The sequence below is a fragment of the Podarcis melisellensis genome (assembly GCF_964234715.1).
Source record: "Podarcis melisellensis genome assembly, chromosome: 2".
Classification (NCBI taxonomy): domain Eukaryota; kingdom Metazoa; phylum Chordata; class Lepidosauria; order Squamata; family Lacertidae; genus Podarcis; species Podarcis melisellensis.
The window spans coordinates 63714976-63787064 of NC_138529.1; the positions used below are offsets into that span (position 1 = coordinate 63714976).

A 72089-nucleotide genomic window follows, 5' to 3' on the forward strand; every position below is an offset into this window, starting at 1 on the left:
ATTTTTTGTAAATAAATAACTGCAGGGTTTCAGCAGCCAGCTTCAAAATGACTATGGAAAAATGCAGGTGCTACCCCTTTAGGCATGGCTTTGGAAATCAAATCAAGGAAATCATTTCCCCAAATAAATTAATTGATGTAAAATGTAATTGTTATTCATTATACAAGCAGATCAGCAATTGCTGATATAATTGTTGAGTCCTGTTGTAGTTTAGAGACATCTCTATATGCCTTATTTTCAGCTAGACCAACAAGGGTTGAACAAATGTCATGGCAGACAAAATAAGCCATTTTCATGGCTTGTCATGCTAGAAAGGAATCCAGCTCACAGCAATATCTATATTCAGGGAGAATCATAGAATCATAGAGTTGGAAGAGACCACAAGGGCCATTGAGTCCAACCCCCTGCCAAGCAGGAAAGCCTGTGATTCTTGAACATCTAGTGTAGAATCACCAAAACCGCCATAATGCAGTTGTTTAATGTAATGGCAGATTATGCTGCGTGCCATTTAAGGAAATTATCCAATTCCTTGTGGTTTTAATAAAACCTTCATCAGCATTTTTGAGCTTCAAAGGATGTGAAGGGTATTCTAAAATTAATAGAATATGTGAGAACTTAGTCACATTGACATGTTCGTTCATACAAACTGGTGGGTTGCATTTGATCTTGATTCTTGTCAACTATAAAGTTTACGTGGGGTTTAAGCTAGTCAGTTACGAACTGTGGCTTGGGTGTGACAGTTCACACGTTTAAGATTAGGTGTGGGAGATTATATTGCTGACCACAGCTATACTGAATGAAACTGAACTCCAAGCAAGAAGATCTGTTTGAAACCTTCAAACTCCTTCAAGAACCCACTTAAAGCTAGCAGAAGGGCCATCTTTGTTTTAATGGGCTTTGCATCAGAGCCAAAGAACTTAATGTGGCACATCTTCTATAATGAAGTTAACCATCAAATATGGTGGTCCTCGGTGCATTAGTTGTTGTTATTGTAGTAGTAGTGCAAGGATTTTTGTTCATCCCTTGAATTGAATGAAGGAAAGAGCAAAGTGATGGGGAATGTGCAATGACAATTATAGCACTGGAATGACACTTTTATGAATACATTGTGCAGGAATACATTGTGCAGTTGATTAAATAGTCAGAAACTAAATCAAGCAAGTCCAAGTGTGTTTCTGCAATATAAATGTTGCATATCAAACTCCTGCACTAAATTTCAGATTTTGTCTTGCAAGGCATATCATGAAATATGATTCAAAAGTTAAGTCCTGCACTTGTTCTGGCAGAACTCCTAAGTCTTAGATTCATAGACTAATTCAATCAAACCTTTTTTTCCCCCTGCCACCTGAAATATTTTATCAGTAAATGCATCTGTGTAAACGTCAGCAAAGCCAAAGTAGCTCATGGCAAGGATATTTTTTCAGATTTTCGAAAGCAGACTTGAAAAGCCATGAGCAAGTACCGGTATATCCCAGAAATGCAGCAATTGGTGACTTGTCTTGAGAGAGAACTTACTAAAACAGTATTTTAAATTTTGTGATAACTATATATTAGCCAAATGCAATTTTTTGTGGGGGGTGGGTGGGTTTGGGAGCCTTGCACTTTACCTCATGTTGATAAATTCTAATGTAAATAAGATGGAACCCCTTGGAATATTAGAAAAAAGCATTTTGATAAAGTTGCTAAGACTTAAAAGGCGGACTGTTGTATTCAGTGCACTAGTGTCACTTCGCCCTGTGTGTTGAGATGAGGGACTGATGAATCTTTAGGACAGCTATCCTAAAAGAAGTATCTCAGTACTGGAACAATTGATTAAAGGGCCCTGCTATAATGAAGCAGAACATCAGTGTTCCCTCACTTGTAATATCCCACATGCTCAGTTGTGAATCTAAGGGTGTGCTTGGATTTGTTTGTTTCTTAAAAGTGTGATAGTGGTACAGGATAATTCTTGTTCTTCTGTAGAATTTACCTATTCTCATTTATTAATACCTTAGATGTTGAATTTCAAATGTTTCTGGAGGGGAAGGGGCTTATGCCTTAAACTCAGAATTTCAATTCCTGCTGGTTGTTTTTGAGGTGTAGTTTTGGGGTTTTTTTTACAATTTTCAAACATGAGCTTATGGAGTTGCCTTCATCCCTCCTTTCTTGTCCTGATACACACTAGAAAAACATGACAACTTACCTGCTTATCTGTGTTTTACACCCCTTTGACATATAACAGGCTTACTGGAGGAAAACAACATCCCTTCCCCTTCATTCATTCTGGTGGGCCTTCAATGTCTTGTTCTGATCTTTATGCCAAATGTTTTAGGCAAGCTTTCATTGTGAAATAATAACTGTCTACTCTTAAAGCAACCTTGTGACTTACAGTGAAACTGTAGAGTTCTTTTCTCTAAGATGTATAGTGTATCCTTCCTTCCACTGTAAGTTAAAACTCTGTGCTGTTGGACAAAGATGTCAATGCCTGAGGTGCATTTTTAATAAATGATCAGTTTTGCTGGTTGCAGTTTTCCTTGTAAATGTACTCATTTATAGGGGTTAATACTATGTTTGCTGAAATCCTCAAATGGTGGGCATAGGAAGACACTTGCATCACCCATGTGGGAAGAAAAATCAAAAAACCTTTTCTCAACTTCAGACATTTTGTACTTGACCTGGTCATACCCAGTTGCTTACCAGTATTCCATATTTTGAAAACTGAAAGCTTGGAAGCAAATCATAATATGTACCTCATGATGTCTGCCAACTGACTTACAATTTCAAGTGCAAGCAAATACCATGGACAGGCTGAAGAGCAGTTGTCTGGTGGTGCAAAGGAAAAAAGGTGGCTTCCCTCAATGACAAATAGCAAATGGTGTAGTGGATAGAGTGTTGTGACTAAGACTGAGGAGATCAGTGTTGAAGGCCCAGCCAGCCAAGAAGCTCACTTTGTGAATATGGATAAGTCGCTATATGGTTCAGCCTATATGGTTCTATGGGTAAAGATATGGCATAGAACAAGAGCTGCCCATTTGTGCTGCCCTGAGCAGCTTTTAGGGTGTGCAGGATATATGCAAACATAAATTAAATAGCATAATTGTGTTTGTGCATAGACTACTAATATATTCCAGGATAAAGCTGTCTTAGTACATATTATAGATTTTCACTGCGTCATCTGAAATCTATGTTGAAATTTGAGTTTAGTCTTATGAAAGGCAAAATAGCAATTTGTTTATGTTGACCAGTTTGAACAGGAAGCACTGCTTGAAAATCTGGTCACAAGTACAGTATATAGTCAGAATAGGTCACATTTCAGTTGCAGGAATTCATTGAACATTATAGAGAACACAGAACTCTGTTTTTAAAATAAATACATAAATAAAGTATAGTGAAATGCCTGTCCTTGTAAACTTGTCACATTTTTAAATTTATACTCGGTGTTCCAAACCACTTCTATTCTCTTTGGGCTATTACTAACATAACAATTTGTTATGTTAGTAATCAGCCATTTTAACTACCCTTTGAGAAATTGTTACCAAGAAGAGCCTTCAAGAATCCACTTAAAGCTGGCAGAAGGGGCGCCAAGGACAAAGCACACCAAGGATAGTTCAAGTGTGTGCTTCCACTATATAAATGGATTGTTTTCTGAGAGCTTTACATTATAATGCTCATAGCTTGGTTCTTGGGAATCTTGGGGCAAAGGCATGTAGCTTTCATTCCACCAGTCTCTGAACTGAGTGACCTCTGCATAGACTAGCGCATTATAATCTAAGTGCTGGACTGTGATCATTTTGTATACTTCCCTCCTGTATCCTTTTTCACCATATGAGGGCAGTATCATCTAAGCAAGCACAGCTGGTTTTGCAGCCTTATAACCTTGGCAGTGTTTGTGCCCCTCCCCTTCCCTCTCAGCCGCAGGTCTGTGTTTTGCTGATTGGGTAAGGAACATTTTCCACAGCTGTTAACAGGGACTGCAGCCATTTTCCTGTCACAAACAGGACTCTTTCCATAGAAGTGCTTGTCAGATACCGGAAGTAGGATTATGCAGTATTAAGGGATATGAATATCATTAAAAAATCTGGCTTTTAAAAAATGGCCTGGTTGAGAATGAAATGCACTATGCACATTGGATTGGATCCCTGAAGGAGTTGTTTCTCCACCCTTTCCATAACGTTTGATAAAAGCCAGGCTTTGATTTTTCTCAGCATCCCTGTTATAAAGGGCAGATTGGAGGATAGTGGAGAACATGAATGGAGATTTAATGGTTGAGGGTTTATTTTATAGGCAATCTGTTATCAAACAGGCTTGAGTATATAGTAATAGCTGAGGCTTATATTTTATATTTACCCAGTGTACATAAGAAGGGATGACTAATTAGTTTTTCTAAAGCTACTAATTCAAGAGCTAGAGTTGAGTTTATGTCTCCATTGCTTTTGGAGACAGGTTTAGATCTTCCCAGGCTTTTAGAAAATCTTCCACCACCCTGCCCCCTCCCAGCTTTTCTTAAACTTGTTTTTAAAGCTGCTTTCTAGCATGTATTTTAATTATGTTCCTACAGATTCGGTTTCTATAGCAGAACAAATGAGGGTGCACTAAAAGGAACAGGAGGAATGAACATAGAAAATGGATTAAACTTTGAGGAATATTATCACCCATATAGGTGCACCCCAGAGAAGAGGCACATGCCATTGTCTCTCAAGACAGATGTCCCCAGCTAGTCGTTCCTATAAGCACAGGAAGATAGGAAGGCTGTCTACCCAACTCCCAACAGCTGTTTATTAGTTGATTTTTATTATTTTTTTAAAAAAGGTGAGGTTAGTTCAGAAAAGGGTTTGTGTGTGATTTCTCTAAGGTTGAGTTTCCATTAACAAGAAAATCAGCAAGGTATCAATCTCAGGCACTGTGTAGCCAGCCTCCCCAGTTGCCTGCAGCTTAGTCAAAAACCAGGGAAACAGCACGGACGGCCACAGAGCACTGCAGACATATTTTTAATGGAAAAAGAAACACATCCTACTGCAAGGATATGGTGATCTCCACCATGTACTCACTAAAAGGATAAAGAAATTATAAAATGCCTTGCTAATGAGGCAGAAAGACAGAAGCTTATTTCAAAGGACAAAATAGTTTTTAACCTTAATCTTTCAAAAATCATAGTGCCATAGATTTGAGCTGGATGCCTCCTATATATTGTACAGAAGCAGCACTGTTTAAACCCAAACTATTCCTTCTGCTACTGTTTTAATGATAACATTTCTATCATTTCTGATATATCTGCTTTGTCAATACTAATTACTTTGTGAAGAATAACCAGGTTCCACAGTGATGACACATTTTGAATGGACCACTTGTGATATGGCTTTCTGTGCTCCTTGTTGCCATTTGTGAGCTCAGCCAAGCTCAATGTCAATTTGTTGTGGTTACAGTATTGTGTTAGCATTAAGCAGAGTTAGATGGACCTTAGAGAAACTAAAAATGTATTGGTGCACTGGTCAGCATGGGGTCAATCGGGATCACTTGACTTGCATGAAGAGCCTTAGGTGTGTAGATAGAAAATCCATCAATTCATTCTTCCATCAGTAGCATCAAAACCCAACAAATAGCACTGGCAGACTCTAAACCATTTTCTAAACCATTTGCAATCAACTAATCTATGCTGCCTTGGAAAGTACTTCAGTTTAACTTAATAAAGCCTTTATAAAGAACAATGTGGTGTCTCACTTGTGTTTTATCTAGGAAGGATTTGTCCTACTGGGTGTTCTCCCATCAGTTCATCAATTCACAGCATTTTTGGCTGCCGAGAGAGGCGTTTCAAGACTCTCTAGCACAGAAGACTCGATCTGAATGGGTTGTCTAGGTTGGAGATTCCAGTAGACCCATATGTGGGAAAGGCTAGGGGCAGGCAATGCAAAGAAGACATTGCAGTTATTTTATTTGAAAGCTGGCCAAGGTCCTGAGAGACTGGAAGGATGGGTGAGGATCAAAGGCCTCGCTGGCTGTAAATCTTTCACCTGCAACTGTTACTTACTGGGGCTTTTGGCCATTATTTCGAGGTCGGGCCCAGGTCAGGATTTCTCCTGTCTCTTTAGTCCCCAAACTCTGAAACATCCACCTTATCTTTGACGCCATCTTGACATAAAAAACAAATTATGGCCCAATTACCCTCCCCGAAGGAGCGATCTAAAGGGCTTGGGGGGGGACCTTAAATGACAAGAACTGTCAGGCGCTTCCTTAAGAAAATGTAAGCAAAGTTACAGGGAGGAAAATATGCCACAACTTCAAACCACCTTGGCACACAATTGCCCATCTACGGTGTACAAAATCTCCCTTTTGGCAAGCTGTCTGCCTCACAGGCTTAACGTCTCTAATCCAGAAGGCCAGTGCCTTCATTCCACTGATCTAGAAGTTCAAGCATGATGATTGGTTGAAACCTTTCCCTTTCTTGATAGAGAAACCCATTGTCCACCAATCCCCTGTGGACTAAAGAAAATGAGCCTGGGGACCCATCCTAAAGCGGTCACCCTAAAGGCTGCTTTCCCCATGCATGCACTTCACTGGTTTTTTTTTTTTTTTTTAATTTATTCATTTTTCAAACACATAATAAAAAAAACAGACACAACACAAAACAAAAACATACACAACATTAAACATATACCGACTTCCCCATACCTCCCTTTCGCTGCATCCTTATTCCACAATTCTTTAGCAACCCTTTAGTCAATTTATCTATTAGTTCCCTTTCATTAAATTTCCTTAAACTTATTAGTTACCGCTGTAATTCTCTACTTCTTACCCCTTGACATCTTAACACTCCTCAATTTTACAACAGTTTTTAAGATATATTTTAAATTTCTTCCAGTCCTCTTCCACTGTCTCTTTCCCCTGGTCTCGGATTCTGCCGGTCATCTCTGCTAGTCCCATGAAGTCTGTCACCTTTGTCTGCCATTCTTCCAGAGTAGGTAGTTCTTGCATCTTCCAATACTTTGCCAGAAGAATTCTTGCTCATGCACTTCACTGGTTTCAATGAGGGTTTGTACAGGATCTTCGTGACAGAGCACATGCCTTGCATGCAAAAATTCCTGATCCCTGGCATTTTCATTTAAAAGGCTCAGGTAGCAGGTGATGTAAAAGGCTTCTGCCCCAGACCAAGGAGAGCTGCCTTTTGTTGTAGGAAGGAGGAGTTGGCAATGCTGAGCTATAGCTGAGCTCGGTGTAAGCTTCCCATGTGTGAAAGAACATCACTTTAAAAAAAATGCTGTGTGAGCAGAAAATTCTCTTCTGTGATGATAAACACGTGGTAGCTAATTTCTCTTGATGCTATAGTAAGCAAGTGATAAACACATGTATAAACCAGCTCAAAGCCTTATTCCCATGTCATGATACTGAACTTGAAGTCCCTTAGTCTCTGGGAATATGTTCATAGAGACTTTGGGAGTAATTACTACTGCGTCCTCCTGTCTTATTTTCCATCTCCTGTAGCAGAGGAATAAAGGAAGATTTTGTTACTCCTTCCTGTCATTCAGTGTCACTGCTAGCAGTTTATGTGCTAGCAGTTACAAAGACTGTAGTATGTTGTAAGCAAAAACTTATCCAGGGGAGCATGACTGCTTCGATCACACCAGGCACAGAACTTCCTGAGAACCACAGCAGGCACTGCAACTCTGACATCTAACAGAAGGTGAGAGGCAGGGGACTGTGATGGGTTTTGGCATGGCACAGGGCGCCACTGAAATCTGAGACGCCAAAGTCTGCCACTGGTTGTAATCCACACATTTCTGAGTTTTATATATATACAGAAATGAATGTGCAAATAAATATCTATAGGCAGGGATGTTATTGTGAAGGGGAGGGGAAAGATTATTTTAGAGGCATATTCTAGCAAAAGTTCAAAAGCCTATTCTTAGATATTAAAGTGAGCAGTGCAGTGTGTCCTGAAAACAGCATTCTGAAAGGTTGCTTTATGGTTAAGTCATAATAGTGATGCTTCGTGTTAAACTTTCTTTTGTATCTGATAAAAGAAAAGTGTATATTAGGCATGTGGAATGTAGCCCACAGATGGCCAGCTTCCAAATATTCCTGTACCATCATATTTGACTGGGGGTAATGGGAGTTTGAGTCCAACAGCTGGAGGATCACAGGTTCACAGCCACCAATGGCAGTGGCAAAGAAACACAAGAATTTAAAAGAGAGACCAAAGAAGGGCAAATAACAGTGTGTGTGTGTGTGTGTGTGTGTGTGTGAATAAATAAATAAATAAATAAATAAATAAATAAGAATTGAACAAATAAAACAAATGCATATTTTTACAAGTTGATAGCAAAATCAATTAAGGTTTCAATAAGCAGTGGAGTAGTGACTTAATGTAATCTGGTATTGGCACACACACACACCCTTTAAAACAAAAACAAAAAAAACCAGGATAATTTATTGAATATGTGTTGCTGTTTTGCCTCAAATGTGTGCTTATGTACAAATCTGAGTGTTTAACAGTAAACACACGTATCCACAGTTGCTCCATTTCAGGAAGTATACACAAAGCTACACAAAGGGGGACATGGGCAGATTCTAATGCATGTGATACTGCAGTGTGCACAAGGTTAGCAAGACATCAGTGTCTTGGCAGGGTGTGTGTGAGAGAGAGGGGACAGTGAGATTGCAGTTGAGAAAGTGATGTGTGAACAACACCACATAAATGGAGGCACAGTCAGATTCTAATCCACACTAAACGATGATGTGGAGAAGTCCTGTGATGTTGACACCAGTCAATCTTCTGCATAGGGAGAATGTCCCAAAGTCAAGATGTGCCACCTCAGAAAAGGCCCTCAGCTTTGTGTGAGCAAAACATACTTCAGGAACTGATGATACTAGGGAAAGGGCCTCAACTCAAAGTCTTGATCCTCAAAGGCAAACCTATGTCTAATGCATGATAGTACGCCAGCTGGAATGTTACCGGAGAATGGATCAATGTTGCTAAGCTATCCTTATCCAGATGATGGACAAGCCTAAAACTGGCAAAAGGTATTCCATGCCACCGAGGCCACTTCAGCCTCCTAAAGAACATAAGAAGTAGCTGCTGGATCAGGCCAATGGCCCATCTAGTCCTGTTCCCACAGTAGCCAACCAGGTGCCTGTGGGAAGCCTGCGAATTGAACGTAAGCGCAACAGCAATCATTGGTATTCAGAGGCATGATGCCTCTGGCTACAGAGGTAGAACATAGCAATTGTTGGCTACGGCTATAGCTCCAGTGACAGAGCTGGATAAAGGAGTATCCCCAGAATGGGCACCGGCTCTTTGAAGAACAGAAAGGTCGGTTTTCTAGACCTGAGAATCAGTACTACCATCTTGTTACATGCACCGTTTCTCTGATCTAAAGATCTCCATCCAAGCTGTTATTACCTGTATGTTGTACTCATGGAGCTAAGATAATAACATGTGTTTTAAAAAAAAATTCCTGTGTGTGTGTGTGTGTGTGTGTGTGTGTTTTTAAAAAATGTATGCATGTTCCTAGAGCCTGACATCTCAGCATTTGCCATCCCTGAGATTATAATTTTGTTTCTGACGGTTGGAAGTCATGCACCAATAAAAGTGAACCTTAAATAAAAGCTTTTCTTGAGGGGGACAGTTTCTGTTGTTATTATCATGTATTCCCCTCTTCCTTCCATAGGAGTCCAGGGCAGCAATTCTTGCAACATTTTTAGTTACCAAAGATGAAATCTTACGTTATGTTCTCCTGTGTATCCTTTTCCCAGTTAAAATGATCATTTTAAATGATCAAGGAATACAGTGGTACCTCGGGTTACATATGCTTCAGGTTACATACACTTCAGGTTACAGACTCCGCTAATCCAGAAATAGTGCTTCAGGTTAAGAACTTTGCTTCAGGATGAGAACAGAAATCGTGCTCCGGCAGCGCAGCAGCAGAGGAGGCCCCATTAGCTAAAGTGCTGCTTCAGGTTAGGAACAGTTTCAGGTTAAGAACGGACCTCCAGAACAAATTAAGTACTTAACCCGAGGTACCACTGTATTGTTTACTGATCACAACTTTCAGATTCATGCTAGAGATTGGATTTGCAATTCTCCAGGCCAGGGCAAGGGGATCCTTTGGATCTCCAGATTTTCCTGGACTCCAACTGCCATCACCTGTGTCCATTTGCCATGTTGGCTGGGACTGATGGGAATTGGGAGCCCAACATCTGAAGAGCCTCAGGTTCCCCACAGCATGTTTTGGTTCTCCTGTATTTTATTAACAAGGCCAATAGATCTCTTTATTTGATGAAAAGGGTGGTCTTCTGATAATTTTCCTCTCTTTTACTATCTCCTTGGAGTCTTTTTTAAAGAGTTTTTTCATTAAAAATAAATAAATATGCAGGGGTTTTCCCCATTTCATATCTGTACCGCTTCATATTTTAAAGAAAAAAATCACAAGGCAACCGACATTAAAGCATCAAATAAAACAATTCAGACTAAGCCATTACAGAAGGAAGTCAAATATTAAGTATATATTCATTTATATATATATATATATAAAATTTTATTAAGGTTTTTCAATACAAATGCATATTTAATAAAACAACATTGGTTATTTAACATCTTTTCATTGCTACTTTGGACTCCCTCACGTCTCCCGCTCCCACTTACATCGTTGTGAAATTGTTTCCAAGCAAATTATCATTTTATTCACAGTCTTAGGTTCGATCATTAAAATACAGTCTCTTCCTTTCTCTTAAAAAAAAAAAATATGTACCTTCCTTATTTCCCTTATATTTAAACAGATCTATCTTAGTGGTAGACGATTATTTCTACTCAAATATTAAGTATATATTCAAAGGAGCATAATTAACCAGAAACTAAAATATTACCTTAAAAGATTTAAAAATAAAACATTACAAAGAAGGTCAACTACAGAACGCACATTTAATGCAGCAGAATTAACGAAAAAGTGTCTTAAACATTTCAAGAGAAAACATTAATAATGGAAGTCAAATATTAAATGCACATTTAAAAGAGCACAAGTAGTAAGAAAAGAAAATATAAGCATAGAACGTATCTGCTGCTGTTGCTGCCAATGGTTGTTCATGGTGGGTGGTGGTTGTGGAAGCTCAGGCTCCATGACCTGAGTCTGCATTAAGAGACAGTCAAGATGGTCTCTGGCCACCTCAACAGCCTTTTGTAGCTGGAGTCAGTCCTGCCCTCCCAGGCCAGGTGGGAAAGGCCTGCAAGGCAGGGAGCAGGTCTTCCAGAACTCACAGCCCAGATGGTCTCCACACAGTTCTACACACTTTCCACCTTTCACAGGAGTCCCACCTGTCAGCCTTTGGTTTCTGACCTGTAGATTCCCATGAGGCAGCTGAATACTGACATCCAATCAATGCCCAAAAGCTTCATGCAAGAGATAGGTGGCTGCAACTTTTTCCCCATGGCACTGCAGTGGGCATGACCTTGCTACCCGCTTTCTGGCCATATAGCGAAGTTAGGCACAGTAGCCGCTATAACTTTTCTTCTCCTCCCTCTTCTCTCCCCCCCCCCTCCAATTTTTGTACAGCTATGCATACAAACCTACCCAGGGGGGAAATGAAGCAATAATACTTTGCTGCCTTTGAAGCACTTCCCCTGGACTTTCACCGAACTCCCGCTTCTCGGCTTGTGGAAATGTTTGTAGGCACCTCTCATTAACTTTAACGGGGCCTGCGATCCACAGGACGCAAGCGAGGGGTCTCAGTGTTAATGGTGCCCTCACACGTCTCCTGAAGGCCTCTTGTGTTGTGGACTCCTGTGTGCGGAAAGCCCTTGGACTAGGCCAGGCGGCGCTGAATCTCCCAGCGCCGTGTTTTATTTTTCTTCCTCTGGTCTGGGTGAGACAATGGCCGCTCTATCCTTCCAAACCTAGCCAGGGAAGAAAAAGCAGCAAGAAGCAAAGGCTGGCTCTCTGTGTAGAGTCGACCATCTTCAGCCAGGGCCTGGCCACCCAACAGAGGGGCATACGCTTTCTCAGGCACCCAAAAAGCCATTCCCCATTCCATTTCAGTTTTGCTTCCATGTGCCTTTCCCACTCCTGTTTTTCTTTCTAGTTTCCCAGCCCGCCCGACCCCCCTTTTGTCAGATTGGTATTTTATTTGGCTCCATGCTGTCTACAGGGCTGTCCCATTTAACCCCTTCCTTGCCGCTTCCGAGATAAGAATTGGCTCCTTTGAAATCAGATAAACAGTCTCATAAATACCAAGAAAGAAACAACACTGCAGCTTTCTGAAGGAAACTGTGTGTGCTTGGGATGGTGGGGGCAGAGGGGGGGGAGAGACGAGATAATTTGCCAAAAGGCCGAACACGTAAGTGCGGAGATGAGTCATTGAGTGGGCGATTCCCTGCAGGGCTAGCTGCTTACCTTGTCACCGTACATGCTGTCAGTACGGCACCCGTGAGTGATTAGCCGTGCTTTGGGCACACTAGATGGGAGATTCCCAGCTTCTGTTCAAAAATAATGATGAAGTTTCTAGCCTTCAGGGTTGGAAAGAAAAGCTTGACAATAGGTGACTGTAGTGGTAAAAAAAGGTAAAGGACCCCTGGACAGTTAAGTCCAGTCAAAAGTGACTATGGGGTGCTGCACTCATCTCGCTTCAGACTGAGAAGCCAGCGTTTGTCCACAGGCAGCTTTCTGGGTCATGTGGCTAGCATGACTAAACCACTTCTGGTGCAATGAAACACCATGACTGAAGCCAGAGCGCACGAAAACACCATTTACCTTCCCACCACAGTGGTACCTATTCATCTACTTGCACTGGCATGCTTTCAAACTGCTAGGTTGGCAGAAGCTGGGACAGAGCAACGGGAGCTCACCCCGTCATGGGGATTCGAACCACCGACCTTCTGATCGGCAAGCCCAAGAGGCTCAGTGGTTTAGACCACAGCGCCACCCGCATCCGAGGCAGGTGTAGTGCACCATCTTAGGGAATAAGATGATGTTCCTTCATCACAGGGTCAATGCACTGGAAGTTCCTAAGTCAAATTTTGGTTCAGCCGCCTGGTCTTAAGGAAGATGTTGCGCTTCAGCTCACCCATCTATAATAGGAGGGTAATTGTCCTGGCCTACCTTGCAAGGTGGTCAGAACTGCTGGCAATGTATGTTTAGTGTTTCAGGCATTATGGGGATAACTATATAAACATAAGGTAGCAGCGTTGGATGTTCTGAAACCTTAAAAATCAGAAGGCATGTGAAAAAGAATCAATGAGCACAAAGCTATTGATCCTACATGTGGTCAAGCCATGGGATGCTTTTCTTGGGACACTTGCCTGGCACCCACATTGCTGCATTTTTGGCATCAGGTCAAGACCTTTTTGTTCTCCTTTTAACATTTTCATTTTTCAGTTGCTGCACTATGGTGGGTGGTTTTAGTGTATAAATTTGATGGCTGTTCTGGTTTTGTGCTGTGTGTGGTATTTTGTTGTGCTGCTTTAGTTTTTATGATGCTTTGTCTCTTAAAATTATTGCAGGATAGAGGGAGAGAGAAAGAGAGGGAGAGCTTTTTTCTTTAAAAATGAGTACTCTCATTTTGACTCAAGAAAATACCATTTTATAGTTCAAATTGGGAAAAATAAATACAGTAAATGGACAAAAGTACAAAGATTCACAAAATGTTAGGGGTACGTATACCCCTGTGTCCCCCCCCGAAAAAAGGTGGGTGTAATGTTTTATTCTTGTGCTTTTATTTATTTTTATTTTCTTACTGCCACCTAGACAATTTATTTTATGAGGAATCTCATAAATATAAATAATATGTATCACAGGAGAACAGCAACACTCACATCGTGGATAAATGTTTCCACCAAGACACTGTTGTTAAGTCAGGAACGTGTTGTAGAATAATAAAACGCTGCATACGTGTGCATGTGCATCAATGCCCTCTATCCAAGGGGAAGATTTCTGGCCAGCAGGTTTCCTTTAGTGATCACACTATTCAAGCTCTCTTTGTGCCTCTGTGCATGCAGAGCGAAAGGGGAGGATATGGCATGCGGTCCAGGGAGATACAAAAATCCAGAATACGGTGTAGCGTGACAATGTTTTTCGTTGCTTTTGTTTGCTCATTCGTTTTGCCCTCCTGCCATCTTTGAATTGGCAAGGAATACCTACACCAAGAAAGGGGGGGGGAGCCAAGTCCACAGAGAGAGGAGATTGGGTGGATGGAGGGGGAGGGGGAGCCCTCTCAGATTTCTCAACGGATAATTAAGCAACAAGGGGGTGGAGAGGGTAGCTAAGATTTTGAAAAATGCCTTGACAAGAGCTAATGCTGTACAGGGATAAGTGTAGACATGATATAAGGCAAGGGTTAGCCTCTAGGATCAAAGAGGCACACCTAATACTCCTATGCCCCTTTCCTGGCTTGCGTAATGGAGACAGGGAGGTCATTTTTCTTTCCTGTGCAGCAAAAACTTTAACTGGGACTTTAAACAGCGCATCTGAAACCTCCAATGCAACATTCACCGTTGTATTCAATTAAAGCAGAAAGTTCAGGGGTGCTCCCAATCCAGCAGTGGTTCTGGGTTACCATTTATATTCTATCAGATCACACAGCGCTTATGCTTTCTATTCAGGCACATTTTGAATGACAAATAGCAAAGGAACAGAAATTATTCACAAGAGCTCAGCTTATAGGATGTATCTGTAGCTTATGCCGCTTATGTATGGTTACCATGTTTGGAAAAAGCATTGGCTCCTGTTTGGATACTTTTTGCCACCATGACTGGAGAGAGATTTGCCGACAATGCATTCTCATCATAATCCGTAACGTTTGCAGAGCGCTTTCTAGTGTTCAAAGCACTTCAAATCTGTTATTATCTTTTGGGGATCTTTACAACCTTCCCCTGCCCCAGAATGTTGGTATTATTTTTCCCTGTATTGCAGAGCGGGGGCTGGGGCTAACTAAGGACACGGGGGTCTTTTTTGTTTTATAACTCAGTCACTAACGCCACACCCGCTCTTGCCACCACAGAGAAAAAACAGCTGGGAAATGTCAGGAAATAGCACCTCTTCCTAGCCATGGGGTGGGGGGTGGGCTTCTGGCACAGCACAGTATTTTGTACAGTACCAGAAAGCAGCCCAAGGTGTCTTCCCCAGTGTAAATAAACTGAGTGTAATGTTTGTGCAAACTGTGCAACTTTTTCTTTCTTCTTCTCTTTGGTTCAGTTGTGACTATTCATTATTTATATGCACATAGATCCATGAAGATGTGGTCTAGGCGTGTCATCCACACTGGGGGAAATTCCAGTGGAATGCTGGCATACACCCAGCAACTGGGTTTAGAGTACAGAACTAACACACACACAAATTTCTCCTTTCAAGTATTTCCCATGATTATTTCCTCTGCCCGTTTCCCTCTTCTTAGGTTGATACCTTAAATCCTAAGGCTAGAAATGTTTTGATCCCAGCAGCCCCAGCAGCCATGCCCTGTGATAGGGATTGTGGGAATTGTAGTCCGAGAGCACCTGGAGGGGCGCAGGTTCCCCATCCCTAATGTAAATTGTGTACTGATATAGAGAGCCCTAATGTAGTTGTGGACACTACACTAGGTGGTTTCAAAAGAGGAGGAGAGAAATTCAGGAATGATAAGGCTATCCGTGGCTACTAGGCATGATGACTATACAGTGGTACCTCAGGTTAAGTACTTAATTCATTCCGGAGGTCCGTTCTTAACCTGAAACTGTTCTTAACCTGAAGCACCACTTTAGCTAATGGGGCCTCCTGCTTCCGCCACGCCTCCAGAGCACGATTTCTGTTCTCATCCTGAAGCAAAGTTCTTAACCTGAAGCACTATTTCTGGGTTAGCCGAGTCTGTAACCTGAAGCATATGTAACCTGAAGCATATGTAACCCAAGGTACCACTGTATTCTACCTCCACTGTTGGAGACAGTATCTCTTTGAATACCACCTGCTAAGAATCAAATGTGGGGAGAGCACTATTGCACTCAGACCTTGCTTGTGGGCTTCCCATAGGCATCTGGTTAGCCACTGTGAAAACAGGATGCTGGAGTAGAGAGGCCATTGGACTGGTCCAAGTGGGCTGCTCCTATGTTCTTAAATGATTCCTGGATACTCAGGATAGTTTGCAGTTTCCACCTGATGTCTAATAGGATACGTAAGGCCCTGTTCAGGTAGCGTGTAGATGACCTTCGAGCAGCATACAGAATGGTTATATGTCGGTTGTGGCAGAATCTCCATGGGCTTGTCACCAGGTTTCTTGACTGCATCAATTTATGCTACCTTCTCAATCTCCTGGGCTCACACCTCAGCTAGGCCCCTCTTTACGTTGGAGGGTTTTCCTTCCCTGCTGTTGCTGTCATGAAATTAAAGCCTCAGTAATCCATGTTATAGGAATGAAGCCAGCGAGTGTGGGAAAGAACGGGGGTCGTTTTCATGAATCCTGTTACCAGAAGTATTTCCACCAATAGAGCCAATATGTTAACAGCATCCTCTGTCATCTACGTGATCAACACAGCAAGAGAAGGCAGTTTGGGTTGCATTCCATTATGATTAACATGGTATGTTATGAATATGTGGCTTATTTGTAGCTTGCAAATCCCCTTTCCTCTAAGCAAGGCCTCTATTGGTTTTACTGGTAATCCTGCCTGGATAAAGGAACCTAGGTGGTTGAAATAAACATCCCATACTCCAAGGAGCACCCCCAAGGCCTGAAGCTGAAAGAATTCAACACTTGGAGAGGGAATCATCTAATCACTTAAGGACCTTGATACTCTGGGCACTTATCAGTCCATCGCTGGGTGCCTCTAGTCTCTCTCCTTGTATTGATAGAGAACTCTCTTGATTTGATCATCATCAGAGGCCCTTCTGTCTGTGCCCTACGGGAGTAGTCCAGAGGGTGACAACAGGAGGACAGGCCTTTTGGCAGGCCACTGCCCATTCAAGGAATGCTCTTCTCAGTGAAGTTCACATGGAACCAATAGTGAAGCATTTTCAGCTCCATTCATTTGGGTGCTTATTTTTCTTTGACGCTAGGGGCTAATGGTTGTCATTTACAGTGGTACCTCGGGTTAAATACTTAATTCGTTCCAGAGGTCTGTTCGTAACCTGAAACTGTTCTTAACCTGAAGCACCACTTTAGCTAATGGGGCCTCCCGCTGCCGCCACCGCACAATTTCTGTTCTCATCCTGAAGCAAAGTTCTTAACCCGAGGTACTATTTATGGGTTAGCGGAGTCTGTAACCTGAAGCGCCTGTAACCTGAAGCATCTGTAACCCAAGGTACCACTGTATAATGATTGCCATTTGTTTCCACACCTGGGCTTTAATGAAAATTTTAGTTCCCTCCCTCTTTTGTTTTGCCTTCCATTTTCCGGAAATGTCCATGTGTGAGTGACTCTATAATAAGAGACAGAAAGTCAAGAGCAGTTTAACCTTTTCCATCTCTCTTTCTCGAAGTGCAATGCAGACCTCTCCCTGTCTACATAGAATTAAGTCCTATTAAATTCAATCATAGTGCTTACAAAATGGACACAAGTAGGAATGAGGCCTCTGTGACACAAAATCCTCTTCTTGGGAGAATACTTAATGAAGAATGCTGTGTTAGTTATGCAAATCAAGAAAAATATTTTTGGCAGAATTAAGTATGTATATTTGTGAGTGTGCATGCACATGTGTACAGAGAAGGGGGAAAGAGAGAGAAATAAAGGAGAGGTGTAGCTGTGATTATTTTTGCCCCTATGGCAAAATCTGTAGACCCTGCACTGGGCAATATGTAATAGTACAGTGACTTTGAAATGTGGTGTAACAGCTCTGCTTTCCTTGGCGATCCTCCTGCTCAATCTGCTAAGTGGGGGCTTTGGACATCTTCCCCAAAGGCTTACTTTAATGGCAGCACTTGGCAGAAAAGGAGTAGCATGCTGAGTCTCATATATGGGTCAAGATTCTGTTCCCATGTTTGAATTAGGTTTAGTTATTGCAACATTTGCCTCTCCCCATAAGATCAGCTTCCTAGCTTACCAGAAAAGTCAAGACAATGCATGTGACTTGCTATGAGGAGAAAAGGGGAGGAGCTTCTCTCTAAGTATCAAGGTTTATGCCCACCAATTTGCAGTCCAAGGAGCACAATGAATGTGTCCAGCATCCTACACTGTGTGCTCTAACATGTTTATCGCTATCAAAGCTTTCCCAGGAGGTCTACTAGGAATGGCATAGCACTGGAGATCTTGCTGAAACGTGGATGCTTGTGTGTGGAGGGGTTAAAACTATAGCCCCCAGGCTCTTTTTATTTTTTTAAGCAAGTGTCCAGCCCTTGTAGAATCAGAAAGAAGAGGCTAAATCTGCATGAGCTCTTGGGCCAGTGTGTTTTTGAGACTGCCTGTTTCTATCTTTCAGGACATTTGGGAAAGCAGGGCTAGGCAATTAGTCAAAGGCATTCCCAAGTGACACACCCAATGAATGAACTTCCTGATTCATGCTGAAGCTTCCTTCCTTGGTGGAGAAGTGATTGCTGCCTCATGAAAAACTACTCAGAAATCCAGGCTTTTAGAATAGCAGTAGCAGCACACATGGTAGAATGGAGCTCCCCTTTTGACGCCACTGTTTCTGCTGTTTACCTTGATGGGGCTGCCTGGGTGGAGGCACCTGGAACCACCAAAAGAGAGTCTATCTGGTCTCTCAAAGCCCCAACCTCATCCCCACCCAGCCTCATCCCTGCCCCAACTAGGTAAGCAACAGCAACACTGGTGTCCGCAAAGACCATTATCTAATTCAGATCTAATTTCATACCCTTTCCCACATGTTCTTTTCTTCCCCTGAGTTTGTAAACATTGTTTTTACAATGTTTACATTTAAACAACATTGGTTTTCAATGTCCTGCCTGTACCAATGCAGATAAAGACCATCATTAACTTATCCCTGTTGGACAGGGCTAGAGGTTATGATAGACCTGCAAAATAGCAAAGTTTAATACCCTTTCTTCTGAGGAAAGGGGGGCAATAACCACAATGTAATCAAGTGCTGTTGTCCAGTTTTGTCGTGCTTTTGTTTTTTAATTAAGGGAAATGTGAAGTAGCTGAGCAATTAATTGGAGGGGGGTGGGGAGTGAGAATTGAAAGGTTTCAACTACAGGGAGAAGAAATCAGCAGGACAGCAGGTCTACCCACTGAGAAACAACAGTAAAGTAAAAAAAAAAAAAAAAATCCTTCCAGTAGCACCTTAAAGACCAACTAAGTTAGTTCTTGGTATGAGCTTTCGTGTGCATGCACACTTCTTCAGATACACAGACCAACACGGCTACCTATCTGTAACAGTAAAGTAGACCTGCTAGAAAAGTTTCTCAGACCAAGTCTACCCAATCTGGTAGACTTGGGCTCTAAAATGGTACACCTGTTCTCTGGTGCCAGTTCTGAATGTTTGTCAAAATCTGTGCGTGCACAATAGTCCTGATGCAATAGTCTTTCATTAAGATCTGTCGTCTTTTTGCTCTTTCTCCTAGGCCTAAGCCTTGAAGAGCGGGGGAGAAGAGAACTATGCTGTGTTGTCCTTTCTTTTGAAATTCACAATGAATATTTCCTTTTGATTTGCCACATTAGCACTAATGGAGTCCTCACCAAGAAGAGGGGGATGTGTAGAATGAAGTGGGACAGATTAACTCTTTGGGCCCTTCTTCCCCATAACAGCTGTGCCTCTGCATCCATATTAGGCATCTGCATTTCAGTTAAAACACAAACACTGTTAAATAATGTGTACACTCCACAAATGCTATGGAGAAACATATTAAAGTGCCCATAATGTGCATGCTGCTCATGTATACCAAGTCAGTACACTGAGGTATCTCAATGTGTATACTAAACACACTATACATCTAAGAGGGGGCAACTTTTAAATCCCATTTATTTCAATGGCAGATACATGCTTAAACTCTTCCTCTTTTTTATTTTTTAAAGATTGCTTAAACTTGGTATCAGCAACGATTTTCAATAAACTAACTTTCATCATTTCTGACACTGTAGGGGAGTGACAGCTGAGAATAGAGGGGAGGACGACGTAAATGTTGGTATCCCGTTACTTGTAAAACTGAAAAGCTTATAAACATTTTTAACAGCAATTAATTCCACCAGGAATGTGAAGCACACACTTAAATCTCCAACTAAACTCTCTTCCGACATCCCCTTGATTTCACTTGGAAACATTCAAATCCGTGCTTAACTCTCCTACTGAATTTGGTAAGGGGCCAAAACCTTCTCACTTTGGTTGAATCATGTCCCATGTTTACTTGAATGCAAGTTCTGGTGATTTCAGATAAATTCTTCCAAATCAAGGTGCTTAGCATCAAGGCACAACTGTCTAGAATCCATGTACTAACATTTAATGGGGCTGTGAATCATGGTCTGTGTCTGCCTGCCCAGTGCTAAGACTTTTATTTATTTATTTTTAAAATCTCTGTTGGGTCTGCAAGCTCTCAAGCAACTACCACAACTATAAACATTTTTTCTCTGTAGCATTAAATCATATATGTTTATGACACAGCACCAGCAACTAGCAATATCAATAAATATAGAGCTTTCTCAAAATATGATGTATATTTAAAATAAGTTCATGTTATTTCTGTTCTCGTATAAATATGATTGACACCCTATTTATTTGAACGCCCGCCCTGTGCTATATCTCTCCTAGGCACAGGGTGGTTGACAGTAGTCAGTCACCTAGGGAATCCATGGATGCAAACAAGATTCTAGACAGAAATTTTCAGTCTTTATAAAAAATATAAATATAAACCAGTAGGGCTTAACGCTGGATCATATCCCCACTATTTATTTCCCTGTTGCTAATCAAGTTCTGTTCTTGCAAATTTCATACTTCCTCCCTCACTGCTGTTTTCCCATTAGCACAAACAGGAAAATAAGTTTCCAAACTCAAACGGAGAGGACTTTGCACTCTGTTTCAGCTTGATTAGACAAGGAATCCGTCTGACTTTAGGGAGTGATGGTCTTAAGGAAAGCAAAATCTTCATAAAGCTTTTCTTTATTATTAATATTATTATTATTATTCTTTAAATCCGCATAAATATTTGGCAAGGCAAACCTGTTCTCTTCGCAAGTGGTCATACAGATTTGAGGTAGAAAACCCGGTACAGGAAATGTATAAAATGCATCCATTTAGGTAGTTTAAATACATCCAAACAAAAATATGAAATGGAATCAACGATGTTGGGAGAGGAGAGACATGGTGGGAGGGGGAGACCTTGTGTTTATTTACATCGAAACAAATAACGACACTAGGCACAACACACAAGCCTGCCACAGGGAAGCATCCTTGCGAATCACTGGTTTCAATGCAGGGGATCACCATGTGCTGAACTTTCTCCGGCAGAAACCAGGCGACCTTTTAAATGGTGCTTAATTGTAGCTGGATCATGCCCAGTATTCCCCTCCCCCGCAAGTGCAGGAGGAACCAATCCCCCAAACTTGGGGGGTGCAGGGAATGAGTGAAGTGGTGGTGGGTGGAAGGTATGGAAAGCTCATGCACGTCTGTAGGGGGGAGTGTCTCTAGAGTGCAGGGCCAATCCCCCCACCCACCACGGGCAATATTGGGTCCCAGGCCAGGCAGGCAGGCAGGCGACAGTGCATTTACAACAGGAGGAGCAGATTGGGGGTCTCGTTGTTTCACTTTGCATCTTTCTTTCTGAACTGGATTCTCTTTTAACTGGGGAGGAGAGGGGATGAAAGCAGAGGAAATGTAAACCTAGGACACAGAGACAGAAGAAAGCAGCCGGGTTACAGCCAAAGCGAGCCTCCTTCCATTTCTGAAAACTGGACCTGAAAGTTTTGGCTCTGCTTAGAATTGCAGGCTGTGATCTTCAATGTGGTTTATTGACTCAGGTGGTTTCATGGGCATAGCAAGGATTGGGGGGGGGGGCAGGCCTTTTGTATTTTTATTGATTTTTATTGATAGAGGGGCAGCTACCCCTCCCCGCTACACCCACAGGTGGTTTATTGAAGGAGCTTCATGGACTCCGATGGGGAGGGCGGGTTACGGTTTTGGAATAAGCCCCTTGAGGACCGCATAGCTGGCCCCACTGAAATCCGAGGGATGGGTCCAGCCCAAGCCAAGAGTTTGGAAATCCAATTTGGCGGGGTCTTAAGGTGGGCTGGATCGTGTCCAAAGGTGGGATTCAACTCCTCCAGCTCTTATCTGCATCCTTCCATCCTTGTCAGGAAGAAATCCCATTCCTAGCTGTGGGATTTACTCCCGAGCAAATCCATTTATGTGCTCAGGTTTCCGGCTACAGCCCTGCTAGGGCGCTAGGGTGGGGGAGCCTATAGATTTTGAAAAGGAAGCAAAGGCTCCGATCCGCACGCTGACATGCAGAAAGAAAGTTGTTGCCTCAGGAGTGGCCTGGCGTTAATAGAGTGGTGTACTTCGAAGCAGCTCTCCTCCTGTTCGATGGGATCCTCACGAAGAACAGGATGTTTCGGGCTGCAGCCTAAATTGTGACGAAATCGGATTATCAACCTCTCTTCTCCTCCTCCCCCCTCCCACTCCCCCCCTTCAGCAATGGCTTGACAGCAAATGGAAATCACTCTCAAGTCAAGATCGGCTGGCGGGCCTTCCACCTTCTTTTGTGCAACACAAGATCCCTTTCAGGTCCGCACACAATCCCGCGTGATATAGCTATATATATATACATCTACATCTGTGGCACCCTGGTTCCATGAGACATTCAAAAGCAACATTAGACGACGCGATATCCCGCGCGGGTTTCCGGCAAGGCTTCTTCCTGCCTGACTTCCGACGGCGCAGACGGTCCATCGTTTAACGTCCAGGTCCTCGCCGGGCTTTCAAGCCAGCGAGTTACTGGCTTCAGGGAAGGGGGAGTTTTCCGTTCTCAGGCAGCCTCCACATTGCACATGATCCTCGTCCTCACTGAGGCGGCTGCCGGCTCCCCGCTCCAAGGCTGCGAAGGGGAGGGCGGATCAGCAGACGGAAACAAACAAAAAAAGCGGGTCGCGGACGATTTCTCTCTCTCTCTCCTTCTGAGTGTTGGGGATTTGGGGTGGGCGAGGGATGGGGCAGAGACCAACCAGGGAGAACAGGGTCCCCCATCCTGGGCGCGCGCGCAGTCCTCTTCCCAGCCACCTTGGTGGAGCCGGTTCTCTGGAAACGGTTCCTGGTTTCATTCATTGATTCAGTTCCAGCGCCCAGACCTGCTGAGGCCAGCCAGTCCTGCCCTTAAGCCGTTTTTCTCCGTGGCCTAAAGCGTGAGAATAGCCCTCGGTCTGCTGCAAGGGGGAGAGGGGAGGGGAGGAAAGAGGGGAAAAAAAAACCAGGAGGGAATGAATCTCCATTACGCATTAATCATCATCACCAGAAGAAAAGAAAACAGGGAAATGTAGAGGGGAGTCATCCTAAGCGTGTTACTCTTGAGAAAGTACGCTTTAGGAGGGCGCCTGGACTGCCTCCCCTGGGTCCTCCTGTGCTCTGTCCCTAACAAGTAGATCCTACCACTAATCCTATCGATTGCCCTAAAAGGCCCAACGTAGCCCCTGCGAAGCGCGCTTAACAGTCCTCGCAGGCGATGCAAGCGGCGCCAGCTCCTGCCTCTGCAACAAAAAATCGACGGAGGGGCTTGCAAAGCGCTTGGTCTTGGTGGGGTCGTGCCTAAGGCAGAAGAGAAAGCCAGGCGAGTACAGTAAAGGAAGGAAGGAAGGCGTTTGCATGGCGAGCCCTTCTGCCATCCACGAGGCCACTGTTTGTAAATTTCGCCCGGAAGGCTGTAAAGAAGACCCCGGAGTTGTTCATCTGTTTATGAGTATTAGATAATCAGGCGGAAGGCCATAAATTTCAGTCTCTATTTGCAGCCCTTTTATAAATATAAGAGGCTGCGTTTTGGTAAATACGTCGGAGCCCTCTACTAAATTATGCCGGTTATGAGTCTTTTAATTGCCGAGGCCGCTCCGCGAAAAAAACGGGACCGAATAAATAAATCGCGGGTTTTATACAGGCTCTTGAATAGTATAAACTTTGCAGATGCTAATTTATTTACCCTTGGGAAGTATTTGCAACTCGGTCATTTAGTTATTATTTATTTTCAAATCTGGCTCCTCTTCTATCTCCGCTCAACAAGAGCGAACGCAAAGGAATAAAGATGGATGAATGAATTCCTTTTTCCTTTTCCTTTTTTTATTTTTTATTTTAAATTCACTGATTAAGCGCTTTCTTTTAACTGTGGAGAGAGGAATCCACACCGGGACGGGAAATGGAGGAAATTGAGATTGAGAACTATATTGCAATACAAATTTTGAATGATGATGATGATGATGATGATGATGATAATGGCATCAGAGATCGAATTCGATTAATGTTTCTATGGCCTGATACTTTTCTGTATTGAAACAGTATCGAAAACTGATCGGCCAAACGCCGTCACTGAGAGAGGGAGAAGAAGCGCAGAGCCTCTTTAAAAGCAGGAGCAGTACGTCTCACGGTCAATTCCCCCCCTCCTCCATTTTTACACTTCCAGAAAAGGGTGGGTTGAAGTGGCCTGAATGTATTTATATTGAAGAGCAAGAGAGAAATCTATTAGCATACAAAATAAATAAATGGAAGCCTCAGGACAGCCGAACCAGCTTCGCTCCAGTTCAATTTCACAGAGTTTCTTTTTTTGGGGGGGGTGTCGAGATTTGGGTGGATTGTATTCTGCTGGCAGCAGGAACCTGTGGTCTGCAGAACAGGGCCCCCCCAGCCCTTACTGGTCTATTTTATTGGGGAGAAGCTTCCATTAAAAGAAAAAGGGGGGAAGACTACTACAGTACTGTTGAGGAAACTCTTCCAGGGCGTATTTTGGAGCGGTCCCAATTCACCTCGTGTGCGTATTTATTCCTTGCGCCTTGGTTTTGCGCAGAGAAGTTTTTTTTTGCGGGAAGCAACTGCAGCCAAAAGCGGCGAAGATACGGGATTATTATCCCCCCCCGCCTTCCTTCCAGATTGTGTACAATTCTCTCTGCTCGCCCTACCCCACCCCAAAACCCACAGCCAAATGACCTTAACAGTTCTAAACAGCTCTGGCAATTCAGTGGCGCATTTTCAAATCCCGCTAGAAAGGGGAACAGGAGATGAGGAAATGAAGTCGAGAGTTGCCACGGCGCCTTTCATCGCTCCTGGAGGATTTTGAAACAATCTCTTGCGTTATGCCGCCTTCTGGAGCCCCAGAACAAAAAAACTATGCAAACTAGCGAAAGAGGCGCCAAAAAAAGGACCGGTATCAACGGAAATTCCCTAGAGAGGACTGGACCAAGAGAGCTACATGCCATTTTAAAAGGGACGTGGGGTGTTTAAGTAGCGGTGCAATATTTGACAGGCTTCGCTGCATCTTCCCTATCTTTCCAGGGGTGTGGGAAATATTCCCCCACCAGGTTTTTTAAAAAACTATTTGTTGCAGTCCGATCTTCCAAAAAGGATGCGGTTCCTGGCCTGGGAGAATAAAAAGAAAAGTTGGCCATTTCATTTCGGCCGCCCTTTCCAAAAGTATTGGGCCTTTTCTACCGCCAGATCCTGCGCGTGTCTACTCAGAAGCAAGCGCCGCTGAGTTCAATTGGACTTCCATTGAAGCTTGCATAGAATTTGCAGCTGTCTTCGATGGCCAAATTGCGGAGTGAAGAGAAGGCGCTTTGAGCCGCTGACTACTGAACGCACTTTTACTCGGAGTACACCCATTGAAACTAATTGGCTTCAGTTAGTTATGACTATCAATTTCAGTGAGTCTGCTCTGAGTAAACGTTAGTCGCCGGCAACCCTGGGCAACGTTTTAAGAGGAGAGCGCCGCTTTTGCAATCAGGAAGAAGCTCCTGCGACTCCACAACCAGCCCGCAAATAACGTTGGGTTGCCTCGATGTCTTTACGCAGCTGCTTAACACTAGGGCAGCGAATAGAAATCAAAAGGATAACTTGTGGATCAGAACAAGCGGGGCCTGCTGCACCTCCTGTCCAAGATGCCTGCCTGCCAGCCAGCTATGCCATGCCATTTCCCTCCCGCTTCTGCCTCAACAGTCTGCTGAGGGCTTTCCCTCCCTATTTGCCCCTTGAAAATGTTACTACTTCTGAAAACCTTCCTAGGGTGTAATGCTGCCAGCGCAGAAAGCAGACTGCTAGCAAAAGCCTTGTGTTGGATCTTGCAGAAACTCCAGTTCAAATGAGTAATTTGCACTTGCAGGATACACATTGTGCAACCACTGTCACCATTATTATACTCTTGTGAGAGGCAACACTAGTGTGTCAGTGCTTGTCTGCTGTTGCTTGCGCAACAATGTAACTCTTTTGTGCGCGGATGGCGTTGTTTCAGATGCGTTCACGCCGGAAGAACAAAATTGATATTCTAGAAGAACATTCCTCGGACAGCACAATAGACGAGTCACTTCTAACTTTCCAGAAAGCGCAGTTCCAAACACTTTTCTCGCAGCGAGGCATGTTTATAAATAAACCTGCACCCGGGGTTAATCTGACCTAAAAGAAGGAAGATGGCTGCGGGCGATCTCACCGCTTTAACTCGCGGTCGGAACCTTCGCCATTCTTTTCCTTCTAGGTCTGCTTCCTTTAACCATAGTAATTAATATATATTATTTCGGGGTGTAAAGAAAGGCGGCGCAACACGACATTTGGATGGCTCATTCATCTAAGGTCGGATTCCGATTCTGCCTCCGGCAAAGAACGTTCCGTGCAAGGGAGTAGTTCTCGTCAAGGAAGGGCACGTCTTGCAGAATGCAGAACTGGGGACAACACTTGCAAGGAATGACCGCCCTCACTCAGCTCAGCCTGGCTCTGTCCTCCACCGTCAAACCAAGAGAACGAATGACTCACGTGCAGCGCGAGCCCACGCTTGTCTACTCAGAAGTATGTGCAAGTGCACGCTTCCAAAGACGCGTGAAGGATGGATGGAGGCCTAAGGCTGCCATCCTAAATCACGCGATGTCCGGGATTGCGCGACAGGGGGCCGAGGGCAGATAGTTAGCAAAGCCAAAAGGCTTGGCCTAGGCCAGAGTCAAGTTTAAAAAGGGCGCTTGCAGGGCGGACGCAGGGAACATTTGTTACAGACGGTTACTTATTAGACATGACTATAGCTCAGCGATCCCTAGGAGCAATTCCCCCGCGGTCTTGAAACAGGGGAGCGAGCGATTCCCCTTCCCCTGCCTAGAGTGCTGATCTGTTAACGTATGAAGATCGGAAGCCATGCAGTACAGTGAAATAATCGACCTTCTTTCCCCGAGAGACTGAGATCTCCGTTGGCACATTAGGAAGGGGTCGGAGAGGGGCTCCAGAGTCCCACATTACTTCTTCTGAAATATATTGCCTGCCACAATGTCCCATTCTGCGTTTTGCTAAAATGTCATGCAATGCATTCCATGCAACAGAGTTCGCGCGCAAAGCATCAGTTGGGGGGGGGGGCGCAGATCCACCGACCCAGGTCAAATGCTTTTGCCCACACAGTCTTTATGGCTCTGATTCAGACACCACCGGCAGGATGAGTCCACCAAGGGATGCGGTGGGTATGGGAAGCTTTGTTTTGTGGAACAAAAGGCATCAGATTGAGTGGGTATCAAACCCGCAGCCCTCCTTTGAAGGCTGGTTGCTTAGTCTAGAAGAAACCCCCACCCCACACACCAGTGCAGAAGGGCTCGTTTAGATCCAAAGGCCAGAGGCCTAGGCTTTCCTTGGCACGCCTCTAGATCCCAGTCGCTGGGGAGCCAGAGCAAAAATGAGCTGTTTTGCTCTCCTGCTCGGCTTGAGGAAGCTTTCCAGGGGCATCTGGCGAGAAACAGGGATGCTGGACAAGAGAGGCCTTGGGTCTGATCCGGCAGGGCTCTTCTTGCGTTCTTCTGATTTAAGTACCCAGGCCACCAAATCTCATCTCTCATCTCCTAAACCCACCGCACAGCAAATGCAGCTTTTCCCAGCTTGCCACCCTAATATCCACTCCACTCTGCTTAAAGGAGGACCCTTTCCTTCCTTACCCTATTCACTTGGACTTCCGCAGACGTCAGTGGGCTTGATATCCAACAAACTACTCGACCATCTTTAAAACACACATAGAAAAAGCAAGCTCACTTCACTCTTGCGCCAGGCGGGAATCATTTTTAAAAACCAAGCAGAGGGGCTCTATAGCCTGCCAGCCTAATTCTACCCACAGGAGGGGTGGGGCTCCTTCCATACCCCTCTGCGATGTCCAGGCCTCTGCTCTAGGTACCCCCCACCGAGGAAATCAGCCTCAGAGAAAAACAGATGCTTGTTTGGGATAGCTATTCTTTAAGTGGAGCACCTTTACCTCACAGGAGCCTCTTACCTGAAGTTTAATGTGGGACAGGCCCGGAGACGAAGACCTGGAATTGGGGAAGGGGCGCGTGTTCTGGGGCAGAGAGGTCCACTCTCCGGAAGCGGAAGCCCACGGGAGCGGGATCAGGCTCGCTCAGGTGGTCAGACCTGGCCGAGAAGACAATCTCCAATGTGCTTTTTCCTCCCCTCCGCTATGGGACAGCTGAGCTCCAGGGTGAAGGGGCAGGGGTTGCAATTCCCTGGAATTGAGCAGAGTCTCTTCCCCACCGCTAGCCCCCGCGCCTCTAAGTTTTGGCCATGGCTACGCTCCGTGCAGCTGCCCTAAAGCCTGTGCAGAAACAAAGGTATTGTTTCCACCCCTTATATAGGGAGCCGCCACTCATCCCGCTACGTCTGGAACCAGGAGACTCGCTTTTCTGCCCCGCTCCTCCCGTTCGAGGGGAGGGCGCCTCTGAGCGCGCGCAGAGCGCCTTCGCGCGGGCCCTTACCGGCTGCTCGCGCTTCCTCTTGGCGGCGTCGCGGGGCTCGGCCTTCTTGAGCTCGGCCTTGAAGCCCTCGGCGGCCGGCCCGTCCTTGGCCAGCACCTCCATGAGGTAGGCGATGTAGCTGGTGGCCAGGCGCAGCGTCTTGATCTTGGATAGCTTGGTGTCGGCTGGCACGTTGGGGATGCACTCGCGCAGCTCGGCGAAGGCGCTGTTCAGGCTCTCGGTGCGGCGGCGCTCCTTGCGAGGCGCTCCGGGCGCCGACGACGAAGACGCACCCCGACGGCGCGCCGCGCTCAGCCGCCCGCCCAGCTCCGACGGGCTGCCGCCGTACGACGAGGCGGGCGAAGCCGACGAGCCCAGCCCGGCGGCCGCTGCAGCCGCTGCCGCAGCTGCCGCGCACACCAACTCGGGAGGAGGCGGAGGCGGCGGGGAGAGGTCGGAGGCTGCGCTGAGCAACCAGCCCTGCGCGAAGGGCCGCTCGGCCGGCGGGAAACATCGGCCGGGGGCCGGCGGAGGCGGCGGCGCGGGCGGCCCGAAGAGGAACGGCTCGTGGTGCGGGTGGTGGGGGTGGAGCAGCGCGCCGTGGTGCGGGTGGTGGTGGGGATGGGGGTGGCCCTGGTAGCCCCCCACCACGTTCATGGCGACGGCGGCACCCCCGAGTCTCCGGCGCTACGAAGAAGCCATGGGAGGCTCGGCCCCGAGGGGCGTCCACGCTGCGGGCGCGCCGTCCAAGTTGCGTGGTCCAGCGGCGCGCTCCCTCTCTGCCGCGCTCGCCTCAGCCCTCCTGCTCTGCAGCCAGCAACTCGGCCGGCCTTTATGCAGCGGTGGGCTCTTTGATGTCACGCTGCGGTGAAGGGGAGGAGAGAGAGAGACGCACGCACAAGCACACAAGCAAGGAGGGAAGCGAACCCGGGACGGAGTGGTTTTGCCCCTGAGCAAGGAGTCTGGCTCAGTCAGTCCTCCCCACCCCCCTGCCCAAGAGGCGTCGACCTCGACCACATTCGTGGTGCATAGAAACAGTATTGTAGTTTGGGGTTATTTATGGCATTCCCAGCCCACTTTTTCCTCCAAGGAACTTACTAGCTGGTCTGCGTGGTTCTCCCCGCTCCCTCAAACACCGTGTCCCCCAGGTCACCCGGTGAGCTTCATGGCCCAGTGGGCATTTGAACCCTGGCCTCCCAGGCCCTATGGTCTGCCCACTTCAGTTCAGTGGCACACCTAAGAAGAGACTTGCTGGATCCAGTCCAGCTTTCTCAGTGGTCAACCTACCACAGCGATCCCCTCACCCAAACGGCTGTTGTTATTTCTTCCGAGTGCCACCATCAAGCACACGGAGCCAGGGTTTGTGAGCACAACCACATTCGCCCTCCCAGCCCTTTACTTGGAAGGAAATCCCGCGGAAGTTATTCTGAAAGCGCGCCTGAGGTTGCGCACTTCTCTACCGCGGAAGGTAGCGCGGCTTCCTTCTGAGAAAGCAGGCATGGGATCGGGGCTGGCAACAGGCCCCGGTTCTAAGGCAGGTTCCTGCTCCCTGAAGCTCTATTTACTGTTGGAGGAGCTTGGGAAGGAAAACTTTCCGCTCCTTATAAACCCTGCAAAAGTTTCCTTGGAAGTGCAGTCCCGGCTGGTTTCCCTGGATATTGCTTCCGAAGAACTGCATTCAAGATCGCTTTGATCCGGATCGGCTGAGAACGACGACAAGATATAGCCAGAACCAGGGTGCTCTAGGACCACCCTCGGAGTCGGAGCCCTGGCAGACCAGCGGCACCCACCACCAAACACTTTGCTTTGGAAAAAAGACTAGATTTTGAGGACCAATGAATGAATAAGGATCCCTGAGTGCCTGTCTTTGACATGTGGTCCGATCCAAAGCGTATCTGCAGTGCAGCCCTAGTCTACCCAGATCTAAGTGGTTGTGGCCTTGCAGGAGGCCCCACAGAGCTCAGTGGGTCTCGTCTCCTTCTAAGGAGGCTTCCTAAAATGTCGGCGTTAAGGCTGTGCCAAGGTCACACGCGCCCCTGAGAAATAGTCCATTATGTCATTGGTATGTTGTGTTGCTGTAAGCCACCCCCAGTGTCCACGAATGTATGCGTGTACTAAGTGTATAGGCAGAATTCCATCACTTCCTACCAGCAGCTATGCGCTTGGTAGAGGCCCGCAGATCTTCGTGTTTCGCAAGCACCTTAGTTGGGAATCGGCAGTCCCCATTGACTTCTGTCGCCCGAAGTTCAAGCGTTATTTATAAACCGCTTGCTCTGATATTTACTGGCCAAGCAATTTAGGTCAGGATCTGGCAGAAAGCTCTCTTCCAACAGCTTCCGTGGTTACGTTTGGAGCTTGCGCAGGAGAACATCCCCCCTGGATAATTGGAAAATATAGACAGCCGGGTCCTCTGTAAGGTTCCTCGAGCAAAACCCGCAGGGTTCCAGGAGTGCCAACGTGGCCCCGCGACCGTAGGTGCCAGATTGCCATGCAGCGTGCTTGGCCCTGGCACAGAAATTTGTAGGTATCCAGGTCCCTTCATGGGGAATTTTATGGGTACTGGGCACCCAGGAAATTGGCACTTGTGCAGGGTTCAATGGAGTTTGCTTACACAGGTATCGGATTACAGCCAGCAGTGGAATGAATGGGAGTAAAAACCACGTTTAAGATGGGGGTAAAGGTGAGAGTGGGAGATCTCTGGACCATCTGGATCACAGTCTTCCTTGTGGTTAATATTATATGAGCGATCCGTTTCCCCACTAGGGAGTATGAAATTTTGTGTACATATATACACGCATCTATATGAGTTTGGGAACTATGTGCGCATTTCATGTTTTTCTATGTAAGTAACCCACAGGGCTCCATGCTTTTTCTCGGGGGCAACCTCGGCCCTCCTGTGATCCGGAGGTAGGGAGGACAGCGAAGACAGCTTCGGCCTGGTCTTCACCTGACTTGCCGGCGCCATCCCAAAGGCTCGGAGGGAGCCCAGATGGGGCGTGGGCACACTCCGACCTAAGTAATTCCAACGGGACTGAGTCAAACCTGCTTACACTTGAGTCGACCTATATAATGTAAGGCTGCGATCTTAAACCTCGTGAACATACTGCATTGCTTAGGATTGCTTTGCGTAATATACCGCTTCTGTTAACATACCCATAGCCGCTAAGTAAGAATGACATTTAAAGCTCAGTGTGGTTTGAGGAAGAAGCAAATAACATCATTTTAGGTTTGCGGGCGGGGCAGCTGTGAGGAGCGGGCCTGGGGCGGCCAGGGCGCTTCCCTTCGTTTTTATTTTATTTTCATTCTGAGCAGTCTGGAGCGGAAGAAATAAATGGATAACTTGTCTGAATTTCTCTTGTGTGTAAGCTAAATTCCGTGCGTATGGGTGGGTGTGCCGCTTCTCTGCGTTTTTAATTCTTTTCTCTCCATATTCGAGAGAATGAAGTCACAGGGATGACTGGAGGAAACCACAAAATGGGACCTTATCAGTTGAACCACGAAGACCGAAAACTTTTGCACGTGCTGTTTTATTTCTTCCCCTTGTCTCCCGTGTTTTTAAAAAGGGAATACCAAAGAAACTGGGGGTCTTTGTCTGGTTCAGCACTAAAGGCGCTTCAGAGGAACCTTCTGAACTTTGCCTTCTGAGGTAATATGATGAGAAACCTTTTTAATAATATCACAGTAAGGTGTCTGGGAGGTTGTTGCTGCCGTGACTTCCCATTAAATCCATTGTTTCTAGATGACGAAGACACTGAAGAACTAAGGAATTGCCTTTAGGGACCAGAACAGGTCATTCTGTCTCCAACAGGGGTCAGTCAGACAATTCTAGGCCAGGAGTGTTGTTGGACACAGCGACTGGCAGTGCTGGCTGAGGCTCACAAAAGTAGCTTGAAAGCCTTATCCTCTCACTTGTCTCCAGAAGCATAGGGTTTTCCACATATAACCTGCTTCTATACAATATGGTCCATCACTCAACCACCATCCGTTGTGTGATCCAAGGATGGCTAAACTGTGGCCCACTCAATGTTTTTTGTTTTAATTAAAGTTTTTCTTGAGTTACAAAAGCACATCCATCATCTCTATTTTCAGATCCTAAACTCCTTTCTACCGATCAGTTATATTTGATGTGAGACGTTGATGTTGTTGGCCCTCTCAATGTTGTTGGAGTCCAACTCTCCTCAACACCAGTCAGCATGGCCAAAGGAGGGAGTGGGCATGGTGAGGAGTGGGCAGCACGATGGGCCATGTGGCTCCTGAGGTGACTGCATCTGTGATGACACAGATCCACCCTCCCTCACCCACCCTCAAGAGATTCTGGGCACCTTCTACTGGAATTTGGGGGTGCGGGTAGCAACAGGGGAGATCCAATAAGAAGTGTATGTGCTTGTTTATATGGGCGAACCCTCCTTGTTCCCTATCAGCCTGGTCCCTTTTAGCCTCTGTGAAGCCCACAGTCCTTCCCTGTGGCCCAATACAGCATCTGGAATGAGTCAAAGCACACTCTTCTTGTGCCAAATAATCCTTGATAGGCCTAACCTATAGCCCCTCTTTTAAAGTCATCTAACTGCAGTCCTAGGTGGCGATGTGGGTTAAACCACAGAGCCTCGGACTTGCCGATCAGAAGGTCGGCAGTTCAAATCCCCGCGACGGGGTGAGCTCCCGTTGCTCGGTCCCTACTCCTGCCAACCTAGCAGTTCGAAAGCATGTCAAAGTGCAAGTAGGTACCACTCTGGCGGGAAGGTAAACAGCATTTCCGTGTGCTGCTCTGGTTCACCAGAAGCGGCTTAGTCATGCTGGCCACATGACCTGGAAGCTGTACGCCGGCTCCCTCGGCCAATAAAGCGAGATAAGCGCCGCAACCCCAGAGTCGGTCACGACTGGACCTAATGGTCAGGGGTCCCTTTACCTTTACCTTTTAACTGCAGTCCTGTGTCTGTCTAGGCAAGCCCCATTGAGTTTAATTAAACCTACCTCTCATTAAGTGTGCATAGGATTGCATCCTAAACCAATGGCCATGCCCAATGGCTTTTAGTGCTGTTGGCTCTACTACCTCCAATATTAAAGGAAGGAGGCCTCTGAATACCAGCTGCTGGGCATCCCAAGAGGGAGTGTGCGGGGGTGCTCATCTCCTGTTCCTAGTCTTCCCAGAGGCATCTGGTGGGAAGGACTCTTTTTATGTCCTTATCACATCTTGCGGCAGTGAATAGTGAATTTCACAAGTTGGATGATAGCAACATTAACGGCAATGAAGAATAAAATATTCTTCACCACACAACCGGGATCCAGCCTCAGAACCTGTTTGCAACTTCGTTTGGTGTGATGACGAGGAAAGGTAAGAGTGCCTTTGAACATGGGCAGTATGCTGAGAAGCCAGCCAATGGTCCTCAGATGGTCCGGATCGGAGCATATTTGAGAAGGAAGGTTTTCCCCATGAGGACGGTCCAGTATTTCAGGAGCTCTCTCTAGAAGCCGCCATTCCCTCCACACTTTCAGAGCGCAATGGGCTTCGCCAGCTCTTTTCTACACGAAAGCCCTGAAGCCCGGTCGAGGCCAAAGAACTGCCTTGAGTCCCTCCAGGCCCTCTATCAGTCGAGCCAGAAAGTACAAAAGCAGCAGCATTTGCTACTGGACGGAGAGGGGATTTGGAGGACCTGCAGCTAAAGAGAAAGGAGCTGCGAGAGACTGGGACCAAGGTCCGTCAGGGAAAGCCACGCGTAGCCCGGGGACTGGTGGCTGAAAGGGTCGCTAGGGTTGAGAAGGAGCCCCCAGTGAGAGGGGCCTCACCTCCACCTCTAGGTCGCTTCCCACTAAGATGGCGAGGCGCTGAAACAGCTCTGGGTGCTGCAGATTCGCACAGAAGTCAGTGGAAGTGTACGCACGGAAGTGGTGCCACAAGAGCAGAACTTGGGCGCAAATGCCCTGGCCCAGTTTAGCTGAATGAGCAGGAAGACAGCAGCCGGGCTAGTTTATGGCCTTTGCAGTAAGGTAAAAACATTTCCTCTCTGAAGAGCCCCCTCCCACAAGACCACGAGAAGCAAGCAAAGTAATAGGCGCACATTGTGATTTAAAGAGGGACCCGCTCTCTTTAGCCCTGAATCTAAAATTAATACAGCCGCTGGGTAGCTGGAAACAGAAGATCCATCCTGGAGCAGAAGATCTCCCGTATCAGCGCACCCAGCCGTGGTTATATCAGTTTCCACCAGAAAGGCTGTAGCCCTGCGCACAATGATTTGGGAAATAAGTCCTATTTAATTGGGGGTCGGGGGGGGCTTACTTTGGAGTAGACACGCCTAGGATCCGCTGCAAGTGTTTAGACACACTGAGCTATGAGCCAGGTGACTCTCACCTCAGTAGCCATAGCCTGATCACACCAGGCTTCTGATCTTCCTGACGGCATGGCTTTTAAAGACAATCCGGACAGTGAATAAGAAGCGCTTTGAGCACTTTGCGTCCCCAAGTAAAATGCAAAGTATTGTCGCTCCTACCGGTTCTGCGAGACCAAGCGCTGTGTCTGGCTTAGAACAAGCCTTCAAGCGTTAATAACACTAACATTTAAACATTGTGACATCCCCAATGTTAATGATGTTTACTCGGAAGTGTGTCCTGTAAACTGAACGGAGTTCATTTCCTCCCAGTTACGGGCCTGCTCCAGAACGCAGCTGGACACCTCGATCCTGAAGCGCCTTCGCTGGGATCTACATCCTAATAAAAATCTTGGACTAATTTCAAAATGGGTGGTCCTTCATACAATGACTTGTAGATCATCTTGATCTTTTGGGAAAGCGTCTAGACAAAGTAGGCTGCCATCCAATGCCTTAGCTACTTGGAAGTTGATTCCTATGGTACCCCCTAGAATCTACAGCAAAGTCAATGCTCTTAGGATCGCGCTGCTCTTTGATTTGTTCAGGATTGCAGCGTGACCATGTTTGCCCACAAAGGGGGGACTTTAGGTGTGGCGGGCGTAGGTCTATGACAAACACCCTTCCCCAGTATAATAGTATCCCAGCATATTTATTTAACCGGTATGGTTAAATTACCCATTAATGCATTTCCGATTTCAAATGTACAATTGAACGGGATCTGTCTCCCTCGACGACGAGACGTATTTAGGATGGACTTGCTGGAAGTGTTTATGTATCTAAACGGTATCCAACCAAAGTTAAGGAGACTGATTTCAGTAAAAAAAAAGATTTGGGTTTCAACTCTCCGACTTAAATTAGTGAGATTTAAACGCGTTCAACTTCAGCAGGCTAGGGTTCATTCTTTACTGAACCATTTCAGCTGAAAAATGAACAGGCTTTGAACGTTGAAACACAGCAATTTTTTTAATGTAGAAAGACACACTGCACCTGTCGTTTTCCTCGCCAGTTTCATCTGAATTAAGACACAAGTTGTTATTATTACGTGCGTAAGAAACTAAGAAAAGCGCTACAGGGATGGGTCAGACCAAAAGACCTATCTAAGCCTCTGATCCCGTTCTGGCTTTGGCCAAACAGATAGCTCTGGGAAGCCTTGAGCACTGTGGCAACGACCCTCTCCCCACGCGTGTCCGTGAGCGACTGGCATTGTTCTGTTTTCGAGAATGGAGTGACTATCTCGCCATCGTGGCCAGCACATTCACTTTCATGACGGGATGGCTCCATTGAATGATGAACTATCTGGGACCTTCCTCTAAAGCGGCTCAGAAACGAATCTCTGGATCCAGAATCAGGTGAAGTTGGCAAGTTGTCTTGCTCTAAGGTTACACTCCTCTGCGCCCAAGTACACTGAACACAGCGGGACTTAACTCTTGAGCGCGCGTCGGATTGACCTGTACAGTTAGGGACTGGTGGGAAGTTAGTCCCACTAGAAGAATATCCACCAGGGGCGGGGGTAGCCGGACTCTCAAACACCTTTCAACTGCGGGCATTCCTCGTGCATTATTATAATATATAACCCAAAGAATAAGTGTTCCTGTTTACCTCCCACCTCGCAAAAAGCACAGTACCGTCGCTTCTCCATCCAGGAGCTTCCGCGCCTACTTGGTGGCCACGCCGTCTTAGATGGGGTCCGGATCGGAATTCTCGCCTTGCAAGGTTGCCTTCTTCCTACCGTCCCCAATGAAATCGGCCGGTGGTTTCAATCTCTCCGGTTGTCCCGAGGAGCTTCGGAGGACGGAGACCGAATGGTCTCAGCCAGTCCTTCAGAGTGACTTCTGCAAAAATTGACGCGGCTCGTTATAAGAATTGGGTAGCAAGCGAAGGCTGCGATCTGGAGGACGCTTACCCGGGAGTAAACCTCACTGAGTACAGCGGGACTTGCTTCTGAGTAAAATAATGACGACGACGATGATAAAAATAATGCACCTGATTGCTTTGTACATGACATTTCTGGAATAGATGCGGCGAAGCGCTCCGGGACTACAGAGATCTCCCTTAGCCCGGCAAGGCATTCCCGTTTAGTATCCAGAAGGGAATTCTGGTTCGCATGAATTGCAAAGAGATATTGAATAAATTCCTCGTTTCCTGCCAGGATGTCTTTGGTTCCCCAAACTCCTGTGGAATTTGCAGGAGGCAAAGCAGCCTGCGTTGAGTGCCGTTTAATTTTATAGCAAATATGTTTGCTCTAGGCGCAGATTGCCCGTCATTTGTTTCCTTCATGTAAAATCGAATAAACGAGCAGACTGACCGCCTACTTTTGTGTCTTTAAAAATTAGGCATGTCTAACTCGATCAGCCCGATCCACAGCCCAGATAAATCGAAATGATCGAATCGCAGCACTCGGGTTCGAAATACAGACCTCACCGACACACAGCTGAATTTATTTCCACGTTAAGCGCGCTTATAAAAGCAACCTAAATACGTTACGTTGAAATAAATGCCAGTAAAATGAATGGAATCTGCTTCCGTGTATCTATGTAGCTTTGTATATGTTTAGTAATTAGACGTGTGCATAGCCCTTACTTGGGTTGAACTTGGCCGGTATCGTTTGTAGTTTGTACCACTGCATTAGCTGCCTACTGTGGCTAATTTGCCTGGTTGTAAATCCTATTCCGAGCAATGGGACTTAATTCCAGGTTGCCATGTCCAGGACTGGGGTACTAGCTCCTCGTAAGCGTTTGCATTAAAAAATAACTTTGCAAATAATGGACGGTGTACTGGAAAACAATATAAATTGTATTGTTTTGTATATGTTTTTTATGACGCGTAAACATTGCACACCGCTCTAGTGTGCATATCCGCTCTATAGCTGCTGGGATTTTAAAAAAACAAACTCGTATTAAAACAAATCAGAATCTCAAAGAATGCGGAGGAAAAACGGCGTTTTAGAATAATCTATTTCCAGAACTCTGTGTGTGAGAGAGAAAGAGATTGAGAGAGTATGAGGAGAGACAGATAGGTTTATTTTTAATATGTCAATTTTAAAATGTACTTTCATTTATTAAATATATTGCTCTTATGAACATTCACGACTGTTTTTATTCTGTAGAATTACATGCCAGCTGTCCCATTTCTGAAGAGACCGAAAAGGGCCGAAGCGCCACTCATTGCGGAGGACAGACAATTGTGAACCCAGGAGACAATGGCTGCGGGTGTCGTGTCTACATTTCTGGCAAGAAGAGTTGTGCTGGTTGCTAAAGGGTGTGGGCGTTGCAGAACCAACGCGACCTGTGCCAAAAAGTGCGGTTCTCTCTCCAAAGTGTTGCGCACTGGTTTTTTGAAAAGTGCTTTGAGTTTCTTTCTTTCTTTTCAACTTTTGAATCAGAAATAGCCCCCAAAGGGGAGGGGGGACCCCGCGAGGTTGCCTGCAACACGCACCCACCCCGCCCTTATTAAGTCGCTGGAGCAGCGAGGTATGTTAACGATTAAATCGTTTTCAAAGGCTTAATCTTGCCGTTTAGGGTGGAAATGTTTCAAGGTTGTTTCTCAGGCGCCTTATATTAATCATCCAACCTAACAGTCCATTAATGTCCATTTACATTTTGGAGATGACAAATTTTATGTGACTTATTTCAATCACAGCTCCGCCAGAAGTCTCCAGCGGATTCGGTAGCCACTTAGAGGTCGGGAGAGCTGCCTCCTTATTTGTTACCAAAGGCGTTTAAAAGCCACTAAGACTCGGCTCTAAACCTCCCTCTACAGCTGATCGGGAACAATCGGATTTTCCCTGTCGCAAAGGCCATTAAGCTGCGGAAAGAACAGCGTGCGACGCTACGGCTTGCCATCTCTCTCGCTCTCTGCTGCCTAGCCTTTGACTAAAGAAAAGAGGGGCAAGAATCAGGTTTGTATTATAGGACTTTCCTCCCCGCCCCTCTAGCGCACTCCCTTTGCCTTTGTTCTCTCGCCGTGCTAAACCCTCCCCACCCCACCGCACCCCATTACGACCCCCTTAAACCAACGAGGTGGAAACATTTGTTATTCATTACTTGCCCATTTCCATTTGGTAACTGGGGAGGGGGGGGGAGGAATTAAACCGAGGAAGGGTGAATATTCCGCTTTCTTCTGCATTAAATAATATAAATAAATTTGCTGTTATCATCCGGTCACTTTTAAGCCCCATTGATTTCATCTGGTGAAAGGGAACCCAAGGCTTAACTCTTCTCACCGAAACCAGCGGGACGTGAACGCGCTTCCCTTGGACTGGATCCTGGCGTCATGATCGTCCTGCGTGATTATTAATATCTGATGGGTCTCCAGGACGCGCCGGGCATCGATCCGACGGGGCGGACCGGGGAGATAAATTTCTAGCCTGCTCTCGACGTTGGGCGCCGCCCCGCCGCTTTGGATATGCCGAGAGGTCCTCCAAAAGTTTTCCTAGTCAGGGTGGCATATGCTCTTTATTAAGGTCTGCATTTAAGGATTGTCACGGTTAACCTGCCGCCATCCGAAGGAGGCTTTTCCTTTTCCAAGGGGGAGGCACGTTTCTCATTAGAGTTTCCCAGGGGAGCGAGAGAGACCCACGTCTGGCGATCTGGGCTCTCCCTCCTCCTCGCCAGGCTGCTGCTCCCCTCCTCGAGAAGAGGATGAGGATTTCCATCAAATAATGCTTAGGGAAGAGGCCGAGCACCCGGGCAAAGCTCTGCAGTGCGCGCTGCCACCAAGCGGGCTCCTTCCTCATCTGGCAGTCAGGTAGGGAGGAAAGGCAGCTGGTCCCCCCCTCCCCCCGCACCGCCTTTTCCATTCACAGAGAAAGGAGCGAAATCGAGCGTTTGCAGAGCGCCAGTTAACACGGGTCACACGCGCGCGCGATCTCTGCACCCAGAGGTTCTTAAGCAGAGGTTGGATGGCCACCTGTCATGGATGCTTTAGCTGAGAGTTCTGCATTGCAGGAGGTTGGACTAGATGACCCTCGGGTTCCCTTCCAGCTCTACGATTCTATGGTTATTATTATTATTATTTCTCAATGTATTCAGTTTAGGAACAGAGGAAGTGGCTTTAGGAAGAGTCACCAGACCATAGCTCGGGATGGTCTACACTGTCTCCAAGATTTCAAAACAAAAAAAATTCCTTCCAGTAGCACCTTAAAGACCAACTAAGTTAGTTCTTGGTATGAGCTTTCGTGTGCATGCACACTTCTTCAGATACACTCTGAAGAAGATACACTCTGAGCGCTCTGCAAACGCTCGATGTGTATCTGAAGAAGTGTGCATGCACACGAAAGCTCATACCAAGAACTAACTTAGTTGGTCTTTAAGGTGCTACTGGAAGGAATTTTTTTTTGTTTTGACTATGGCAGACCAACACGGCTACCTATCTGTTCCAAGATTTCAGCCTGGATACAGGAGTGAGCTACTGATCGCCCCCGCCACCCCACGGGAAAGGATGCCGATCCTACGGAAAAAGTTGCCTGCCGTGGCTCACAGTGTTTACTCGGAAGCAAGTTCCGCAGATGTCCCCGGGTCTTCCTTCCGAGTCAACGCGCTTCGCCTTGCCGCTGCATCTGGATTCCATTCCCTAGCAGGCATTCCCTCTTAAAACAGGGAAGAAAAATCTCTGGGATTTGAAATCTCTGGGATTTCTGACTTCCAAGTTAGGCTGCAGCACCCCACCCCTACCCCTGCAGTCGCTTTTCCTGTCCCTACGAACTCAGTAGGGTTACTTTCGAGGAGCCGCCTCTAGTATTGCACTGTAGAGGTGCGCTTTCGGATCCATGTGTACGAAAGGCCCCTTTCTCCCTCCCTCTCCCTCTTGGGGGCTAGTCTCCCACCGCGATGCCACCCTCCTGGTGCCACCCCCTGCAAACCGACCGGGAGTTCCCCGCATCGCTCCGTTTGTTTCCCCCCAAATGGTCAGCCGCTGGCTCTGGAGGGAACGAATCAGGTCCAGTTATCTAATCGTAATCGTTGGCCCCAGACCAAGAAAGCTACAGTGAGTCTGTGCCTAAGGAATCTCATTGATAAGGAAACCACAGCGTGTTGCCGGGAAGGGGGAGGCCCGATGAGAGGGGGGGGGACATTTTTTTTGAGCTGGGGGAAGGTTATATAATACGTCATCGCTTTAATCTCCAAACTGAGCCACCGCAGCTCTTGAGTCAGAAAGAAAATACTCTTCAAAGGGTCTGGGGTGTCCCACATTTCTTTCCAGGTGGTTCATATCCCGCCCCCCCCTTTCAAAACAGTTACTCTTACCGTTTAACTGCTGAGGATGATTGCTGTTAACTTTTCCTGCTGCAATCCAGTCCTGCTTTACTGATGTTGTACAGTATTCTTGTTTTTGTTTTTTTAAATGTTCTGATCGTCCTAAATATATTTCTTATAGATTTGGAAGGCACCTTAGAGGTCAATTATACCATGCTTTTAAAAAAATTATTTTTTTAATAGATTTTAATATCACCAGTCAACAGTATAACAAAACAGGTAACATACATAAAAGAAAGCATTTCTATACATAAGAAATTCCTTCCACCAAGTTTTCTTTATCAACTGCACATTATTTATTATCTAACTTAAGTTTATCCGAAATATCTATAATTTATATATACTTTGCAGGAGTCACTCAAAGCATGCCAAAGATTTCATATGATTACGACGTTCTTTTAAATATAATCTGTATTTATCCCACCCTCTGTTGAACATCTGATTAGGAATATTGATTCCTACTTCTCCCTGTCATTTTTGCCAGTTCTACATAATCCAATAATTTCGCCTGCCATTCCATTTTCGTTGGTATATTCTCTCCCTTCCAACCCTTGGCTATTAGTGTTCTCGCAGCAGTGGCTGCATACATGTATGCATTTATATACTGTGCTCAATGCAGGATGCAGCTACAGCATCCCTGACCAATGGATGCCCAGCCCTTGTTCCCTCCAATGAAGCAGCTTTTTTTATTGAACAGCAGCATTCATTTGTTTATTTAACAACATTTATATGTTACTCCCCTCACCTAAAGTTTTCTGGGTGCCTTACAATAAAAAGTAGTATGATGATGCTTTATGTACAAAAGAAGACATAAAGCCATCAAATATAAGTGAGATATAAAGTACATAAATTGATTAAACAAAGTAATAAAGTTACAACAGGATTAAAAATACAATAATAAAGGAGAGGTGGAAAGGGCTGCAGCCAGACAGGAAACTGCCTTATGTTGAGCCAGGCCTTTGTTCCATCAAGCTCAGTATTGTCTACACAGGCTGGCAGTGAATTTCAGACAGAGGTCTTCCCTGCAGAGGACATGGCTAGAACCTGGGATCTTATGTAGATGTCTGTCACTGGGTGGAGATTTAGGGGCTCACAGAGCAAATTCTGGTACTTACCATATTTTTTGCTCTATAAGACTCACTTTTTCCCTCCTAAAAAGTAAGGGGAAATGTGTGTGTGTCTTATGGAGCGAATGCAGGCTGCGCAGCTATCCCAGAAGCCAGAACAGCAAGAGGGATCGCTGCTTTCACTGCGCAGTGATCCCTCTTGCTGTTCTGGCTTCTGAGATTCAGAATTTTTTTTCTCTTGTTTTCCCCCTCCAAAAACTAGGTGCGTCTTGTGGTCTGGTGCGTCTTATAGAGCAAAAAATATGGTATTTTCTAAATAAGCTCAGCATCAAACCTTTCTGTCAGTCACAATGTCTAATGTGAAAGCTTAATCCCACATACAAAGGTGCTGACTATGTTTACTTGGTGACGGAGACATACCTAGGATCCCTTGTGCCCTTGGCAAGGAGCCCCCTCCCCAAAATCACTTTACCACATAGCCACATTACAAATAACTAGGGACCCAAATACTCAAAGTGCTGTCCAGAGTGAGGATGAGTCAAGGAGTAAGGACAAAAAAAAATGTGGTGCGAGAAAGACAACAAGCTTCTCCTGCATTCAGTCTTGCTGTGCTGGTGACATTGCATTGCCACACACAAATGTGTCACACACTCCTTGGTTTGATATGTGACTTTTGCACCTTCTCCCTGGGCTTTCACCCTTGGCGGGGGACAGTTTCACCAATCCCTAGGTATGCCTCTGCTTGGTGGTGCGGGAAAGCTGCTCTGCACATGGTCAGAAACACCTTCTTTGTATTACTTGCCATGTTCCAGGCAGCAGTGAGCCCTACACTGAATCCAAGCTGAGAAGAGACTACTGAAGAGTGCTGCATAACCCTCTGTACTTGGAATGAGTCTCACGGAATTCATTGTTGCTTACTACTTTGTACGTGTGCAGAAATTTGATGCCCTGGAGTTCTCTGGAGTCTATTTCCAAACTTAGCACGTAGGAGGAAGTGCAATTACCCACATGCCTGCAACAGATAAATGCTAACACTGGGATCATCTGCACAAACTGCACACTCCTATTCAAAATATATTATATACAAATGCACATATCTGGAAATGTTAATCTGTATATGTTTTATTTACTTTTTCTATATCATGTAGATAGAAGGAACATCATCAGCCCAAGCATCACCACTGCAAACATTTTGTCAAAGTGTTGTTTTGTGCATGAATCAGTCGTAGGAGATTCATTCTTAGGTTAGTTTGGTTTCACATCTGTTCTGGGACAACTGATGGAAAGCATTATTAAAGATAAAATTAACATATATTCTATATTCAAATAATCTATATTAATATTGATGGTATATCAGAGAAAAACAAGTCTTGCTAAAGAGGAATCAGCATGGCTTCTCCAAAGGTAAGTCCTGCCTCAACAGTCTTTCAGACTTCTTTGAGAGTGTTCAGAAGCATGCGGACAGAGGTGACATTGTACAGTTCCCAGCAATTACAGTGGTACCTCGGGTTAAATACTTAATTCATTCTGGAGCTCCGTTCTTAACCTGAAACTGTTCTTAACCTGAAGCACCACTTTAGCTAATGGGGCCTCCTGCTGCCGACGTGCCACTTAAGCACGATTTCTGTTCTCATCCTGAAGCGAAGTTCTTAACCCGAGGTAATATTTCTGGGTTAGCGGAGTCTGTAACCTGAAGCATATGTAACCTGAAGCATATGTAACCCGAGGTACCACTGTATAACATGCTCATTGGGTAAGGAAGAAAGTAGACATGAAAACCTGCCTCTTTAGAAAGGTGAGAGGTGGTGGAAGGATTTGATTCTGTGACATCTGGTATTGTGAGCACTCAGAGGCAGTTGGGACTGGTCCCTATGGGGATTGGTGGGGTGGAAGGTAGGGAGACCAATAGGAGGTAGAGTCAGAGTCAGTGGCTGGTGGAGCCACAGGCAATGACAGGCAGAGGCAACTAATTCTGGTTTGGTCCCCATCACAGCACGGGCTGAGGAGGAGGAGGAGGATGACAAGTAGTGCTACCCTCTAGACTGGTTATAAGTAAGAGACAAGTAGGGGGCCGGCCAAGAGGAGGCTGTGCCCCATTCATACTAATGGATCAGCGTCCACTGATCAGAGGAGTGAATTCTCCTGCTCCTACCACAGCAGAGCCATGTTGGCTACCAGAGACAAGGCTCTATGCTGCTTCCTAGGATCAGAGGCAACATGTCACTGAAGACTAATTGCTGGGAAGCAACAGCAGAGGAAGGCCATTGGACTGATGTCATGCTCATCGGCTTCCCAAAGGCATGTGGTTGCCCACAGAAGGCTAGATTAGTTAGGCTTTTGGTCTGATTCATCAAAGGCTCTTCTTCCATTCTTTAGTTGAACACACTGGCAATAGGTGGGGATACCCACATTCTTATATTGCCATTGCTACTAATAAAAGTCCCCATTCATTTTACTAATTTATAAAATTGCATATATCTTTATATCTTATGGTCTCAGCCAGCAAGAAAATTCCAAGCTGTTATGACTTAACCATGGCCCCATTCGGTGACCTTGGAGGCTATCACCTGAATAAATACAGAGGGAAAGCCATGTTTCCCTACTTTCACTTAGCAACAAAGACAGACTTCTTTTTTTGGTTCAACACCTTCTAAATTCAGCCAGCAGGCTTGCTTTTCTTAGCACCTTTCAAGCTCCTTTGGAAAAGTCTATCCTTGCAAATTTATGGGGTAGAGAACTCTTAGGAGGGCTCTCTCTTCAGACACCTGCTTTCTGTCCAAATCCTTCTAAGGAGAGTTTCATGTGTCTTCTCAGTACAGCATTGGCCTGGGTCAATCATGCATAGACATAATTTGATTTCTTTGCACTTGAGGACTGTGCACATGGTGACTGGGAGCTGACTTTGTGCACTGCCTCCACTATAAACATGGCATTTCAGTGTTATGCAGCGAATATCCAAATTCTTTCTGTGACAAAGGATTGCGCTGGCTCATTTGTACTTGCACATTACCGCTTGATCCTTGTGGAATATACCAGCAGCATTAATTTACACAGAGTCTGCTTTGGTACAGTAATTATATTCCCATGTATGGAGTTCACCTGCAGATGACAGTTTCATACTTTAGCCTACCTGATTCCTAGGATAACCACAACACTGAATACAATCTGGATAGCTGTAGGAGGCTTAAAGCAAGGAACCAATGTGCCCGTGCCATTACCAGGCATAGCAGTCAACTCCTAGGGGCAGTGGGAACTTTGGCCCCACAAATAAAATATTTTAGGGGTCAAGGGCCTCCCAAAGTTAATGGACATTGCCATTGGAATGGTGTGCATGCCCTGTGTCATGTGATCGCTTATGTGGCGGGGAGGTAAGCCTCGCCCCCATATTTTATTCAAGTTGGCACCCTTGATGGATATGGTAAAGATTGCTCACAGCAGTGAAGTGGGGGTTTTATCGCTGATTAAGTTGCACGATCGTACACCTAATAGAAGCCTTCACTTTTGTTCAAGACCCTCAGGCGCAGACACTAAAAACAATAAATATTTTTTTGCTCCAACACCCCGACCCATATCCCGTTTTTGCCTCTTCATTTCCCATTCATATTCAAAAGAGAGCCACACAAAGGAATGCAGAGCCAGGGGTGACCCTTAAGCGGCTAGAGGGTTTGGTTCTGGGTGAAGCAAGACCCAGACCTAAATCTCACGCCCAACAGGAAAACTCGAAGAGCCCCTGGGCAGATTGCGCAATCGACCGCCCAAAGCGAGGGAAAAGCGCACAAGCCCATAGACAATCCTCGCACCTTGTCGAGGTAGCTTTTGATTGGCCTTGGGGGAGAAACTCCATTCCCGCCTTGACCAATCGCCGGCTCCAGCGCCGAGACGGGGCTTTCCCCTCCCTTCTTCGCCTTCTCCTTTTCCTTCTCAGCAGCGCCTCTCGTGGCCGGTAGCGGCGGGACACTGTTGACTGCCTCTTGCAGAGAGCCGTAAGCGGAGTGTCCCGAAGGAAGGGCTGGTTGGTGCTTTTGCGCCGGAGGCGGCATTCTTGGGCGGCGTTTACGGCGCCTCCGTAGCTGCTGCTGCTGTCCGGCGGAACGTCCGCCCTGGCACGCCCTGCGACCTTGACGCCACCGCCAATCCCTTCTCCGGACACCGTTATCTAAATAGGGCCGTAAATCAGGCACTTGTCTGATCGCGCGCCATTGCAGGGGCTCCGTAAAAAAAAAAAGCGGGCTGTGCGGCGGCGATGTTTACATTGCAGCTCCGTAAACTATTCCCCCTGTCTTTTGTATTAGCGTCTCACTGCAACATCCCGTAAATCAGGGGCCTTCAGCGTGAGGAATGGCTTAAAGGTCTTACATATTTTTGGAGGCATAAATAATGTCAAATTGGTTTCCATTATGCTGCGAGCTCGAGGATAAGAGGAGGAGGCCCTGACTTATGGGAAGATTGCACCTAGCGCTTCGCATGAAAATACACGTGGTCATAGAACTGTAGAGAAGGAAGGGGGACCATGAAGGGCATCCAGTCCAACTCCTTGCAATGTAAGGATCTTTTTGTCCAGTGTGGGATTCGAACCCTCAACCACGAGGTTAAGCGTCTCATGCTCTACCCTCTGAGTACAATGCTAGCCATGGGTACCCTCAACCTATAGGTTTTCAGGCATGGTTGGTAGGATGCCAAGGCTCTTGTAAGTTTCAGCTTCTGAAGTTACTTATGGAGCTCAACCCTGCAATCCCAATGAAATGCTTTTATAAAAGTCACTCAGGTGCTAGACTCTAGAACTGGTATAGGTGCCTTTTAGTACAGTGGTACCTCAGGTTAAGTACTTACAGGTAATTCATTCCGGAGGTCCGTACTTAACCTGAAACTGTTCTTAACCTGAAGCACCACTTTAGCTAATGGGGCTTCCTGCTGCTGCTGTTGCGCCGCCGCCACATGATTTCTGTTCTCATCCTGAAGCAAAGTTCTTAACCCAAGGTACTATTTCTGGGTTAGCGGAGTCTTTAACCTGAAGCGTATGTAACCTGAGGTACCACTGTACTGTAATTTGCAGCCTGAAATGGGCTATGGAGAGTGTCTGCTCCCCACCCCCCTAGATGGCCTCACTGGTTGAATGCCAAACTGGTATTTGTGCAAGAAAATAAGAGCAACTTTGGTTAACTTAGAGGTAGGTGAATAAACCGCATCCTGTTCTGTTTTGACGGCTTTGAAAGAGACAAGGTGGGGCTGAGGATGTGTGGATTTTGTTACAGGATGATCAAGTGGGAAGATCCAGAGTTGGCTCTTCTGCTGCTGGATCTGTCTGGATTTTGGATTGGCATAAAAGGTTTCTGTTCAAAAGCCATTCCAGCTGAAGAACCCTGGTGTGTATGTTAGTTCAGGACTATGTGTGTGTTTGTGTAGAATACACTTGTGTATGTACACACAAATGCACACAGAGATCTGAATCAGAGTGGACAGTCATATTTCAATAGTGGCATAATAGTAGGTGTACCTGTGTGGTTTCTTAAAAGCCTGATAAGTTCCTAGCTTGAAGAGTCTTCTGTAACACTACCTCTGGTCCCCCCCCATTTGCTTTATTTTATTTTATTTTTTTTAATAAATATTTATTAGAGTTTTTAGTCCCCCCCAATTTGTTTCAAAGTGAAATTAAGAAGATATGCATCGAGAATGGCTGGTGGTCTGAAGGAGTTCATCCAGTCACTCAGAAATAAAGTTTGCCTTTGCCAGTTACCACTACAAATCCAGCATCTTGGACATTAGTCTGGAATGTGTCTCTGAAAAACATGATCTGAAACACATTACAGTCATGACAGTACAGTACAAATAGACATCACAATAAGGCAGCTAACACGACACTGTTATCTGTCACTCTCCCCTGTTTCTTTTTGTCTGTCAAACTCTAGCAGCACAAGTGTCCCAAACCTAGTTGCTTTGGTAAAAGAAAAGCCAATAAGGTCATCTTGATTAAATATCAAAAGCCAGGGTGTTCCTTCCCCCTGCCCCCAAATATCTGAAAAGAAAATAGAATAAATGTTAGTGGGCGGACAGCTCAGAGTTTTAAACGGAAAAGGCAGACTCAGCTCCACTGTTGAGGGCCTTCAGGAGTTTTGATCTAGTAGGGCTCCGTAGCAGTCATGAGATGGAAGACAAAGATCTGGTTGATGAGAGGTGTGCAAACTAACCAAATGCACCAGAGCACCGAGTACCACCACAGGCACTTTCATATTTCACACAAGGCTTAGCAAAGTTGGGCACAAAACATCACCTCTCCATGGCTGGAACAAAGATCACAGCTCAGAGACCCCTTCACTTTTACAAGAGACTTCTGGACCCTGTTCTCACCACTGGGAGTTTCCCTTGAGACGTACGTAACAGCTCCAGAGAGGTTTTCCCCCCCTGGGGTGTGTGTGGATTGTGCCTGGGGGAGAAAGAATTGAATTCCACTGATTAGAGATGTCCAGATGCAATTTTACATACATATGTATATATGTATGTAAGTTGTTTTAATGCAGTTAGCACCAGGTCTAGTTTGGCATTGGCCAGGTCAGAGATAATGTGAGTGGATTCCAGTTTGGCTGGAGGAGGGGCTACTTTCATGGTATTGACTCTTGGCGGCAAGGTCCCTTAACAGTTCAGGGTCCTGACCATAGCTTAGCCCTGCTGACCTCTGGCTGTGGCAGGAGGACTTCACACAACTGAAGGGAGGGAGGCAAATATTTTCCCTATTTCCCATATGGACCTGCTTTCATTTCAGGATTATTTTTATTTTAACCAGATTTAATATACCACTTGATTGTAAATAGAATCTCTTGAGCAGTTTACAAAAAAATAAAATTAACTTTAAGACAAGAGTTTAAAACGTTTTTTAAAAAATGCAAAGAATGTATAAAAAGATTTTAAAAAGATTAAAACATATAGTGGTGTCTACATGTCTGAATAGACTTGCCTGAACAGAGTGTTCCTACCCACCCAGCAAGTGCTGAAGAGTGCAGTGCTTCTGAGTAGACCTGGTTAGGATTGCAGCTTATGTTTGGTGCATTAATTCTAATAGGTCTGCTCTGAGTAAAACTTAATTGACTAGCACCCATGGACTTTTAAAAGCATAAGAGGTGATAAAGGTCTTCATGAGGCATAAAAAATAACCCACTCCTATCATGGGCATTAAGTGAGCATCTTTAAGGAGAGCATTTCCGAGGCACCACCACTGAGAAGGCTATGTATGTATGGGTTTTACTACTTAAAGCCAATTAACATACAGCCATTTTGTACTGTCTGTTGTTAGATGTTTGCATTTAACTGCCTGGATTACACTGAGCAGTAGCACATATCAAGTACAGTGGTACCTTGGCTTGCAACCATAATCCGTTCTGGAGGTCTCTTTGTAAACCAAAACAGGTTGTAACCCAAGGCGCGCTTTCGCCAATGGGGCCTCCAAAAAAATTTGTTTGTAATCCCCCCAAAATGGGTTGTAATCCCAAAGAAAAGGTTGCAAACCGGGACACGCACTTCTGGGTTTGACGTGTTTTAATCCAAAACGTATGCAAACCAAGGCACCACTGTATATCATCTGAATCATTCATCACAAACCTCTCCTTTTTTGCACTTTGCTACTGATTGCAAGAAAAAAGTAAATGTGGAAATAAGAAAAGAAAAGAAATCTATGCATAGTAAGTTTGAGGAAGTGGAAAGATGAAAATCTAAAATTGGTACCACTAGTTGTTTGCTCATGAAACCCTGACTGTTGTGAGGCAAGAAACAGAATTGTTTTTTTAAATTAAAATAAAAGTGGGTCCATTGTTAAGACTGGAGTTAAAGGTGGGTCCCAGATCCAGAAAGTTTAATGACCACTGATTCATATGAACTCTTCATCAAATGCAAGATTCAATCCAGTTGTTGCAAGTGGAGAGGAACAGCCAGCCAGGAAATGTTTCCCCCAGGAAATGGGGAAGTATAATAATTTAGGGTGACAGATCAACATTTTAAAATAACATGCTATGAAAGGATGGGTAGTGGTCTTTAATGGAACTACCTAAACCATAGAAGCATAGAATTGTAGAGTTGGAAGGGGCCATGAGAGTCATGTAGTCCCCCTACAATGCAGGAATCTTTTACCCAACTTGGGGCTCAAACCCACGTGAGATTAAGAGTCTCATGCTCTACCAGCTGAGCTTGTAAATAAGCATTTGGTCTGGAAAAAAGTACATTCCTGTGAAATAAGGATGGCTTAGAATGTGCACACTGATTCACTGTGAGCTTCCATGTGGCAATCTTTTGCAGACTCTGTGCTCCCTTGGCGTTTAAGTTTTTTTGCAGCATCCATGTGTTTTAATCAAAATGCCATCCATATCCCTACCACCACCATTTTATTTGAATGTATAGTTTATGTTGCATTTTCTGCAGAAACAGTAAATTAGGATTAAATAGGAAAATAACATGGGGTGGTGTTTGGATGAACATGACATTATATGGATACTATACAAATGATCAGCATAGTTCACAGTAAACTGCCATGTGGAACTACCCATTAATCCTGCATGGAAAATCCTGGCTGAAATATAAATTGCTAGGGATTGCTTCTCTCAATTCAGGATGGATCTGTTGCCCTTAGAACAATTCTGAAGAGAAGTCATTGGCAGAAGCCCATCTTGTCTTCCATTGACTTCATGCACAGTTGAGGAATGGTATTTGTACTGCAGTTCTATTATTATTATTATTATTATTATTATTATTATTATTATTATTTCCAGCTGTTAAAGTCATGTAATGAAAATGGTAAAACCTGGCCTGTTCTTAATGGTTCGAGCCCAGTCACAATGTCTCTCTCCTTATATTGAAAAGGGCTCAGAGGTGGGGAAGAAGTTTGGTTCCTGTGGAATCTCATGTTGGGAAGGTGATGGTGGTTGTTTTCTTAAGCCTACGCTGAAAGAAAAATCATTTGAAAAGATGACAGGCTTGATTTACAGTGTCATTAACCAGAACTGAAACCCTACACAGGCGGCGTCTCCTGTGTAAACCGCATTCCCCTCACGCTTTCCAGCTGACGTTTCTCTGATTATGGCAGATAAAGGCCACTGTGGATCTGTTTCTATATCACTAGGCCTTCATTTTCTTCATGTGGATAGTACAATTATTGCCTTACATGTTCCCCAATCTCTAGATAAAATGGGAGTTAATAATCTGCCCAAACTGCGAACATGTGAGAGATTTCTACATTACAGTAAAATAAATGTCAAGGCTTTGTTTTGTTTTTTAAAGTCACATTTAGAATCCCACCCCCCATCCTGTTTTAAGAAATAGATTTTTCTTGACTGGTCAAGCTTTGCAACATTTTAAAAAAGGACCAAAAACCCTAATTTAGCTAACTGGATCAATGATGCAATTACATATAAAGAAATTGTAAATAAGGGCCATTGCAGAACAATGGTTGGGATAACAATAAGAAGAAATATAACCAAAAATAATATGGTGAGAATACTGTCAAGTTGTGAGAAAATAATTTATAAGAAGGAAAATCTGAAGGGGGTCATTTCTAAAATATATGATTTTTTCCCTGAATACTTTTAAAGCACATTTGGGTAGAAACCTTAAGGGAAAATGTAGGTTGACCAATTTTTGAACAAGAATTGGATTTTGTTTTGTTCTTACTCAGGAAACAGCACACTCTCTTTCTGCTAACATGAGAGAAAATCATTACAAATTGGTATTTCAGTGGTATATGACCCCAGACATAATTAGCAAAATTTATACTATCTGTTGTGGAAAGTGTTGGAGATGTGGACATCTGAGGGCAGATATGGAACATATTTGGTGGACTTGTCCAATAATTTAAAACTTTTGGGGGAGGATAGTAAATATAATAACATTAACTACAACTTTCACTTTGCCACTGGGGTTAATATGGAATATAATTGTAGCGGCTTGCATGCTTGTTGCACCAAAAAGGGAAAACAGGTCACCACCAAAATTAAAGGAATGGTTAAAATAAAATTTGCATGGCAGCAATGGTGCATAAGCTTACTCAACTGATTATAGTGAGAGAAAGCAGACAAGAAGGAGAAAAATGTAAAAATAAATGGAAACTGTTTTCTAAATTTATGAAGAATAAACATAATATAAATATGGATGAATATGATCGTTTTTCTATGTAGTAATATGTTAATTATAATTATAATGCATTTATTGCATGCCTCTATTTTGCTATGTTATGTATAGATGTGTGTATGATTTAATGAAGTCATTTTTTTAAAATAAAAAAGTACCAGAACCCCTTAAAAAGTACCAAAAAACCCCTTCTCTAGGACTATCCACTTTAGTACAGCCCAGGTTTTATTGCTCTTCTATATGAAGTCAGAAATGGAACTAAAACAGTGATTCCACAGGATACTTCAACCCCTATGAAAATCCTACAGTGTCTGTCCCCATTGGCAATATCCTAAGCATGTTTATACAAAAGGGGGCTGCAGACCAAACCCCATTTGTGCTGGGTAGGAAGAGGGGGAATGGATTAGGCAGAAATGTCCCTCCACCCAGCCCTGGCAGCCTCCACCCATTGAATCCCCACCTCTCTCTCTCTCTCTCTCTCTCTCTCTCTCTCTCTCTCTCTCTCACACACACACACACACACACACACACACGTCTAACAAGGAGGAAGAGTATGCTTTGCAGGAAGAAGAGATCATGTCCTAAAACCATTTGCTAGTTAGGTTGAAAACTGAAATCAGACAAAAACAGTGCATCAGCCTGAATTTCACACTGGACAATAGCACCATACCTGTGGTAGTCGAGTCATGTGCTGAAAGGTTGTCATCTGTAGCCTGCAGAAACTATTGCTAAATCGTTTATAGATTTCAGCTTCCTGCAATAATCCATGACTTTTGGTGAGACATCACAACTGGTACATATATACACTAGCAAATCACCTAACATTATTTACAGAAATAAGCATTGTGAGTAACTGGGATCCATGTAAAGGAAAACTAGCAAGAGGCACTGGTGCAAATAGAATATTTATTGTCCTGTTTAATGCATCAGCACAGTCTGGGAATCTCGCTTCATCTAGGGCAATCAAAAATAGCCTCGCTTTTTTGTAACCAAGCAATACTTCCTGCAAGAGGAACCATCTTGGTGAGTCTGTTTTTTTTACTGCTTCCTGATGAAAGTTATTAGGCCTGTCCTTTTGTATAATAAAAATGCACTGTTCTACAGTATGAAATTCATATTAGCTGTTCTGTTGTTGTTGGACTTGAGTGTTCAGCCAGTTTTTACATATGCTGGATTTTATTATCCTTTAAAACTGATGTTTGTTGCTCACTTCAAATTCTAGCCAAGGATAGTTTGGGAGAATCTGGCAAATTGCTTTGGCTAATAAACTAACCCACCATAGCAAACTGGTTAGCTGTGTCACAAAGAAGGATTTTGTCATTGAGGCACTGTTTCTGTTTCTCTCCAATGTAAACAAAGGCACCCTTGGGCTCCCCCCTCACATTCCTTATTTTGGAAAGATACTCTTACTTTGAAGTGTTAAATATGTTGTAATCTCCCAACTTTCTTTACCTTCACGAATTCTTCATTTGAACATCAGGTGACAAGGCAAATGTGTGAATACACCAGCACTTGGTTTGGATTCATTGCTTATTGCAATTTTGCATCTTAAACACATAATAGAAACATGAACAATAAGAAGCAGGAGGAAAAGACACTCTGCTATCATTGTCTATATGGTGGTAGTATTTACAGATCTAAATGGGACCCACATAAAACAGGCACAAGAAGATGAAATGACTTCCTTATCAATAGGGGGCACATACTTTCTGGATAAGCCGCAACTCTTGATCCCTTTCCCAATTTTATGTTGTACGAACAAATTAACATGAGACTAATCTATGACATTGCCATGCCAGCCCCGCTTCCCCCTGCCCACTGAAGTCCCTAGATCTCCACGACCCGCTTGTGCATGTTGTCCTCTTGAACCACTTTGATGGGGTCGTGGGGAGGTAAAGTCTGAAACTTGAGGAAGAGTAGGTAGTAAGAAACTTTGTGGGAGCCTGCAAACCTCCACCTGGAAGAGGAGCTCCAAATGATCCTTCCCCACAAGAACACACTACCTTGTGACATCAGCAGCTGTTCCTCCACTTTCCACTTTCATATTTGCATGTCTAATAACCAGCACACCTCATTCTAAGGAGAGGGGGCAAAGACTGCTGTACTCATAGCCCTAGTGCTGGAGGAGACTCTTGAGAGTCCCATGGACTGCAAGAAGATCAAACCTATCCATTCTTAAGGAAATTAGCCCTGAGTGCTCACAGGAAGGACAGATCCTGAAGCTGAGACTCCAATACTTTGGCCACCTCATGAGAAGAGAAGATTCCCTGGAAAAGGCCCTGATGTTGGGAAAGATGGAGGGCACAAGGAGAAGGGGACGACAGAGGACAAGATGGTTGGACAGTGTTCTCGAAGCTACCAGCACGAGTTTGCCCAAACTGCGGGAGGCAGTGGAAGACAGGAGTGCCTGGCGTGCTCTGGTCCATGGGGTCACGAAGAGTCGGACACTACTAAATGACTAAACAACAACAATAACCAGCACACCTCATTCTAAGGAGAGGGGGCAAAGACTGTTGTACTCATAGCCCTAGAAACTAAAGGTTAAGAATGAGGGTGGGTATATGGGTATCAGCTGGGAAGATAAGCAACTGGTTTAGGGGAAGCACGTTCTCTGAAGAGTGGATACTTCCAGTGGTGGGAAAAGATGCTTAGGACCGAAAGATGGGAAGGAGGGACCTTGCAGCAGAAAGAAGTGATGGTCCCAAGGGACTGGAGAGGGAGGAAGCAGGGGCAAGGGAAAGAAAGAAGAGGCAAAGTTAGCTGGCTGCAAGGGTCAAACTTACTTTTATGGCCATGGTTCCAACATTTGGTGGGCTTCTTCCTGAGGCCACTACATAAAATACCTCAAAACATATGGCCTTTACTTTTTCATTTTCCCCCTGTGTCTTTGCTGCGTCCTTCAAGACTTGGGCATCAGGGTCATCACAAAGTTGTTTGGAGTCTTCATGGATTTGCCCCACACGTGTTGTTTCCCATTAACAGGCATTCCAGATTTCAGTGGTATCTGCAAGCAGATAGGATCTGTCTCCTGTCTAGGCATGGTCTTCCTGCCCTCCAGCTAGTTAATGGAATGAAAGCAGTCCAAAGGTTTCCCATTTTGGAATGATTCAGAAATGGCTGCTAAGGGCTTGGGGTTTTGTTTTTTGTTTTGCATAAGAATGGAGTAGTGATAAGAAAGAATTGAGAGAGAAAGAGGGAGAGATGTAGGAGAGATGGAATAAATACATTCCACAACTCTATCTAGATACTCAGTTTGGAGACTTAGGTGAAGGGCAAACTTACTGTGGCTTTTAGCTTAAACTGAGCTCAAGCTATTCTTGTTTTTCCAGCTCATGCTCCCATACAATATCATTACCATGAGAAGACGCTGTTCAAAACACTGCATAGAACTTGATGGTTACTGATCTAAGCAAATCACCAATGAATAACATCTGAAAACAGACAAGTGTTCCAGGGAATTTGAGAGGTGCTTCACTTCAAGTCAAAAACTTGAAGAAGAAACCTGCTTACCAGAAGCGACTTGAGTGTATGCACCACAAGCACCTTCAGCCCTCTTAAAAATTACAGCCTTTCACCAACAATAGACACAGGCTTCTAGCTGCACGTTCAGCACGACTCCAGAACAAGCTTGTCATACCATGGAGCAAAAGACCTCAATTATTACATTTTTATCCTGCCTGTTCTCCAAGGAGCTCAGAATGGCACACATAGTTCTCCCCCCAAAAAACCTTATCTTTCTAACTCTGTGTTGTAGATTAGGGCAAGAGACAGCGACTGGCCCAAGGGCACCCAAGGAGCTTAATGGCCGAGTGAGATTTGATAACTTGGGTTTCCCTGGTCTTAGTGCAACACTTTAATTACTATACCACATTTGTTCTCAGTTATCGATGTGTACCATTTCCCCCTTTATGCTGCTCCTCAGAAAGGCAAAAAACTGAATGGGTCATGAAGGCAAAACCAGTCCAATGTGTGTGGACAAGGTTCCATAAGATTTTGTGCCTCCCAAAAGAACTCCAGAAGGCAGCAGAACAGCACTTCCGCCTTGCTAGCTCTTGACTGCATAGACACTATAACTTTAAAGCATGTTCAAAGCACGCTCCACTCTGTAGAGGCAGCATTAATAATAATAATAATAATAATAATAATAATAATAATAATTTAACTCTGGGCGGCTCCCAATAGAATATTAAAAACACAATGAAACATCAAACACTAAAAACTTCCCTAAACAGGACTGCCTTCAGATGCCTTCTAAAAGTCAGGTAGTTGTTTATTTCCTTGACATCTGATGGGAGAGCGTTCCACAGGGTGGGAGCCACTACCGAGAAGGCCCTCTGCCTGGTTCTCTGTAGCTTTGCTTCTCGCAGTGAGGGAACCGCCAGAAGGCCCTCGGAGCTGGACCACAGTGCCTGGGCTGAACGATGGGGGTGGAGATGCTCCTTCAGGTACACTGGGCCTCAGTCGCTGGGATTCACAAATGGAGAGAATGTAGCTGCACTCAGGTTCAGCTCATGGGCTTCCCACAGGCATCCGGTTGGCCCCTGTGAGAACAGGATGCTGGACTAGATGAGTCTTTCGCCTGATCCAGCAGGGTTCTTCATATTATTTCCCTCAAAGAATTCTGGGCACTGTAGTTTACCCCTTGCAGAGTTACAATTCCCATCAACCTTTCGCAAACTACAGTGCCCAGAATTCTTTCGGGGGGGGGAGAATGTGCTTTAAAGGTACAGTTGTGTACGCAGCCCTTATTCACAAGTGGCATTTTCCTATACTCAGGAGCAAGGAACAATTTACATAACGTCACCCACTGGTAAGTTATGTTAGGTTCCCCAAAGCAGGGAGTCTGAGCTGAGTACCTTGTCTCCTCTAGGCACAAATGTAATGGATTGTGTTAGTACATACAGTTTATTATAGTCCACAGTTGTAAGATGCCTTTCTGGTTACCAAAACAAAGGCAAATACCTTAAGGCATAATTGAGGCAACCAGGTAGTCTATTATTATTCTTATCAGAGCTGAGCCAAATAGGCCCTGGAGAGGTCGTCAAAGGAGTGCAAAGCTCTTTCTCAGGGTGAGCTTCACATATGTTCGCATTGCTGCAATCCAGCATGCAGTTAGGCTGCCTACATCATACTGACTTGAAGAGGATTTAAGCAGCATAACTATACAGTGGTACCTCAGGTTACAGACGCTTCAGTTTACAGACGCTTCAGGTTACAGACTCCGCTAACCCAGAAATAATACCTTGGGATAAGATCTTTGCTTCAGGATGAGAACAGAAATTGTGCAGTGGCAGCAGCAGGAGGCCCCATTAGCTAAAGTGGTACCTCAGGTTAAGAACAGTTTCAGGTTAAGAACAGACCTCCAGAACGAATTAAGTTCTTAACCCGAGGTACCACTGGATGCAGGATTGTGGCTGTGTTCCTATTGACCAAACAACATCCAGCACTTAGTGCCAATCTACAGATGCTGCTGATTTGTGGCAACATTTTTCCTGGGTTATGCCATGATAGATTGCAGGTTTAAGTTAAAATGCTTCTCCAACCAGAAAGAAACCCTGCACATAGAAAAATAGTACCTCAGGGAAAAGGTACAGTCCAGAAGATGCTGCATGTATAGTTGGCTGTCTGTAACAGCTGCAGTGACAAACACCACCAGAGTTGGCAGGTCTGGCCCAAGACATTTGACTTCCTCGGGCACCCCATCCCATCCCAGGTCAAAGAGCACAGTACCCAAGGCTGTCTATGTTATTCTGGCACCTGAGACAGAAAATCTCACAAGTGCTTCTCCTTAGGAGTAAAAATACAATAAAAATTAGTTAACTAGCTATTTGCTGCTTTTTCAGGACACTAAAAATCACTTGCCTAAGGCAGCTGCCTCACTCTGCCTAAGGATAGAGCCGGCCTCGGATTTGATGCCATGTCATATGCATGGCAGTGATTCAGTAGTTGTGCCTCATTTTAGGGACTTTGTGACTGGAGCTGTGACTTGTTAAAAAAAGGTAATGGGGTTACCTGAAGTTTTCAAAGAAGCCGTTTTCTCTTCCTGCCAAACTGGCAGAGTCTCAAACCTCCATAATAAAATTCGAATATGAATATAAAAAAATCCTGCACTCAGCCCTAGTCAGTGCCACGTCCCCATTAAAACTTAATGTGTGATTATGTTGGCCAGTGTCATGAATCCAGGGCTGGAGAGTGTCACAGCGCTTGAAAGGAGTTATTTACTTATATGAGTCAGAGCGTTTCAGGACAACCTCCTGGGTTCAATCACATCAAACAATTTTTCTATAGTCTTGAAAGCTGATCCATCTATAGCAGCCAGGGATATCCTTCCCGAATGGAATTCCTTCCATTTAGCTTTTCCCAAGGAGAGGGGGAACATGTCGAATTTTGTTTTATTTATCCAAAGTCTTAAAGCAAGTGTTCTCAAAGTGTGAGGTGGAACTCTCCAGGGTGGTGTAGGCTGTTGTCGGGGGAGAGATCAGATGTTTCCTGACATCTCCCAGTGTATCTTTATGGAACCAAAAGTCTGTCTGAGACCTAGTTCAGACATTCAGACTTGTGGTTATGTCCTTTGCAGAGTAAGAGTTGGAGGCCAGACCTCAGCAGCACATCCATTCGTTCCTTTGACTTCATCAAAATAGATCCCAGAGCCGTTTACGAAGCAGTAAATAAGCAAAACAGAATCCCATCAGAATGATATGTATCACAAAACATAGCATAAACATATATTAAGACATGGTTTTTACGAGGTCCAACTGTTCATCATAACAGTAACAGGACACCTTGAAGAAAGTACAGTGGTACCTCAGGTTACACACGCTTCAGGTTACATACACTTCAGGTTACAGATTCCACTAACCCAGAAGTAGTGCTTCAGGTTAAGAACTTTGCTTCAGGATGAGAACAGAAATCGTGCTCCGGCGGCGCAGCGGCAGCAGGAGGCCCCATTAGCTAAAGTGGTGCTTCAGGTTAAGAACAGTTTCAGGTTAAGTACAGACCTCCGGAACGAATTAAGTACTTAAACTGAGGTACCACTGTAATCAGTTTCTGCCTGAGGTTTGGGTGAATAGATATGACTTAACTAGGCATGGAAGCTGAGTGTTGGAGCCCAATACGCCTTCAAGGAGTGAAGTTTCACAGTCAGTGAACCAATATAGAGAAGGCCCCATCTTGTATCACCATACAGTGAGTTACACTCACTGGTGGGACATGTGAATGATGTCTTCTGTCAATCAGGTGCATGGGGGTGGGGCAGCATTTCATTTCCCTATTCATTTCCATTTAAAAAGTTTCATTTGTTTTGTTTCCCAATAGTCTTAACTGATTTCATTTTTCATTTGTGTTTTTCACTAATTAACATATTTTAGTTGATTTCAAAAGTTGCTCCTTGCATCTTTCCCCAACCAGATGGCATGAAATTCACAGGTGTTCTACTATCTCACTCCAAGACATTTGACCTGCCAATGTTTAGAGAGATTGGACAAAGGGTACCCATTTTAGAGGATTGTATGGTTCTTATTGTTTTAAATGGGAGACCTAGCCAGTCTTCTGTTGCCTGTAACATAGGCGTTTTTCATCCAAATGTAATGAAATGTGCAAGTGTTCTGTTGTCACCTGGGACATCAAATTTCACTGCAGGCACCATTCATCCAATCTGTGTGATCCTTCCCCTGGGAATGGATTGGAGGCAAATTGCATGCAGTTTTGTTCAAGCTAGCAAAACACATCATTTGCATGGTGCCAGGTGCAAGTACCCCTGAAGGCTAGCCTTAGTTCCCAGCATACTTACATGAGAACTGGGCCCGAGTTCAAAGCAACCTCATAATTTCCTATTTAATGCACTATAGGTGGACCGAGAACTCTTGAGAGTCCCATGGACTGCAAGAAAATCAAACCTATTCATTCTTAAGGAAATCAGCCCTGAGTGCTCACTGGAAGGACAGATTGTGAAGCTGAGGCTCCAATACTTTGGCCACCTCATGAGAAGAGAAGACTTCCTGGAAAAGACCCTGATGTTGGGAAAGATGGAGGGCACAAGGAGAAGGGGATGAGAAAGGACGAGATGGTTGGATAGTGTTCTCGAAGCTACGAACATGAGTTTGACCAAACTGCGGGAGGCAGTGGAAGACAGGAGTGCCTGGCATGCTCTGGTCCATGGGGTCACGAAGAGTCGGACACGACTAAACAACAACAGGTGTCCCACCTTCCAATACATGGTCACCTCAGTCTGTGAAGCAACTTTCCTTTCTGTTTGGATGAAAGAATATTTCCAAGAAAACAATATTTCCAAGGGTACCAAATGCAAAACAAACAAACACCACCTTTCTAAGTTTGTAATTCTAAGACACAAACCTCAATTCTGGAAAGCCGGGCTGGAAAATATTTCTATTCCAGCCAGACATACACACAGCAGTCTTTTAAATTAGTTTGGACATAGTTGGAAGTCCTGAATCCAGCCATAGGCTGTACCTACACTTTTTGTTCCTGAGGCTCTGGTGTTTGGGACAAAGAAAGATTCACAGCATAGAATCATAGAATTGTAGAGTTGGAAGGGACCCCAAGGGTCATCTAGTCCAACCCCCTTCAATGCAGGACTCTCAACTAGATCGTGCATGGCAGATGGCCATCCAACCTCTGCTTAAAAACCTCCAAGGAAGGAGAGTCCACCAGAATGAAGAATGCTGACTTACAGGATGCCCCTGCCCTGGTGAGTCATCAAATAACATTTCAATGAAAACAAAGACTCAGCCTTGCCAAGACATTTTGCTTTCTTTTCGCTTCATCTGTTCTAAACTTGGGAAATGTTATTACTAACTGTTTGTAGGCTAAAGGAGTCATGACTGGTTCAAGACATTTTGGCACATGAGGCAAACCACAAAATGGTGCCCCCACCCCTGGCCAGGGAAAAAGGGGTGAGTGATGATCTACATCAGGAACAAGGGGGTGAGTGAAGTTTTACACTGGGAACAAGGTGGAGGAATCAAATCAACTTACAAAGGCCATGGTGGGCGATCGGGGGGTTGAAAAGGGCCTGCTCTGAACCATGCTAGGCAGGAGCAGAGCCCTGGAGACCCCAGTGAGTAGCCCAGGCCATTTCTTCCCTAAGGATGGGACGATTGTCTCCTATTTTCTGAGAGGCTGCCATAGAAGCAGCACTGGGGGGCTGCCAAGGGAAGGACAGATCCTGCTTTCAAGGACTGCACTGCAGTTGTAGCTGCTACTGCGGCAGCAACACCAGTGGGTTGCATTGTTTGAAGGACAGTTCTGCTGCCCCTGTGGCTCCTGCCACCCAAGGTGGTCATCTTACCTTGCCTCGTGTATGGGCCTGCCCTGAGAGGACCATTACCAGGTTATGATGGCTCAAATCCTCTGGTTGCCTATGGGAAATATCAAATTTGGTCCCACTCATTTACTAAAAAATATAACCATTTATAAAAATCAAGACTTTGCTGCCTTTTGGTGGTACCTTCAAGTCTGCCAGGTCACCTCAGCATGCCTAATGGTAGTGTTCTTCTGCAAATGAAACACAACTAACAAAACTTGCAGCTTGCTTCTTGCTATGTGATGCTGTTCAACATGAGATCACACGTTCAGCTGCAAAGATTATCAGGACCTAAGAGCCAAATTAGATGTGATGGGGTAGATCCATGAGAGGAACACACACATTTTCAAAGTTTGAAGCAACTTTGGGCAGCTTGATTTGGATCAGACCTGCAATGTTGGGGGAAGGGGAGTTTAACTCTCCCACCATGTCACATGTTCTTGATTTAAACTGTTCCACCTACCACTCTTTGGCCTGTGAGGAAAAGCATACAATGAACATACAGAAATATCCTTTGTGTTTTCTCCTGTGCTACAACTTTGGAAGCATTTAAAGAGACCGGATGTATCAGACCCAAGGCCCATCTACACCAGCTTCCTGTCTCCAGCAGTGGACAGCCAATGGCTTGTGGAATCTCACAAATGGGGCATGAAGGGTTTTTGATGTAGCATTCTCATCAGGAGAGTGGAGTCCCTAAGATGATTGGAGGGTGCCTTGTATGCCTCATTCTGGGAACTCCTGAAGCAAGGCTGGTGCCAAACATATTGCTCTGCTTTCCTTTGGACTACATCAGTGAGGCCGAGAGGTGGGGCTTGTCGCCTGGGCAGCCCAGGACCTCCAGGCACACTGTCCAGGCTTGCACCTCAGGGAGGTAGCTTCGGTGCTTGACTTCACCCCGGAGGCGCACTCCATTGTCACTTGAGACAGACAGATGCCAACAACAACAATTCTCATCAACATTTTTGAATGAAGCCATGCATGAGAACTATACTTGTGGTGGGATTTAGGTAACTTCTCAAACGTGTGCAGCAAATGCTTCTCTGCTAAAAATAAAGTTTCAGAATGAAAGGCTACAGAGCAGCTGTTTTCAGACCCTACACCTTTTTTTGTTCAGCAGTATTTCTTTGTTTCTTTTAGGGCTTCATTCATATATAATTCCAGAAAGTTCCTTTTCTGGGGGTGCTACCCGGTGACCTGTGCATGGTATCATTGGAAGAGACAGCATGTATTACTTTGTTTATAAGAACATATTTCCGGTGATTGATGTTGGAGCTGCGGAAGTATGTTTGCAAGTGAGACTTTAAAACATGAATCAAACAATGTTTGGAATACGTATGCTTCTCTGTCAAACATTTCTCTTAGTCTGGAGTCGGCCGCTAGCCTGCTTCTCAAGAGGTATGAAAGCCTGCATGCTGCAGCGGAGTCTGGATCAAAAGCGATTCTTCTATTGGACGACCATCTGTCCTATGTGACTATCTTCAGGGAAAGATGAGTTGGTGTGCACTGTGTAAATGTATATATATATATGTACAGGATTTGCAAGACAGTTACTTCCTTAGACCCTGGTGTATACAAAGATGATACATCGCTCCAAGATGTTGCATCATATTTAAAAAGTTTGGGATCAATAGTAATACTCTATGTGATTTCAGCAAAAGAGGTGTTCATTTTTAACACTACTTTCTAATACTGTAACCCTATGTATACTTGGGAATAAACCCTGTTTAATCCAGTGAGGCTTTCCCCCCAAGCAACTGTGCATTGGATTGGGCATGGAATGGAAAAGGTTCTAGTGTTAATTGATTTATAAAGCAAGAACTATAAAAAGAACTACTGGGTTTTCCCAGTAGTGATGTATGGAAGTGAGAGCTGGACCATAAAGAAGGCTGATCGCCGAAGAATTGATGCTTTTGAATTATGGTGCTGGAGGAGACTCTTGCGAGTCCCATGGACTGCAAGAAGATCAAACCTATCCATTCTGAAGGAAATCAGTCCTGAGTGCTCACTGGAAGGACAGATCATGAAGCTGAGGCTCCAATACTTTGGCTACCTCATGAAAAGAGAAGACTCCCTGGAAAATACCCTGATGCTGTGAAAGACTGAGGGCACAAGGAGAAGGGGACAACAGAGGACGAGATGGTTGGATAGTGTTCTCGAAGCTACCAGCATGAGTTTGACCAAACTGCGGGAGGCAGTGGAAGAAGGGAGTGCCTGGCTTGCTCTGGTCCATGGGGTCACGAAGAGTCGGACACGACTAAACAACTAAACAACAACATAAAAAGAAAATCTGGATAAGAAGAACCAGGTCCAGATACCGGCTCAGCCATGATAGTTATTAGATGCTAAATTAGTTTTGCAAACTATAGAAGAGTAGAATTATAAAGTGTGAGCTGACTCAGACGTTCCTGGTTCAAATGTCACATCGGTCATGAATATCTTTGAGCCTCTACCCAAAATCTGCATTATGGGGATGATTGTCCCCAATAACAGCCTGCTTTACACAGTCGTTCTAAGACAGGCATGGAAAACTTGTTTGTATGTCAAGTGTACACACCATACTTTTAAAGCACATGGTTTGCCCCCCAAAATCCTTACCGTTTACACCTCACAGAGCTACAATCCCCAGCACCATTAACAAACTACGGCTCCCAGGATTCTTTGGTAAAGTCATGTGCTTTAGCTTTAAATGTATGTTATGTATTCAGCATTCCTCCAGGAGATATGTCTCAGGGGCCACATTTTGGGAGTGGCCAAGGCTGATATAATGTATGTTGAGCTGAACATTGTACGAATGTTTCCTGCTGCTGTTGCTATGACCAGTCATCACCACTGCCATTCAGTTTTAAGTATTCTTTCCTTATCTATGATTTGGTTTCCTGTTGAAAAGAAAGGGGAAATATGGGATAACTATTTGCATTATGAAGGACATCCTTATAAAAATACATTGGGTGTGGCAGTGCACATACAACAGATTTTGAGATAAGGAGTTGCAGCGGTATTAAGGGCAATAGCTTCAGGGCCTGTCTTAGTATCTTTATATGCAGTGAGGGAGGAAAAGGAGCTGATTCTGTGCAAGGCTGCAGTCTTAAATCAATGTGACAGAGCAAGCTGCCTTATAATAACTCAGTCTATTTATTCGTCTAACCCAGGGGTGGGAACTTCAGGCCCCTGCACCAAATATGGCCTTCCAGGCATCTTCATCTGGCCCTTGGCATTCTTCCACTGCCACACGTCATCCTTTCCCCAGGCCACATGCTAACTGGTCCTGCTTTTCACTCCAAGTGTTTTTGCCTGGCTGGACTTTGCCCTTGAACTCTGATAATGCTTCTTCCTTGTCTGAAAGAAGGACAGAAAGAGGTGTGTCAATGTGTAGACATTAGCCTACCATATAAACATAACCTGTCACATTCATTGCGCCACATACTTCTGCCTCTAGTCCCGCCCTTTCCCTGGCATGTGGCCCTTGGAAGGTTGCTCAGGAGAGAATGTGGCCCTCAGGCTGAATAAAAGTTCCTCACCCTTAATCTAATCCAATAATGTCTACTCTGGCGGAAAGCAGTTTTTCATGGTCTCAAGCAAAGACGTTTCACATCATCTATTAACTTGATGTTTTTAAAGGGAGGTGCCAGAAATGTCATCTTGGACTTCCTGTATATGCTGTACCCCTGAGCTGCAGTTCTTTCTGTAAAGCACTGGAATGTAAACCAGAGTTTAGCTGTTGGGGTGCATCAGTGAAGGAGAAAATAGAAGAAGTGAAATGCTCAACTCATAGAAAACAAATCAGAAACAAACCAACAGATAAATGCTTAGATAAAATACTGAGCTCATCATAAATAATAAATGGGTTAATCTAATAGCACAGTGTTTCCCAAACTTGGATCTCCCAGCTGTTCTTGGACTACAACTCCCATCATCCTAAGCTAGCAAGACCAGTGGTCAGGGATGATGGGAACTGTAGTCCAAAAACAGCTGGAGACCCAAGTTTGGGAAACACTGTAATAGCAGCACACACCCGGGGGGGAATTTGGCCAGGCCTTCTAGAATATATTCTAACTAGTTTAGCATAATGGACAGGTTTTATGGATGTGATGGTTTTTTATTGTATGAAATGGTTTAATTTTTTCTGCTGCTGCTGCTGCTGCTGTGGTTGTTGTTGTTGTTATCTAGTCTTGTTAGTTGCTGGTTACCCCAAGGTCTCCAGTTAACTTACAAGACATTTAGAACATAAATATAAATACATTATTCCACAGAAACAGAAGAAAACACCCACACACACCCATACAGTGGCGTAGCGTGGGTTGTCAGCACCCGGGGCAAGGCAAGTAATTTGCGCCCCTAACCCGTGGATTTGCGCCACCTAACCCGTGGATTTGCCCAACCCTAACCCCCAGATGTTGCGCCCGGTGCGCCCGGGCCCCCCTGCACCCCCTACGCTACGCCACTGCACCCATAACAGCCACGGGAAGCTATGGCAGAACACTAGCAACAAGACAACATCATTTTTGTCTATCAAAAGTCTAGAGATTTTTTTTTTAATCTGACACTGAAAAGATGTCAACGAAGGCATCAAGTGCTGAGGAGACCACTCCAAAGACAGGGAGCCACAACTGAAAAGGCCCTCTCCCTTGTCACCATTGTTTTTATGTTTATGGATGCAGTGGCGTAGCGTGGGGGGGTGCAGGGGGGCCAACCTAAGAGTTTTGAAACTCAAAGGAGTCTCATAAATATTTTAAAGAAATAAATGTAGAAAGACAAGGATTATGATTAGTAAAGCAAGCACACCCATTTGCTTATTATGGCCACACTTGCAAAATTCAGTTTTGCTGTTGTAGGGTTTGCCAGTTTGCAATAAATTTGGGTTTCCTTGACCCAGAACTTTATAAATACCTGCAGCTGTTTTCCCCGTACACAACTCCGTGCTTTGAGCGTTATCTGCCACTCCCCTAATAGTGGATCTGATCAAGTCTGATCTGATCTAGAATTGCGGACTTCCGGGTTGGCGCCATCGCCGAATGGCGGGCTCCCTCCGTGCTCCGGAGGGAGCCGGCTCGGCAGGGGTTGGGTCCTACCACGCCGGCGACGCGGGGACCCTCAAAAACCATGGGCACGGGGCCCATGGACATGGTGACTCGGCTGGCACCTTTGTGCCCCTCCCCGGCCCGCGAAAGAGCCTTTTTAAAGGCTAAAGAACGGGCGCCAGGAGGAGGGGTGGTGCTTTGAGTCCTCCGCTCCCCCTGCCGAGCGAAGCCGCATGCCATTCGGTGGAGAGCGCTAGCTTCTTCTATTGAGAATTCGGACCCAAAAGAAGAACCCGTGAGTAATTGGAGTATGGACTAAAAAGAGGGATACATTTTTAAAATTTGGAGCGAACAGGGGAGGTGGAAAAAGGAAGTCAGCCCCCCCTTAATTGTAGAAGAGCCAAAACAAAGGACTTGACAACTAAGATCGAGAGTAACCTTATCTTGATGAGTCTGCAACTTCGTGAGGGGAAAATATAAGATTGAGCTGGAGGAGAAAGGTGGAATTTGTATTAAAAAGTAACCCCCCCCCCCGGAATCCCTGGAGCGATTCGTGAAAATGCCTGGAGAAGAGCAACGGAGGCTTTGACAGCTGTCAAAGAGCTGTCAAAACGGAAGAACAAATTGGAGTCTTTGTTTTGAGGACTTTGCCGGTTACATTTGTTATAAATTGGACATAAATTGTTTCAAATAAGGATCAACAAGCTATTTGGACTGGTGGATGTGATCTGGAGGGGAGCTCAGCTGCTGTGGTCCATCTAGAGGAGCTGAGGGATATTGCATGTGTTTAGGACAGGAAACTTGAATAGTTGAACAGAGTTTTTAATCTCCTGGGAAACTGCAGAAATGGAACATTATTTTGTCTACAGAGGCCTACACACCATAGGATACAATGGATTTATCTGTTGGAAAATGAAAGGGACATGACGCAACGTTTGGTTCCTGAATAACAAGCCTCTGCAGAGAAACTAGAAGCTTTTGGAAAAAGAACATTCCTGCGGGAGAACAGGGAAATAAACAAAGAAACAAGAACGAACTGGAGGTGGGAACATTTGGGATATCCAGATTTGACAAGCTTATGGAAATAAAATTGGAGTTTTCACTCCTGGATATAAAAATCTGGATAGAAGAAATGGGCCCCTTTTGGAGATAGACTCCTTCTATGATCGGACACTCGCAATTAAAAATGACTGGCAAAGAATCAGAGGGGTATGGGCTTAGTGAAATGTGGGAACTCCAGAAAGATACTAGAAATGGAGGGATATGGGGAACGCAACAGGGAAAGGGGGGAGGGAAATTTGGAATCCAAAAGTTGTAAAATTATCTTTTTTCTATCTTTATTTTATATTTATCTGCATTATATTTGAAAAGGGGGACCTCGTGGAAGGGATTAGATCGATCTTAGGGGATGGGAACTTGGAAAAAAATTTGGGTTATGGATGATGAGTGTAATTAGGGGATAAGAATTTGTTGAATTTAATTGTTTACTTGGAAGATTTGGAATACAAGAGGGGGTGGGGAGGGGAAGTCCTGATTATTGGAAAAAGTTTATAAATTGGATTTAATTTGTTTTAATTTGGAAAACCTTAATAAATATTATTTTAAAAAAAATGATCTGATCTAGAATTGCTCCTAGGTTGCTTTGCTCCCTAAAATCTGGAGGGGGAAAACAAAACACCTATTCCAAACCGAGAAGCCTATTCTCAGTTAATGGCATGCTTAAAAAGTAAGCCATCTGGGTTGCTTTAACTCTGCTCATTCAAGAATCTTGTTACACTGTGAGAGGTACAGACACATGCACACACACACTCTCTGTATCGATTTGGCGAAGTTATGTCCTTAACAGGTGACTTTTCATTACTTTTTAGCATGACCAAGATTTATTCACTTCACAGGTATTTTAAAAAGGCACTTGCCTTATAACCAGTCTTTCCCTACTTAGGAGAGATTAGGGGATCATATTTCATGGCCTCTCCTGGATCCCACTTCTAAAGCCCTAATGAACTATGGTTGAGTGAGCACAGTAATCCAGTATTTGCAGGAGCTTGTTAAAGTCACTGATTCCATTATAATAACCAGCTACATATGATCAGATTACTTACTGAAATAACGGCTCAAGGTAAGATGTTAGGGCCTGAACTGGCTGTCACACCAGTGAATGGAAGCTTTCCTGTTTGCTTCAATGAGGTCCGCGCTCCCTTTAAAAACAGATGATATGATGAACAAGGACTACAACCCAAGCCAAGAAGCATTACGCTTTCCTTTCATTTGCTTTTCTTGGCTATGTTGCCAGGTGTTTGAACAATGGCATTGGAACAGGCATGGATTCTGGGCTAAGGTTAGCATTTCTATCCTACCCTGTCCCTGCTCCTCATTAGGGAATCATTCACAATCTGAACATGAGTTCTGTGACTAGATTTACCGCTGGTTCTGTTGTTAATTTATAGGTTCCAGCCTACAAGGCAAAATGTTATACGCACATGGACTGATACTCTGTTTTACTGTATCGTTTAATCGTCTTTGTTGGTACTTGACTGCTTGGATGACAGCTTTGGGCTCTGTTGTTGGAGAAAAAGCAAAAAATCAAGCATTGGTAAATAACTAAACTGCCTTATTTGGATACATGTTTTACTGAATCGTTTAATGGTCTTTACTGTATTGGTATCTTTCTTTTAAAAACAAGAAAACCATGGATAGCTGCTTTGCGCTCTGTTGTTGAAGGAAAAGCATGGGTAAATAACTAAACTGTACTATTTAGATACTATACTGTACAGCACGTAGCATGAAATAGCTGACAAATCTATCTCTAGCCTGGAAACATCAATTAAAGAAAGCCAGCAGCAGACAGAGGTTCAAGGAAAAAGCATAGCAGCACAGAATGGAAATTTTATTCATTTATCCGATTCAGTTTAGTGGGGTGCGCAAATTGAGGTATCCTCTGTTTCAGCTCAAATTAACAATGGACTTATTTGTTGATTATGTTAAATGCTGCTGCTCCTATTACTATTATTTCTACTACTACTACTACAACAACCAATAAGTGTAATTAATAAATGATAATTTGTTCTCAATGCTTTATTTATTAGTTATACCCCATTTTCCCTCCAGTATGGAAAACAAAAACAGACATTTGTGTGTGTGAAATACAAAAACAAAATACACACAAAATCTATACTATAAAACCACCAATAGTCAGAATACTTTATGAAGCATTTCCAGTATATCGGAAGCTCAAAGGGAAGTTAATGAAGAAGAAGAAACATGTACAACTGTTATCTTCTCAATTCCCACACAGATAGGATCATATTTATTTATAGTACCCCATTCCATCTCATTTGGTATTGAGAAACAGCTGAAAGTAGTTTTCTTTCCTATGCTGCCTTCATCATCCCTGGACACAAACACAAAATAGTTATGGTGTCTAAGAAATCTTCAGAAAAAGACAGTTTCTTTGAGACGGAGAAATGTGTTTGTAAGATTTTGACTCTTCTGATCTGGACAATAACAGGCTCTGTTGAAGAGCTGTAGAATAATTCCCCAAAGGTACCACCCAAGACTGGAGTATTATACTTCAGTACTGTAATTAGGGATCTGCTACTGATAAGGCTGCTGACCTAAGCCACTTTCTGCTATGGCCAGACACACAGAAAAGGCCAGTGAACTGAATGTGCCTTACCTTCTGCTGCTAATAGGATCTCCCTGTTATACTGAAATGGAAAGAGACGTAAACAAATGAAAATGTGTCACTGTGATGGTTTCAGATCTTTAATCTATGGGAACTGGAGATGTTAGGGATGGCAGATTGTCCATATACTGATTTGGGATCGTTGTTGACATTTATGCAGGCAAGATTGTAAAATGGCAACATTTGAAAAGGCAAAAGTCTTTAAAAATAGCTCGGAGCCAGAACAGGCATTGGATGAATAGAGCGTTTGTCTTGGATGCTACTGATTGTGTGAAAGATGCCAGCAACCAGCCAGCCCACTCCTACTGTAGGGTGTTTTTTTCCTTCTTACTGTATTATTCATCCCAATTCTTTACATATTTACTTGGAATTAAGTCCCACTGAATTCCATGGAACTCCCAAGAAAATGTGCATTGGTGCAGTCTTAGTTAAATGTGAACTCTCCAGCACATGCTAGTTTTGGGGTAAATGTGATCAGTCCATTAAAAAACCCCAAGATTTTCCTGTATAACTCTGAGATTAATTTCCCCCTCCTCCATCTCTCTTCCTATGCTTTTTTTGCCACTCAGGACATCCACATGCTAACTATCCACTTTATCAGTGGTAGACAGTCTTTCCTTTTCGTGGAGAACTCAAGTCCTTTTCTCTATTCAGAAAAAAACACCCTAAAGATGCCTCACGCATGGAATGTGGTTTCAATTGCCAAAGAATGATCTATATGAGTTGTACAATCACTTAAAACAGATAAGGAGAAGCTACCACATGACTCTTGCAATTATTTGAGTTTATTGCACAACCCATTCAAAGAAAAGGACAGAATTCTTGATCTTTGCCTCTAACTTTTGTTTATGCATCTATTTGGGTTTAAAGCATTTCTGTGTTATCTACTTCCACCTTCATGCTGTAGCAAAAGAATCAATCACCCCTTTGGTGATTGTGAAGCCTAAGATTAGCTATATGTAGAGAATCTAGTCTAGACCTGTAGTATGCTTCACCCTGTAGTAGAACTCTGATGCTGCTGAGCCTTGGGGTCCAGGGCAAACCATGCAGATCATAGACCAGGTTTTGAACAATAGGTGCAGGAATGTCACCTGCAAAAAAAGTGCCTGCCTGGTTATGCATTCTGTTACTAGATAGGAGCATAATATTTGGAGATGCCCCAAGACTTCCTAAAGGTACATTCTCTCCACCCATCCAGCTTTCTAGAGTTTGACATGGGCTCCATGCAGATCAAACCAACCAGCAGATCCACTCCACAATGATTTGATGTGCAAAACACACACACCATTCCTCTCGTGAGAGATGTGAATGACGTGCTTTGCTGTCCTTCTTGTCACTTCTGAATAACATCGGTGAAAGATGCAGATGTGTAAATGCAAAGCAGCACATCTAGCAAGGCACGGTGGTTGCTGAACAGGAATCAGGGAGGCCTGGGTTCAAATCCTTGCACAGCCTTGGTGCTGTCTGTTCAGTTCTGTGGCAGCATGAGATTCACAGGCTAGCAGAGTCCATATAGTACACTGAACAACTCCAAAGGCAG

At 44.7% G+C, this 72089-nt stretch overlaps 1 protein-coding gene across 2 annotated transcripts; it reads right to left on the reverse strand.

Annotated features, from left to right (window-relative positions):
- Positions 1 to 22842: 22842 nt before the first annotated feature.
- Positions 22843 to 29636, reverse strand: HAND1 (heart and neural crest derivatives expressed 1). 2 transcript variants are annotated; one of them, XM_081899299.1, is made up of 2 exons: positions 28759 to 29636; positions 22843 to 23223 (listed from the first exon to the last, which is right to left on the reverse strand). In XM_081899299.1, exons 1-2 carry the CDS (start codon positions 29392 to 29394, stop codon positions 23125 to 23127), a joined length of 735 nt encoding a protein of 244 aa, XP_081755425.1. In that variant the 5' UTR covers positions 29395 to 29636; the 3' UTR covers positions 22843 to 23124. The 2 variants fall into 2 exon arrangements, with proteins under 2 accessions (XP_081755425.1, XP_081755424.1); XM_081899298.1 differs by having other exon boundaries at positions 22843 to 23226.
- Between the last annotated feature and the right edge of the window lie 42453 nt (positions 29637 to 72089).

What these genes read in the sequence shown, in the direction of transcription:
- HAND1 (XM_081899298.1), bottom strand. Translation starts at nt 29,394, where the DNA reads ATGAACGTGGTGGGGGGCTACCAGGGCCACCCCCATCCCCACCACCAC. An exon ending in AGAGGAAGCGCGAGCAGCCG is followed by an intron (nt 23,227 to 28,758) that starts GTAAGGGCCCGC and finishes TCCCCCTTGCAG; the next exon opens with CAGACCGAGGGCTATTCTCA.